Below are 60,948 nucleotides of genomic sequence, written 5' to 3' on the forward strand. Positions count from 1 at the left end.
TATAAATGTATCTGAGCATCAACACAAACCAATAATAAAATACATATGTCTGTGCTATGGCAACAATAGGAAGCTTTCTTAAGTTGTACATTGAATTTTAAGCTTTAGAAATCTCTGTGGAAAATGCTTTTTCCCAGTGTTTTAACTTGGATATACTTACTTGAGAGAGAGCCAAAGAGTTAATAATCCTTTTTGTTTAGATTATTCTTATCTACTTTTTTTTTTTTTTTTAAAGAGGGCACAGCTCACAGTGGCCCATGTGGTGACCGAACCAGCAACCTTGGTGCTACCAGCACCACGCTCTATCCGACTGAGCTAACCGGCTGTCCCTTTTTTCTACCTTCTTAAAGGAACTTCCTGAGGAGCTCCATCCCTGAGTCTTCTTTGGCTGACTCATACACATCCTTCCGGTCATCTCTCTTTTCTGCTCCAAATATTTCAAGAGCTAAGACTGACCTTAGGTGGCTTCAGCTTCATTTTTCTACCACAAAACATGTCTTTCCACTTCTTTTGCCATCTTTAGGACCTCCAGTTAACAAACCTGCTCTAATCTCCCAGCTAGAGCTAGAGCAAGAGGACAGAGGGGGACCTGAGAGGGTCCCTGACAGGTATGTGAGGGAAACAGGATGAGGCAGATGGGAGAGAAATAAGAAATGAACAAAAGTCCCAAACACCTGTTGTCATGCTTCATGTAAGGGATGGAAAGGTCTTCTCAGTGATGTTCCCTTTCCCACCATGTCTAATAAAATGGAGCATCATATTGGTGGCCATATAATTTATTATGCAAATAGGGACATTTTTGAGAGTGAAACAGTGGTGATGACAATAGTTACACGAGGACAACAGGAGTAAACTGGGACTGTCCTGGCAAACCAAATATCTGGTCACCCTCATCATATAGGTTGGAAAGGGCTCCTTTTGTTATCACCCTTGTCCTAAACCTTACATCACAATTTCACCCAAAAGTTACTGTTTGCTTCTCTATTTCGACTTGGTTTTAGCAGACACAGACCCTTAGGTCTTTACTTGAGTTCTAGAACAGTGGTTTTCAAACTTGAGATGCATCAGGATCACCCGGAAAGCTTATTAAAACACAGAGAGCAGGGTCACACCCCCTGAGTTTCTGAATCAGTGTGTCTGGGGTGTGACCAAGAATCTGTATTTCTAAACAAGTTCCAGGTGAGGCTAATGCACCTGGGACCACTCTTTAGTTTTCCAGGTTCTAGGGCATCTTCATGGAACTCGGGTTTGCTCCGTGTTCTCACTGAACCCTAACCAATGTATACTAATCTAATTTGAAGGAGACTGTTATTCCAGAATGCCAATTTATAGCAGATAATTGTGACAACTGTCGAACTTTTACGTCCCCTGCAAATAAGTTCTTCCTACTTTTGCAGAATGTTGGCATGGAGATACTTAACACCATGGGAAATACCTTGTTAAGACACGCTGTCCACATATTCTCATCAACAGGACTCTTTATGGTGATCCTAAGGTTTTGCTTGGTCAATTTCCAAGCTCCTTGCTGCTGTAACACCTTTTTTATATAGAAGTTCGCCAGGAATATTTGAACAGCAGGGAGTGCCACAGGTTGAGGCACATCATGGGACTGAAAACGTTTTAAACATTTAAATCGTTAACCATTTTAATCATTAAAACTATCTCTATTCTCTTGAACTTGACCAACAACATGCCACTGGGTTTAGAGAGCTACAAGGAAAATAAAAGAAGCTGCACCTCCTTCAAGACAGGGAACCCCAATCTGGACATAGGACACTTATTTTGAAAGAAATCAAATCAATTTTCAGAGGACCTATTTGATTAGCATGAAATTTATCTTAAATTAATATTACTTTCATAAAGTTGATTGAAAATAATATTTTCATTGAACATTTGAATCACTCTCCACCTACCAAAGAGCTATAGTATAACTTCCTAATATATTATGTCTACTATTTCTTCTAATATCGCTTTCTTCTATAATCCCAGTTCCATCCTCACCCCCTATGTAAAACTCACTCTTCCCCCTGTGTTTCTCTTCTATTCTCTCACTACTACCACATTCATAATACTTCTGACACCAGATTTGTGGATGTTTTCCCCCTCACCAAGCAATTCTCTGTGAAACCAGCCGTGTGTCCTACAATTCAATTCTATTCTGACAATAATCAGAGTTAGCACAGACCCCACACATTAAGGGCTCAGTTCCACCAGACTGCCCCCACTTCAGATGTCAATTGCAAGTAGTAGGCCCCAGGTTACCCACAACTCCTCTTCAACTTGCACATTGGAGGTTCCCAAACCATCCCCTTCTGTTTCGATTATTTGCTAGAACAGCTCACAGAACTCAGGGAAGCAGTTACTTACGTTTACCAGTTTATTATATAATAGGGGTATGATAAAGGATGTAGATGAACAGCCAGGTGAGGAGATTCATAGGGTGAGGTCCAGAAGGGTCCTGAGCTCAGGATAGTCTGTCCCTGTGGAGTTGGGGTGTCTGTGTTCCTCAACCCCAACGCTCTCTGAACCCCACACTCTTGGGATTTTATGGAGGCTTCCTCATGTAGGCATGATTGATCATTAACTCCAATTCTAGCCCCTCTCCCTTCTCTGGAGAATGGGGGGTGGAGATGAAATTTCTAAGCTTTCAGTCATGGGTTGGTTTTTCTGGTGACCAGCACCTATTCAGCAGTCCACCCAGAGTTGTATGAGAACAACAGATACTCTTATCACTGAGGACATTACAAGGTTTCCAGGGGCTCTGTGCCAGGAACTGGGGGCAGAGACCAATATATATATATATTTTCTATTATTTCACACTCCCCTAAGTAGTACAACATGATATTAAAAGTAACTCAAATTATTTAATATTCTAGATTATTATTCCAACTTCTCATTTACATTGCTTTATTTTCCTGGTTCTACACTTTAATTCCATACACTAATTCAGACTAATCAGTGTGTGAGGAAAGTAATTCTGAACCAGAGAAAACTTAGTATTTTGCCCCCATGGTAGGTATTGAACTGAAAATTGTGGATTTCTTTTTCTTTTTTAGAAAGGGTTGAGGAAAGAGTGAAGATAGGGAATACATAAAATGGAGTCATTTAAACCAAGCTGCAAGAATTATTAACACTATGAAGGTTGAGGCATGAGAAAAGACCTCATTATTGTTCTAACTAGCCTGGGAACTTAAAAATTTTTGAACTTTCCAGTTCTATGTCAATGCCTGGATATACATCTGGACATATACCAAACCTCCAGGTAACCCTCAGATAACCCTCTCAAGGACTGATGTATTCAGACCACCTGATTCTCCTCGGAAGCACTCACATATCCAAACCACCTGACATCCACCTGACAGCACCACAGGATGTGACCAGACCTCCTGGCTCCCGTCTTCTGGACCTCCTGGCATCCATCATCTTGACTGCCTGTCATCTGACTGATGACTATCCTGGACCAATCCTAGAAGAATGCAGGACTGGTAATTCTTAAGAATGTACTTTTTAATATAAGAACTTTGAACTTTTCTCTCTTTTTCGGAACATTTCTGGGTTTTTGCTAGCTGTGTTTCCAGTTTGCAAACTCTAAGACCCTTGAGCAAATCTCTATCACCTATTTCTAGCAAAGCCTCCAGTTTCTTTTTGAGTTTGACAGGGTGTAGTTTTGTCCTTTTCAAGTACAGTAAATTGGCCTAGTTTAGTATTAGTTAATAAAAGCCCATGAGGGTCATTCTATAATAGGAATGTTCTCTATTCAAGTATTGACCATTTGCAGATAAATCAATATGAAAAGGATGCTCAGAAATATGTCAGTTCACTTAAGTAATTTAATTGTTCCCTTGAAATCTGTAGTATAGTACGAAGGCACAATTTCTGATTAGGAAGGATGTGATAGGAGGGACGTGGAATAGGTCACATGTACTTTAAGACAGTGATTAAAGCAAAAGATAATGCAAAGTATATTTTTAATGAAACCTGTTTAGTTAATATCACATGTATTTACACATTCATTGTTCTATAGACATTATTCAACAATATAAAACAGCTTTAAAAACACAAGTACAATAGTTTAAAGACCAAAATATAAAAAATATATATAAATTGCTTGACAAAAAATATCCATGCTTTTAATGCTTAAAATAGTTTATCAGTTTTTAACTGAACTCTGTATTTTTAAGAATAAAGTCAAGTTGGTCACTGAACTTTAAGAATAAAGTGAAGTTGGTCATCTTCTTTTCCCCCTAATAGTCCAGCAGACATCCATCCAGAGTCCCTGACTTGGGTGGTAGGGTGACAGTATCTACAGATGGGCTTGAAAGAGTTCATGAACTGCAGAAAATTACATGCAGAATGAAATGTGTACATACATATACATATATATTTTGGGGGGAAGAAGGTGTCCATAGCTTTTATCAGATCCTTAAAGTAATCAATAGAGGAAACCAAGGACATTTAGAAGTCATGGGGAGAGGGTGCCCATAGACACTGAGGGAGCATGAGGCCCAAGTCAGAAGCATCTGTTTTGAATGAGATGGGAGGCCTAGTGGCAGAAGTGTGGCTGCTGGCACTATTATCACGGCAGCATGTTCACGGCTGTGCCCCATAAATCTGGTCATTCACATGCCCTGCAGCTCTGTGTTACTAAGGAGTACCTGAGATGGGTCATAGCTGGGTAATGATACGTAAGGTCAGAATTTCACGTAATAATCTCTTTTTAGGGTGAATTAGGAGGATGCCAGTGTCATGAAGACCTCATGTTTGTTTTCTATTAAACTTTTAGAATTTTGTAGCAGGAAGTAACGGAAGACCTTTAATTCAGCCATTCACGTTTCAAGTGAAAAAAGAAAAAAAAAACAGGACTAAAGAGGTGAAGTAATTTTCTCAAAGTTCCTAGGTCTCCTGGTTGTCAGTCCACAGCAATTTTTCCATGCACTATTATTTCTTTTGATATGTGGTAGATCAACTCTTTAAAAAAAGTAATTCTGATGCAAAGTCATCTGTTTCTGGTAAAAAGTCAGGTAGCTCAGTCATTCCTGAAGAATGTCTGCGTGAACTAGATTACTTAAAATGTTCCAGTCTCAAAAACATCCCCTCCCACCACTTGGAAGTGTTCAGATGCTAGAAAAGATGTTCCAGGCGGCAGCTGTGACTAAGAACTGAATGAATAGAAGCTGCTTCTTCTGAAAAATGAGATCATATCAAGCTGGGCTCATCTAAGAGCTAGCCGAGGCATTGAACCTTCCTAAATGTCAAAATTGTGTAGGTATTTTTAAAGTGCTGAGACTTTTATCAATTGAACAATTGAGATAGGGTGAAATCAATGGAAAAACTTGAAGACATTTGTAGCTTTGGTACATTTTATGTACTTACAAGGTTTTTGTTCAATGTTGAATTGCCTGAACTTTACATGTGTTATGGCTGAATTGTGCCTCCCCCACCAATTCATATTTTGAAACCCTAACCTCCAGTTTCTCAGAATCACTGTATTTGGAAATAGCATTTTAAAGAGGTAATTAAGTTAAAATGAAGTCATGAGGGTGGGCCATAATTTACTATGGCTGGTGTCCTTATCAGAAGAGGAAATTAGGACACAGCCATACACAGAGGGAAGACCACGTGAAGATACAGGGAGAAGACAGTCATCTACAAGCCAAGGAGAGAGGCCTCAGAAGGAACCAATCCTGCTGATACTTTGATCTTGGATTTCTAGCCTCCAGACTGGAAGAAAATAAATTTCTGTTGTTCAAGCCTCCCTGTTTGTGGAGCTTTGTTATGACAGCCCAAGCAGACTAATACAATACACGGAAGTCATTTTGTAGGAGAAAATTCATTTCTTTGTATAATTCTACAGGAACATTCTTTACAAAGTCTTGGTGAGTGCAAATCCAATCCTCCCTTGAGTTCAGGAGGATGCGCTATGTAGGATGGAAGGATTTGAGAGGCGTCAACATCAGGATGGGGAGAAAGCAGTTGCTATCCTTGGACCGTAAATGAGAAGGAGGTGAGTGTAGGGAAATACTAGGAAACCAGTTGAAGTGAAGTTTGAAGAGCAGTGCAAGAAGTAGGAGGAAACCAGGAAGATGTATGCCTAAGCCGAGGAAAGAGTGTTTCAAAAGGAGAGGAGGGTCAATATTATCACATGTTGCTGAAAAGTCAAGTAAGAAAAGGATTGCTTGGATTTAGTAAAAAGGGAAGGGTGATACCTTGGCAGCGTAGTCAGAGAGGACGGAGGAAGTTGTTTGGAGAAACAAAATAGGTGGCAGTTAAAGGAGGACAAATGGTTAAAACTTTATATATATAGTTATAGCTAATTGATTGTTATATTATAATTATTAATTAATTGAAAGAGACCTGAGCTCGTTTAAGTACCAGTGGGAAAGTGCCGGCAGAGGAGAGAGGGACATACAGGAGGGAGTAGGTCATGACTTCAACAGCACTTCTGCTAATCTGTACTTGCTCTTTGTCTTGGATGCCCACCCCTCACACTGCGGGCCATCTACTTCCTGCCATCAGGTAAATCTTCTTAACTGCAAATCGGTTCCTGATACTCCTCAGCTCAAGATTTTCTTGGTCCTGTCTCATCGCTCACAACCGTTCTTCTTACACCAGATTCTCACACTCCTAGTCCTCTGCACATATAACGCTCTTTGCTGAGAATGTGCTGATTCCCTCTTTAGTTGGCTAACTCGGAGGTGTCTTTCAAGATTCAGCGCAAGCATCGTCTTCATGACGCTCTTTGTCTCAGCTAGGAGTCTCTTCTGTGCATTTCCTCTGCCTCTTCTGCTCCCAGCTCTCTTAGCTCACATCGTAATTATAAATATCTCTACGTAAATATATCTCCTTTAAAAACTGTGGCTTCTTTGAGGTCAGGGATGAAAGTCATGTTTATATATCCTGGATCTAGCCCAGTGCCTGATACATGTAGGCACTCAAGAAATGTTTGTTTTATGGATAAGGAAGACACTGTCTGTACTTCCTGATACTCATACCCCCCCAACAATACAGAATGACAAAGACTATAATGCTCAGTGTATACAGTGCTTTGAGAATTCTTCTTAGAAGATATGGGAAAGTATTTGCAGAAGTAATATTTGGGCTGGCTCTTAAGGATAAGCTAGTCAGGTGGAGAAGGGCATTTTAAGCAGAGTGAACAGGGTGTTTGTATATTGTGGACATTTCCATGTCCTAGGTTATTCAGGCCAAACTACCCACGGGGGGGCAACTATACATGATAAATGAAGTCTAATAGAACATCTTAAATGCACTGAAGACCTAACAAGATAATAAAGAATTACTAGGCCACAATTTATGAGATGAAAGGACTCAGAGGTGGTAAATAGACTCTTAAAAAATAAACTAATATAACACCACATTATATTAGTTTCAGGTGTACGAAATAATGATCCAATATACAGAGGGTGCCAAAAAATGTATACACATTTTAAGAAAGGAAAACCTGTATTAAAATTGTAATAATATGTACTGATAACAAAACATGAATATAAGTCATGTGCATACATTTTTTTGGCACCCCCGGTATACTGTGAAATGATCACCACAATAAGTCTAGTTAACATCCATCACCACATAGTTACAATTTTTTTCTTGTGATGAGAACTTTTAAGATTTACTCTCTTAGCAGCTTTCAAATATGCAATACAGTATAATTATTAATAACTATAGTTACCGTGCTGTACATTATATTGCAAAACTCATTTATTTTATAATTGAAGTTTATACTTTTTGGCTACATTCACCCATTTCACCCACCCCGACCTCCCACCTTTGGCAACAACTGATCTGTTCTCTGTATCTATGGGTTCATTTTTTTTTTTTTTTGGATTCCACATATAAGTGACACATATAAAACAGTATTTGTCTTTCTCTGACTTATTTCACTTAGTATAATTCCCTCAAAGTCCATTAATGTTGTCGTAATTGGTAGGATTTCCTCCTTTTATGGCTAAATAATTTCATCTATATCTATCTATCTATCTATCTATCTATCTATCTATCTATCTATCTATCTATCTCCTATCTATCTAGATGTATATACATACATATATATCTCTATATATCACATCTTCTTTATCCATTTATCTATTGATATACACACTTAGGTTGTTTCCATGTCTTGGCTATTGTGTGTAATGCTGCAATAAACATGGGAGTACAGATAGCTTTTCGAGTTAGTGTTTTAATTCCTTTGAAAAATACCCGGGAGTGGAATTGCTGGATCATATGGTAATTCTATTTTTAATTTTTTGAGGACCCTCCATACTGTTTTCTATAGTGGCTGCACCCATTTAAATTCCCACCAACAGTGCACTAGGGCTGCCTTTTCTCCAAATTCTTGCCAACACTAGTTATCTCTTGTCTCTTTGATAATAGGCATTCTAACAGGTGTGAAGTGATGCTGCATTGTAGTTTTGATTTGCATTTCTCTGATGATTAGTGATGTTTAGCACCTTTTCATGTACCTGTTGGCCATTTGTATGTCTTCTTTGGAAAAATGTCTATGCAGGTCCTTGACCATTTTTTAATCATATTACTTGGTCTTTTGTTATTGAGTTGTATGAGTTCTTCATATATCTTCAGTGTTAACCCCTTATCAGATATATGATTTGCAAATATTTGCTCCCTTTCTATAGACTGCCTTTTCATTTTGTTAATGGTTTTCTTTGCAGTGTAGAAGATTTTTAGTCCTTCTTGTTTATTTGTACTTTTGTCGCCTCTGCTTTTGGTGTGTAAACAAACTCTTAAAATTGCTTTTGGGGGCCGGCCCGGTGTCTCAGGCAGTTAGAGCTCCATGCTCCTAACTCTGAAGGCTGCCGGTTCGATTCCCATATGGGCCAGTGGGCTCTCAACCACAAGGTTGCTGGTTCAACTTCTCGAGTCCCGCAAGGGATGGTGGGCAGCGTCCCCTGCAACTAAGATTGAACACGGCACCTTGAGCTGAGCTGCCGCTGAGCTCCTGGATGGCTCAGTTGGTTGGAGCGTGTCCTCTCAACCACAAGGTTGCCAGTTCGATTCCTCGACTCCCGCAAGGGATGGTGGGCAGTTCCCCCTGCAACTAAAATTGAACACGACACCTTAAGCTGAGCTGCCGCTGAGCTCCCGGATGGCTCAGTTGGTTGGAATGCGTCCTCTCAACCAAAAGGTTGCTGGTTTGACTCCCGCAAGGGATGGTGGGCTGTGCCCCTTGCAACTAGAAAAACGACACCTGGACCTGGAGCTGAGCTGCGCCCTCCACAACTAAGACTGACAACAACTTGAAGCTGAACGGCACCCTCCACAACTAAGATTGAAAGGACAACAACTTGACTTGGAAAAAAAAAAAAAAGGCCTGGAAGTACACACTGTTCCCCAATAAAGTCCTATTCCCCTTCCCCAATAAAATCTTTAGAAAAAAAATAATTGCTTTTGCCTGGAAGGAATTTACCAATTCAGGAAACTTATGAAACTGAGTTGCAGTTTTACTCACTTGCCTCAAAGCTTATGAGGTACAGAAGTGAAAGTCCAAGGGACAACTAAGGTGAAAAGTCAGAAAAAGCCAACTCCTGCCCTCCCTCCCCCCCACCCCCCCACAGACAACCACCCAAAACACACACACACAGGGTAAGGTTAGACCAGATGTAAACCTATGTTCTTTTTGTGCAAGGGGAAAGATTCCTGTGAGATAGTAAACCAAACCCAGGCTTTCTGAAGAATAGTAGAGTAAATTTGCATCTCAGAGGTGGTACAAAAAAACTCAAACAGGGAATTTAGCTGAGTGTCATTCTGTTTTTGATAGTACCTCAGACATTTGGCAAAACCGAATGTCTCATTGAAAGTGTATGAGAGGACGGCCAGATGGCTCAGTTGGTTAGAGCGAGAGCTCTTAACAACAAGGTTGCCGGTTCAATTCCCACATGGGATGGTGGGCTGCACCCCTGTAACTGAAGATTGAAAATGGCGACTGGACTTGGAGCTGAGCTGTGCCCTCCACAACTAGATTGAAGGACAACTGCCTGGAGAAACACACTGTCCCCCAATATTCTGCAATAAAATTTAAAAAAAAAAGTGTATGAGAGATCCAATTTCTCTGCATTCTTGCCAGTACTTTCTATTATCAGTATTTTTCATTTTAGCTATTCTAAGAGATGTTTAGTGCTATCTCTTTAATTTGCATTTCCCTAAAGACTAATGATGTTGAATACTTTATATCCTCTTTGGTGAAATGCCTCTTCATGTATTTTGCTCACATTCTAATGGATTATTTGGGGTTTTGTTTGTTTGTTTTTTACTACTGCATTCTTCATATATTCTAGACACAAATCCTTTGTCAGGTATGTGGTTTACAAATATTTTGTCTTAGTTTGTAGCTAGTCTTTTCATGCTCTTAACAGGGAATTTTGATGAAGTTAAATTTATCAATTTTTTTCTTTTATGGATCATACTGTTGGTGTTACGTCTCAGAACTTTTTGCCTGGACCAAAGTTCTCAACTTTGGCACCACTGACATTTTGGATGGATAATTCTCTGTTCTGGGGGGCTGTCCTCTGTATTATAGGATGTTTGTCATCATCCCTGGCCTTGTATCCACTAGATGCCAGTAGCGCCCCCACCTCCAGTCATGAAAATAAAAAATATCTCCAGACATTGACAAATGTCCTCTGGGGGGGCAAAATCACCCCTGGTTGAGAGCCACTAGCCTAGCCCTAGGTCTTGAAGATTTCTTCTAAAAGTTTTATACTTTTACATGTTACATAAAGTCTATGATACAGTTTGAATTAATTTTTGTATAAGGTGTGAGGTTTAGGTTGAGGTTTTTTTTTTGTTGTTTTTTCTTATGGATGTCCAATTGCTCTAGTACCATTTGTGAAAAGACTATCTTTCCTCTATCAAATTGCTTTTGCACCTTTGTCAAAAATCAGTTGGGTATATTTGTCTGGGTCTATTTCTTGGTTCTCTAGTCTGTTCTATTGAGCTCTAATCGCTTCTTGGCCTTTTGGCTAAGATCGGGTGTGAGCTATGTGTCTCTCTCTCTGCTGATACCACATTGTCTTGATTACTGTAGCTATATAGTAAGCCTTGAAATCGGGTAGAGTTATACCCCCCCACTTTAATCTTTTTCAACGTTGTTTTGGCTATTCTAGTTCATCTGCCTTCATATATATATATATATATATATATATATATATATATATATATATATTTAGAATATGGTTGTCAACATCTGCAAAAATTCTTGCTAAGATTTTGATAGGAGTTACATAGGTTTTATAGATTAATTTGGGAAAAATTGACATCTTTACTATGTTAACTCTTCCAATACATGAGGCATGATATGTCTCTCCATTTATTTAGATCTTCTTTTTTACTAGAATTTTGTAGTTTTCTGTGTACAAATCCTGTTAAATGTATATCTAAGTATTTATTTTTTGAGCTATTGTAAATGTTATGCTTTAAATTTCAGTTTCCACATTTCCATTGCTAGTATGTGAAATACAATTAATTTTTGTATGTTGGTCTTATATCCTGAGACCTTGCTGAACTCATTTATTAGTTCTAGGAGTTTGTTTTTTTCTTTCTTTCTTTTCTTTTTTTTTTTTAGACAATCATGTCACCTGAAAATAGGGATAGTTTTACTTCTTCCTTTCCAATCTGTATGCCTTTTATTTCCTTTCCTTTCCGTATTGTGCTGATTAGGACTTTCAGAACTATACTGAATAGAGTGATGAGAATAGAAATCTTTGCCTTGTTGTCAGTCTTAGAGGGAAAGCATTTCACCATTAAGTAAAATGTTAGTTGTGCGTTTTTTGTAGATGCTGTTTACTGGGTTGAAGAAGTTCCCTTCTATTCTAAGTTTGCTAAGAGTTTTTTTTTTAATCATGAATGGGTGTTGAATTTTGTCAGATGCTTTTCTATGTCAATTGATATGATCATGTGGTTTTTCTTCTTTAGTTTCTTAATAAGGTGGATTACATTGTTTGATTTTTGAATATGGAACCACCCTTGAATTTTTGGAATTAACCCTACTCGGTTGTAGTATAACATTGTTTTTATGTAGTGCTGGATTCAGTTTGCCAATATTTTGTTGAGGATTTTGCATCTGTGTTTATGAGGAATCTTGGTCTCTAGTTTTGTCTGGTTTTGGCGTCATGGTAATTCTGGCCTCATAATATATAGTAGGAAGTGCTCCCTCTTCTATTTTCTGAAGGTTGTATATAATTGGTGTTAATATTTCTTTAAATATGGGTAGAATTCTCCAGTGAAACTATCTGGGTCTAGAGATTTCTTTTTTGAGAGTGTGAGGTAAGAGTGAACATAGCAGGTCTGTTTCACTCATTTCTCACTTATCTCTGTATCCATGGCGATGACCCTTGGTCAAACTTTGAAAACTAAACTCCCGGAATATTCACATAGCAACGGGTAAGATGTTATTCTATATGCCCAAAGCAGTGGGTCAAGACAAACCAGGTTGTCAGCGTGTTTAAAGTAAACATAAAGATTCACGATGTGCACCCCAGTGCCTGGTTTGGGGCCAGGCTTAGTCACCAGCTGGTATGTGACCAGCTGGTATGTGGCCAGCTCCCTTTAAAAACTTTGGACTCCAAAACTCAAGTAGGATTTCCTGGCCAAGGACACCTCACATCTGTCCCTGCAGATTGCATGTGGAGAAAATGTGTCTGTGCTACCCCGAAAGAGAGATAAGAAAGTGTGCATTTGACTCCTCCCGCCTTTGCCCATGAAGATCTTTTTCCTACATTGTATCCCTGCTGTCACAAATATTTTTTGTTTTTTTTATTGGGGAACAGTGTGTACTTCCAGGCCTTTTTTTCCAAGTCAAGTTGTTGTCCTTTCAATTTTAGTTGTGGAGGGTGCAGCTCAGCTCCAGGTCCAGTTGCCGTTTCTAGTTGCAGGGGGCACAGCCCACCATCCCTTGCGAGAGTCGAGGACTCGAACTGGCAACCTTGTGGTTGAGAGGACGCGCTTCAACCAACTGAGCCATGGGGGGGGGGGCAGCTCAGCTCAAGGTGCTGTGTTCAATCTTAGCTGCAGGGGGCGGAGTCTACCATCCCTTGTGGGACTCAAGGAGTTGAACTGGCAACCTTGTGGTTGGGAGCCCACTGGCCCATGTGGGGAATTGAACCGGCAGCCTTCGGGGTTAGGAGCATGGAGCTCCAACTGCCTGAGCCACCAGGCCAGCCCCACAAATCTTGAATGTAACTTTATGTGGAGTCCTGTGAGGGCTTCCAGTGGATCACCAAACTAGCAGTGACCCACGGAGACACGAAGTTGCTTTTTAAAAAAACTATGAATTCAATTTTTAAAATTGTTACAAGACTTTTATAATTATCTCTTTTATATTGAGTGAGTTTTGGTAGTTTGTGGTTTTCAAGAAATTGGTTCATTTCATCAAGTTGTTGAATTTATGTGGGTAGAGCTGTTTATAGTCTTCCCTTATTATTCTTTTAAAGTCTTCAGACTCTGTAATGGTAGCCAATATTTTATTCTTTTGTTGTTTTGTTTTCAAAGCACCTTTATGGACATTATCTGACTTGATTCTAACTATAACCCCACGTAGCAGGCAGAGCAGGTGGTATTATTCGCGTTCAGTTCACAAAGAAAACTTACTTGCTCAGAAGTGACTTTTCAAGACTACAAGGATAGTGGATTAAGAGCTGATATTAGAGCCCAGGGCTCCTGACTCCAAGCTTCTCTGTTGGTAATAAGGTCCCAACTATCACTCCTGCGTAGTTCTGTTTCCCTTCCATACCTCTCTCTTGGATCTTTTTTAACTGGCCCCTTCACTCTCTATCTAACCCTCCCTGTTACGCTTTTTCTTTAGCAAATCCTGTCTTAGAGATATTTTCCATAGTCTACTACAGACATTCTTACACCTGGCCTCTCTCCTTTCTCTACGTATCAACCCTGTCAAATCACATTTGCTTTTTTGGAGACCCCTAAGGTCTAACCCAGTGGTTTTCAACAGGGGCAATTCTGTCTCCCAAGGAACATTTGGCAATGTCTGGAGACATTTCTGACTGTCACAACTGGGGGTTGCCCCTGGCATTTAGTGAGCAGAGGCCCAGGATGCTGCTAAATATCCTACCATGCACAAGACTGCCCCTTACAAAAGGAACTATCCAGCCCACAGTGCTAGTAGTGCCAAGTCGTGCCTGCTCTAAGCCTAAGCCTGGGGAGACCAGACTCCTGACTGGCTCTTTGTAGGTGGAGGAGCGGTGCCAGTCCATCAAAGCTGTACTGCTTTGAATTTGTGGTGGATAATTTAAAAACCTGTGGCTTTGTGGGCTACATGGAGGAAGGAGAGTGGCTGCCAGCTATACTACCATAAGATGGGGCTCTGGACCCCTTGGATTTCCACTTAGGATTCCATGGAGATCAAATTGTATTTGCCAATGTCTCATTGTGGGATGTCAAGCCCCACAGCCTGGACAAGTTACAGCCTCACCCACACTTTTGGCATGTGCTTGTCTGAGACTTCAGTGGAATGTTGGAGTGACAGGTGTCATGGTGACGATGGTGGTGGTTCCTTTCCCCAAACACTGGGAAGCTATTGGTTGTCCATCATCAACTCCATAGTGCTTATGTATTTACTGGTGGGTCTTGTGGCTACGATTCTCATACATGTGCTTCAGATTTGGTACAACTTGGATGACACAATGACCTCTGGAGGTTCTGGTGATGACTGGCCAGGGTGACAATGGAAAATTATCCAGACAGATGTACTCTGCTTCCCTGCATACTATGGTCTGCCCTGTGCTGCATTTGATGTGGGTGTCCAGGGAGGCTGGGCATTGGTTTCTTGGCCCCTTGGCACTGGTGAGGTGATAAGAATTAAACAGGGGTTTCTCGCAAGGGGCAGAAGTAAGTAGGTAGTTTGTTCAAAAATAGTTTGTGGGGGTCCGGCCCGGTGGCTCAGGCGGTTAGAGCTCCATGCTCCTAACTCCCAAGGCTGCCAGTTCGATTCCCACATGTGCCAGTGGGCTCTCAACCACAAGGTTGCTGTTTCAACTCCTCGAGTCCCGCAAGGGATGGTGGGCTCTGCCCCCTGCAACTATGATTGAACACGGCACGTTGAGCTGAGCTGTTGAGCTGAGCTGCCTCCCAGATGGCTCACTTGGTTGGAGCACGGGCTCTCAACCACAAGGTTGCCGGTTCGACTCCCACCAGGGACGGTGGGCAGCGCCCCCTGCAACTAGAAAAAAACGGCAACTGGACCTGGAGCTGAGCTGCGCTCTCCACAACTAAGACTGGAAGGACAACAACTTGAAGCTGAATGGCACCCTCCACAACTAAGATTGAAAGGACAACAACTTGACTTGGAAAAGGCCTGGAAGTACACACTGTTCCCCAATAAAGTCCTGTTCCAAAAAAAAAAAAATAGTTTGTGCATCTTCTCTTTTATCCAAGGTGAGGGGCAGACTTAAGTGGTGGGGTGGCTCTAGTGGAGATGATGGGTTTTTTGGACGATAGGATTGGGGGAGATTGTTTTACTGGAGGCTTTGGATCTGGGAGAAATGGGGCTGATTTCTCTGAAATTGTTAGAAGAGGGACAAGTGAGACCTAACACAAGCATTCCACTACTACCTCGCAGGCATTATCATCATGGCGCCATGCATTGGGTGTGGAACATCATTCTCACCACCACAGAGCGAGACTTCCTGACAGACCTGCTTCCTTCTAGATCCACCAGTTCACGACTGTCCAATGTTTTCTTCTTGATACTGGTAATTTGTGTCTTCCTCTTTTTCTTTATCAATCTTGCTAGAGGTTGATCAGTTTTACTGATCTTTCAAAGAACCAGCTTTTTGTTTAATTGCTATTCTGTTGTTTTTATGTTTTTCACTTCATTGATTTTCACTTCATTGGCTCTTATTTTTATTATTTCCTTCCTTTTGTGGCTTATTTTGCTTTTCTTTTTAAAAATTTATTTATATACCAGGGGTGCCAAAAAATGTATACACATGACTTGTTATCTTTTGTTATCAGTGTATATTGAGTATTACAATTTTAATACAGTTTTCCCTTTCTTAAAATGTGTATACATGCTTTTGGCACCCTCTGTATTTTTATTTGGAAATGTTTATGTCACTGCAGAGAAACTAAATTTTGAGAGATACTGGGTGTCATTACTTTGGATATCATTAGTTTATTACAAAAGAGAGACATGGAAACTATTTACATGATGCGATTGCACAACTTCAGTGGAATGGCAGCTTCATGTGATGCCATGTCAATAGTGACTTATTTCAGTCTACATAATTCCCAAGAATGTCACCATCTTTAAATAAGAAATAATCTTTGTCATCTAGAATGATTTTGGTGTCTCCATATTCTAGAAGAGGAAATTTATCTCCAACTTTCACACTAACTGGTTGAATTTCTCCACCCTTTCCTTTAGAGGCCGATCCAACAGCTACTATTGTGGCTTGCAATAGTTTTCCTTGAGATTTTTCTAGAAGCACAATGCCTCCTTTGGTAACATTTTCCACAGCACTCCTTTCAACTAATACTCGGTCAAAGAGGGGGAGAAACTTTCTAAATGCCTGTCCTGCCATGGCTCCAGCAGCATACTCTGTTCTTTCGCTGCAGTCACAAAGAGAGACCTGCAGTCCAGTACTCTGGACTCGTGAACTTTGGAATTATTTTGCTTTTCTTTTTCTAGTTTCTTGTGGTAGCTTAAATAATTGATTTGAGATCTTTCTGTACACATTTAGTGCTATGAATTTCCCTCTTAGACTGCTTTAGCTGTGTCCCACAAATTTTGATACCTATGGGTAATGAATTGTTTCTTTCAAGAGACACCATAGCTGTTTTCAAGACTTTTTGTCTTTAGTTTTCAGAAGCTTGATTATATGTCTTAGTGTGGATTTCTTTGCCTTTATTGAATCTGTAGGTTTCTGCCTTTTGCCAACTTTGGGAAAATTTCAACCATTATTTCATCCAATAGTTTTTCAGACCCACTCTGTCTCTTCTCCTTCTGGGACTCCAACGACATGAATGTTAGAGCTTTTGTTATTGTCCCACAGGGCCCTGAGATTCTGTTTGTTTTTTATTTTTTTTCAGTCAATTTTCTCTCTGTTGTACTTTTTATTGATCAATCTTCATTTACTGTTTCTTTGCCACTTCCATCCTGTCATTGAACCCATTCAGTGAGTTTTAAAGTTTGGGTATTGCATTTTTCAGCTCCAAAATTTCCATTTGATTGCTCCTTATGTCTTCTACTTCTTTTCTAAGACTATTTTTTTATTTGTTCCAAAAATGTTCATAATTGCTTACTTAAACATGTTTATGATGGCTGCTTTAAAATCATTTCAGATAATTCCAACATATATGTCATTTCAGTACTGCTGGCTGTTGATTGTCTTTTCTCATTCCAATTTTGATTTTTCTGATTCTTAATATTATGATTTTCTACTGTATCTTGGACATTTGTGGTATTATGAGACTCTGAATCTCATTTAAATCTATTATAGCAGGTCTCTGCTCACACCACATTGGTGGGGCAAAGTGGATGCTGCCCCATTATCACAGGGCAGGGATGTAAGTCATGGTGCCCTCTTGGTCTCTGATGACACTGTGGGGAGGGAGAGGAGTGCCACATTACTACTAGGTACCAGTCAAAGTCTAGTCTCACACTCTATTTCCACTGACTGTGGGGTGGGGAAGGGACGTGAGATGTGGTTGTTTTCCTATGGTAGTTGTCTAGAATAGGGCAGACATTGTCAAAAGCTTGTCCTAATAGGCTGCCTGCCCCTTGCCTGGTCCTTTGGTTATAGAGAGCAGGTTTTGATTGGGCTTTTTTTGGGTCTGCAGATATTGGTCTTTCTGGGTTGCAGGCTTCCTCTGTGAGAGTCCAGGATATATAAAAAACAAAAAGAAAATTCAGGGAACTCACTACTGTGTCATATCCATCAGTCCCAATGTCCCTAGAAGGTTCCCCTTTCCTTTATGTCCAGGGTTTTAGCTGTACTTAGTGGGAGGAATAGAGGTAACTGTGTCTATGTCATCTTCTCTGCAAACATCATCGACCTCTTCTTACCTTATTTTTAAATAAAATTTTTTATTTTGGCCTAGTTTTAGATTTACTGAAAAGTTGCAAAAATAGTACAGAAAATTCCCATATACTGTATACCTAGTTTCCTCTGTTAACATTTTATGATAGATATGTCGTAATTAATGAACCAATATTATTCTTAGATAAAGTTCATACTTTACCTAGATTGCCTTAGATTTTACCTAATGTCCTTTTCAGTTCTCAGATCCCATCCAGAATACATTACATTTTGTTGTCATGTCTTCTCAGGCTCCTCTTGGATGTGACAGTTTCTCAGACTTTTCTTGTTTTTGATGACCTTCACAATTTTGAGGAGTCAGATATTTTGTAGAATGTCCCTCAATTGGGATATGTCTGATTTTTTCTTATGGTTAGACTGGAATTATGGGTTTTGGGGACAAAGACCACAGAGGTAAATTGCCTTTGTCATCATGTCATATCAAGTTTACATACCATCAATATATCTAATCACTGTTGATGTTGACCTTTATCACCTGGCTGAGGTAGTGTTTTTCAGGCTTCTCCACTGTCAAGTTCCTCTCCCTCACCACACCCCACCCCCACCTTCTTACTTAGTCTTTGGAAGTCACTATACACAGTCAATATAATCTTTTTTTATACTTATATCAGAAAACAAGTTTTCCTCTTACAAATTTTGACTTCTTCGAGGCATTCATTTTTATTGGGTCCATATTTTTCCAAACATTTCATTTTAATGCTCATTATACCAATATGAAACATTTATACAGCAAAGAAAAGATGAATTAAAAGGCACAATTTGAGAGAATAATTCTCTTATTACTTTCATGCACTCAAAACTAATGTCCTAATAAGGCCTTGAAATACCATAATGGCCATTTTAAGGAAAAACCTAAAATCATATGCAGCTCTAAGATCAATGCAGTTATTCTGAATGCTTCTGTTTGCTTCAAGGAAATTTATCAGAAGAAATAAGTCCTTTCAGGTTTTTTTATAAAGCTTATTTTAAAAAGAGACTTGGATTTTACACATAATTTCCTTACAACTCTCCTAAATTCCAAAAATGGAAGTACAATTGTTAATGTTATATTTGTCTTCTCATCATAGACAGAGCTGTTTTCAGAGCAGATAGAACGGCAGAATGGTTTGTGCTCTGCGTAGTCTTCACAGTACATTGAGGCCTGTAAAATAATCATCTCAAGTACACATATGTCTATGTGATAGGACATGAAGCACAATGTTATCCTTTTATATTACTAAAGATCAGCAGAAGTTTTATGTTTTTGCCATTATGACATATTTAGTAGAACTATAACTTGATTCATGCTGAGTTTCTAGATATGAGTAATAAGAGACAATGTCTTTTTTTGTTTGTTTTATAAAATGGTTCCAGGAATACATTGTAGAAAGGATGACTACTTAAAACATATTGTTAAAATGCCATCTAGACTAAGGAAGCTTTGTGCAATACCTGACATCGTGGTAAATGTAATGCTTTGTGATGATGTTACACTGGTCTCCTTTCATCCTTTCTCACTGTATTGAATGTCTTGGTCAGACTCGTATATACAACTGGTGACATTAAACTAACACCTCTCGAGGACATTGGTCAATCTCTGAGTGACTGTTACCAACTCCAAATTATCCACTATGAGCCTTTTGAAAAAGAAGAGTCATGCAGGGAGTAACCTTATCAGATATTAAAACAACTTATAAAGAAAAGTAATTAAATTACGTGTTTATTGGAGAAGGTACAGAAAAATGAAAGAGAGATTCAAGAAGAAGACCCAAATTCAAGTGGGAATTTAACACATGATAAAGGTAGCATTTCAAAAGAGCTGGAAAAAGAGATTTACTCGCTAGAGAGCGGTGAGCGGTGATGGGAGCGGGCGGCTGGATCTCTGCTTCATCTCTTACATCATCTTAAATTCCACGTGGATCCAAGATTTTAACATGAAAACAACGAAACTATACAAGTGCTGTTAAAAGGATCAACATTTTAACAATTCTGGAGTGGGAAAATGTATTATACAAAATTCAGAAGCCATAAAATAAAACTCATAGTAACCTCTGTTTATTTAAAAAAACTTATTCACCAAAATAAATAAACCAGAGAGGTTAACACTTATCTACCAAAAAAATAAAAAATAAAAACACACACACAAACTCAAAAGAGAAATGACAATTTGGAAGGCTATCTGCAACACATTTGACCCACAAAGGACTAACATCTTCAATGAACACAGAAGTTTTGCGAAGGGAGAAGGGGAAAGACAAACAAAAAAAATCAAATAAAGCAATGAAGCAATGAAGCAATAAACATAGGGAGAGATGCCTAACCTCACAATAAAATGTAAATCATTTCTCACCCACTGGACTGAAAAAAGTGACAATTCCAGAGGTGAGAAGTTCAAGGCCACCAGAGTCTGGGTACCCACCTTCCTCAGGCTTACTGTGCCATCTTTTGCACGTACCCTCCTCCACATGCTCCCAGGATGGCTGCACCTTCAGGCATTGCATCCAGGATCCGCAGGAAGAAGGGGTACAGGCAGGAAAAAGGCAAAAGGCTCCTGTTCCAGAGTCCATACTCTTTAACAAATTTTCTTGGAAGCCCAATTCTGCTTTTATCTCATTTGCCAGAACTGTCCCGTGGCTGCATGGCAGGATGGAGAAGTGATTTACTTTTAACATTTCACCATATAAAGTGCATAAATCGTAAGTCCACCACGTAGGGATTTTCACAGAGTGAACACACCTATCTGGCCAGCAACCCTATCAAGAAACGGAGTGGGAACGGCCTCCTCGCAACTCCTCACATGCTCCCTCCCTAGTCGCTACGGAGGGTATTTCTAATGGGTACATTCTCATTGTGGCAAAAATCGGGTTCCTTAAGAGAAAAAGGATGTATGTAACCAGCAGTCTGTCACACCCTTCATTTTATATACCTGCCAAAAGGTCCTCTTATTCTTAAATCTTTCCCCCAAATCTTTCATTCTCAGCCCAAGAAATTTTCTTGTCCTTTAATAGAGAATGGTTAATGTTTACATTTTCTGTATTTCATTTACATTTTTGTACTGTGAGACCAGGACCAAGAACAAGCTAACCCCAAGCAGGATCTTTCAGCAGCAGTAGACTCATAAGTGGATGGAATGAGAAGGTCCCTGTGGAATGCGTACCAGGTCCCTGAGTGTGGAGAGTTCTGTGAAGATGGAGACATCCTAGAGAATCATTAGGGACCCCACCCATGAATGTGATAAACGTGGGAAAACTTTGCAATTTTACCTACATTTTTTAGAAGTGAGAAAGCCCCAAAACAAGATACGTGTGACCAAATCTTAGAACAGAACTCAAATTTATTCCGTATTACAATATTCATATTGGAGAGAACATCTTTGTTTCGATACAGGCAACTTCCGTTGGGGCTCCCATCCTACTGAACGTCCTACCATCCACCTCGGAGAGAATCCGTTTGGGAGAGGCATCCACCAGCATCCCAGCACCACACAGCACCCACTGACTCACATGCAGTAGACACTCTACAAGCACAGTAAATGTGAACGCTTTCACAAGAATAAAGCTCATTCAACGTCAGAGAATTCACACTGGAGAAAAACCATATGCATGTAATGGATGGAAAAATGCTTTTAGACAGTGCTCAGAGCTAGACATCCTGGATTTCATGGCACAACGGAGCCCTGGGAGCATAATCGATGCGGAAGAACCTTCCATCAGAGTTTCATCCTTAGACAATGTCAGCTAATTCCCTCGGGACTTAACCTGATCATAGGTGATGTATATGGAAAAGTACCGGGGGAGGCGGGGAGCATACTGACCATCAGATCATTCATCCCAGGGAGAAATCTGTGCGCATAAGCAACGTGGAAAATCATGTGGGGATAGTGCAGCCCTTTCTCATCACTGACGAATTCATAGGAAAGACACTCTCATGTTGTAAAGATTGTGGGAGAGTTTAGTCAGTAATCAGGCTAATTCATACTGGAGAAAAACCTTGATTACGGAGAATGAGGAAAGGCCTTCAGTTCTTTTTCTTATTGGGTTTCAGAGAATCCTTAGTGATATATGGGGAAACTTGGGAGGCAATTTGGGGCTTATAAAGTGTCACATGAAAGCATTAATCACATTACGTAGGGGTTTAAACTTTTTGCTTCCTCTACCCAAACCAAAGCTTTTATTCCTTTCTCTGATTACCTCACAGGATTTTTTTAAATGACTTATCTTCCTAATATTACCATTGCTTTTATAAGCATAACTTCCATTTCTGTTACATTTCTGCTGAATGAATGAAGTAATACACTAGGCAAACATCAGGGTTGTTTGGCTGGTTTTGGCCTTTGGGGGCAGGACTCCATAAGATATGTAGGGTGCATAAATAAGGGAACACCAAGAGGGCAGAATCTGGTGGTTGCAAATTCTATTATCAATGTGTTTGGGCCCCTTTAATTTGATGAACGTCTACGGGCCACATCTGTATACTGCTGAAGATCACTTTGAGATGGGAAATGGGTGGGAGACATTTCTCAAGTTCGGAATGTAATGGAAGCACTTGTATTTGTAGGACACATGAAGACGCTGCCACTGTATGTTTTAGATTTAAAACTAGAAGGTCGAAGAGAAAGGGCTAGAGTTGGAGCTCAACTTCTCATTTCGTAAGGGAAGGACCAGGCAATTTTGGGTTGAAGAAACATAAAAACACATTGCTTGGCAAAAATTGGGTATGAAGAAAGCTTAATCTAGTCCTTATCAACTGACTGCCTTCTCTCCTCCCAACCTAACTCCTTATCCCAGACTAGGATTCTAAGTCTTCCAGAAGACACCCTTGTCTCCCACTATATTCGCTCTCCCATTGAGGTAGAAGAGATTCAGGTCTTGTGTGTTTCTGGCTCCCGGCTTTGCTTAGAGAAGACAGGAGGTAAACGCAGAGAAAAGAAGGAGAAATGGAGAATATGGGGAGTGCCCGTACACAGGGAGTGGCTACAATTCAGGGTGCCTTATTCCTAGGAGGCTCTAAAAATGTCGTTAAGGCTGGCTGGAGAGTAACTGAAAGGCCTAGTTTTCCAACAATTGAGTTCCAGCTGCCATAAACGACTTGGAGATCATAAAATCCTGCTGTGGATACTAGCTTCCTTCTCCAGAAGTCATCCAACCCACCCACCGTTTGCCCGTGTCCGCTTGCTGCTGCTTCTGTGTACCTCCCCTGGCTTTCTGGCCTGTGCTCTGCATCTCAGGCATTATTAACTAACATCCCCCCACCACAAACACACCCTGCTCCCACTGAACTCAGTCTTTCTAAAATTCAATGTTGAGCCCCATTTTAGAAGACTCATGCATCTAGAACTTCCCTGAATCTATTTATTTTTCTTCGTCTGTGTTCTGTAGGCCCCGGGAATTGGGACCAAGTGCTGAAATTGCTCTGTAGGCTGTGAGAAATCTTGACTTTTATTTCCTACCACATCAATAAGATTTCCAATGTCTAAGCTTGGGTTGATTTTCCATTTGGAGCTGTGTCAAGAGCCATGGGGTTCTAAGGAGTTGAATACAGGTTCAGAGGATTGCTATACTGATTAAAAACGCCTAAGCCTTCAAATAACAGAAATCTGCTTAGAAAGTAAAGACATTTGACTAACATATCAGTAAAACTGGAAGTAGGTGGTTCTAGGATAAGTATAGTGGCTCAACTATATCATCAAAGACCCAGGTTCCTTTTGTCTGTCTGCTAGGCTAACCTCAGTACGTTGGCTTTTTCCCTTGGTCTTGTTACCTCATGGTCTCAAGACGGCTGCTACAGCTCTAAGTATCATGTCCACAAACACCTATGCTCAGAGTAGTAAGATAGGACAGGCCTCTTCACTGTTTCTTGAATCAAAAAGCAAAATTCTTCCCAGAAGGTCCCCAGCCATTTCCTGATATGTTTAGGCAGAATTAAGTCACATGCCCATTTCTAAGCCAACTGACAGCAAAGTAAATAAGTAACCAGCCTGCTGCAATGACACACATGCGGCGAATCAGTGCCTGGTGAGCCCAGGGGCACGAGAGTGCCTCTGGGGCTGGCTCCCCCCTGCCTTTCACGGAGTCCCAGCTATGGGGCTCTAAAGGAGGTCATTCCCTCTTTTATTCTCTTGCCAAAACTAGGCTCGCTATTCCCTCCATTATAACTGCATTGTCATAGCTTTTTTTTTTTTTCTTTTTTCAAATCTCCAGGTTTCTTCTTTAATTCTGGCTAACACATTGGTCCATCCAGGCTCTACTTGCTCACATAACATCTCGTCACAAAAGGGGACTCTGACTGGTCTTACTGGCTTTCCTTGTTTTGCGCCAGGTGACTTCAAGTCACCGGCCAGTCTAAAACGGATCCTGGACCAGTGACTTGTATGTGTGCACGGGGAGGGTCACATGATACAACACAGCCACTTGGCAGTGAGGGCTGAGGGAGGCAGCTCCCTACAGAGGGGTTGTGGGGTTGAACAGGTACAGTGGAGTGGAGCAACAATGTAAGATTAGGCTACGTGGAAGACGACCAAGCATTGTGTCTACGTGAGTGAAAGAGCCATTTTGGACATTGCAGCCCCGTTTCAGCAGATGCCACATGGAGAAAAGGGGGGGAGTCCAGCTGGCAGACAGAACCAAGGCCCCGGACCTATGGCCACAGTCCAACCATCCCAACCTAATCCAGCCATCTGGGCCCCTCCAGTTGAGCCCGACATGGTGGAGCAGAAAAAAATTGTTCCTGCTTTGTTCTGCCTGAGTATCTTACAGGACTGAGAGCATAATCAGATTCTTGACTCTGCCATGACTCAAGAATCTCCCTGAATTTCCATAGCAGAAATCCCAGTGACTGCTTGGACAAAGCTGGATGTCTCTCAGGAATGTGGCTTTAATAGGTATCGGAAGCGGTCAGTACCTACTGAACTTGACCCCTTAGAAACTGTTTTGTGGCACTGACAGGCCAAAGAAGGGATTGTGGAAGCAGGACTATTTCAATATGGCCACACAACAGTGACAGAAAGTGGACTGGTTATTCCAGAAAAATTCCAGAAAATGGAATTAGAAATCCCGCAATGGGAAAACTAGAACTTTCAAAAGCATGGGTAATAGGCAGACCTGGATTTGAATCCTTGCTCCTCTACTTATTAGCTGCATGACCTTGGGCAAGTTATTTAACCTCTCTAAGTCTTATTTTCTTCATTTGTAACACGAGGATAGAAACATCCTATTTCGTAGGGTTGTTGGAGGATTAAATGAGCTACTGCATGTGAAGCCCTTGGCACAGCTGGCACTGAGTGCACGCTAGTTCCTGCTATTGTCAGCATCTTACAGACTCTCGGTGAGCGGGGTCAGAGCCCCGCCAATGAACATCACCAGAGGCAGTCCTGGTTGTCTGACAGGGAACTTCCCTGGTGCCGTCCACGGTGGGGAGCGGAGAGTGGGGGTGTCTTTACGTACCACAGAGCACTTTACAGCTTTCCTTCTAGACCCAGTTTCTTGAGCAATTTCCCAGAAGGCTTTAGAATAGCTCCGGCCAGCTCCCCAGCAGTGCTGAGTTTAGGGGCACCTGTGCCACTAATCCCTTCCTCCCTCCAGCCTTCATTTGATTACCATTCAATCTCCTCTACCTGTCTCTGTAATTTCTTACTCAACGTGGCCTTGGGATAGTCATTGATAGTCATTAGAGGAGTAATTTGAGAGGGTACTTTGGATACTTCCTTATAAATGACAGCTCAGCTATAAACTCCCAAGCCTGGAGCACAAAACCCCCGTGACCAGCTGTCCTCCTGTCCAGAGATAACACATGAGCTCGTAAGCCTCTGCTAAGCAGACGAAGAGGCAGCTGGCCAGGGCCCTCCCTTTCTTTCTCTGCCTAATGCTCGATGACAGGCTCACATTTTCACCGGGCTCGAGGTTCAGCTGCTTGGCAGTAGCCTTGGGTTCCTAAGAAATGCAGTTCTTATGGGGAGTGTCAGCACTAGGGATTAGCCCTTCCTATTCCACCAAGAACATTCTAACTTACTAGCTGCCCTAGAAACGTAGAAGACAGCTCCAACGTGTCCCCCACTTTTTGGCAGGGGAGACATTTTGCAACTAACAAAAGGCAAGAGGCAGTTTCTGGGTTTTGTGCTTGGGACCCAGAAGGTCACCATGCACCAAAGGGATGCCGTACTCTCGTTGGGGACATTCAGTACAGTCATTAGCATGTGTCCTCCTCTAAGCTTGGGTTGAATACAAAAGATGCAACGTGATTCTTTCTCATAGATGTGTAGTTCACCTCCATGAACTCCTCGGCTGCTGGTAACTATAGCAGCATCCACCTACTCCGTGCCAGATGAGTACCTACTATGTGCCAGGGACTAAGCTAGGCACTGTGAATGTGGAGATGCTTCAGACATTGCCGTCAAAGAGCTCAAGTTCATTCTGAAGGTGGTCGCTGAACTAGCCATACCTACCCAGGGCACTCTGATGGACAGCTCTGCAACAACACTGATTTCTTGCTTGATCCCTGTCCCCCCCTTCCAAGGTCATTCCCAGAATGAACGCCATGCCTGGTGGCTAGCAACAGCTCTCAGGTAGAGCTGAGGCAAAGGGGACAAAGCTTCTGCCACCTTATGGTTATTGGGGCTCATGGGGCTGGTCTGCCTCGCAAGGGGCTGGATGTTGGGTGGAAAACGTGGCAATTGGGATGAGATCACCTTCCTCCTCTGTGACCTGGAAGAGAATGACCGACAACCATCCCAGAGAAGGCAGCTCCATCTCCAGTCACAGGTAAACGCACCTGCATCCACGACTGCCCGGAACTGTGACACTCCCGTTTACCAGCTTCAATTGCAGTGTCCACAGCCACATACAGTGACAAGTCAACAAAGCATCCCGAGTGTCTTGGTGTTCGGTGGTGCTGTGGAGAATACAAAAGACAAGATGTGGTTCTTTCTCAAAGAGCTTTAAGTCTGTTTGAAAAGAAAAAAATGCATAAAAAGGCCAGGAAGGACTAAAAGCATTACGTGAATGCTAAATGGGTTTTATGGCAGTGACCTCTCATAGACGTGCGAGTGGAAGCCCAACGATAGGCTCACAGAATCCTAGGAAGGCTTCAGGGAAGAAGCGGCTTTTGGGTCAGGTTTGGAGGATGGACCGAATTTGGTGGGGGCTGCAGTCCAGGGGAAGTGCCACATGAGCAATGACCATGGGTGCTCAGAACATAGGTCCCTCTTCATTCCCTTGTGAAGCAAAGGGTTCAGCTAGTGCTTTCTCTGCTTCTGCTATAATCATAAGAGGAAAAAGCCAGAGTCTGCTCTCTTCTTGCAGTGGTTTCTCAGAAATGGGGGCTTGTGACACTCTCATTTCCTATGGTGTCATCCCTGAGTGAAGCCAGGGCTGAGGATGTGCTGGCGACACACAGCCTTCCTGCCCCAGGAGAGCCACGGGGTCACCGTGGGAGGACTGCCTCTCCTCAGAGGCCAGGATCTGGGGACTTCATGCTGATAAAGACATCACTTTAGGAAACCAGGCTCTAAGCACAAACCTCGCTCCCCTGGCATGAGACACGTGGCCAAACATTTGGACAGAATTCTGGCAGAATATGAAAGAATTCATAGAGCAGAGGACATCTTTGAATATCATGAATAGGGGAAAATTTCTATTCATCTCCTAATTCATACTAGAGAGACACCCTATGAATAGCAGCAACGTAGGAAAATCCTCAGAGGAAGGCAAGCAGCTGTCAGAGATGAGAAAATCACAGGGCACAGCTACAGCACAGATGAAGCAGAGCCCACGTCAGAGCTTAACCTTCAGTGTCTCACGCAGGAGAAGATTTCCATCGTCAATGAGTGGAATGATGCTCTGAGAAAGCACAAAGCTCGCCCAGCAGTGGAGAAGCCATTCTGGAGCTAAATCTTTCCCATGTAATGAACTGGGGGTGGTGATCATTTGAGAAGAAATCAGCCCTTATTCTTCACTGGAAAATTCTGACTGGAGAGGGGGCCGCTGCTCATCATGAATGAGGGTGCTCTTGGGGGTCCTCCTGAAACACAGGAGACCACAGGGCCCAAGGAAGACGGTCAGAGGGGCCTCAGAGCACACGTGATGTAAAATGTTCACACAAGAAAATCACAAGGAAAGGGTGAATGTAGAAAATGATTTTGTTGGGACTTGTACTTTCAGACCAGTCACAGACGGACGGACTTTGGCTGTAGGGAATGTTGGCACCATGTGGGAGAGAGTTCGTTCAGACAACAGTCATGCACATGAAAGCCTTGGGGTCCACTTGTAGGGGTGCCGAATGTGCAGAAGAATCCAGGCTTCGTAGCTCTCCTTTCCCACCGGGAGACAGTGGTTCTTCAGTGTCCTCTTCCTTCCTCTTTTTCCCTCAGTAAGTCTTCACCTTCTGTCTTCACATCTGCCCGACCCATTACTGGTGTTGTTCAGCGGGCAGGAGGCTATCTACAGGCTGACCACCATTACATGTTTGACAACTGGCGAACATGCTAGGGGACACTGCTGTGACGCGTTCGTTCATTCACTCATTTATTCATTCTGCAAGTGTCTTTTTAGCACCTGCTCTACTCTCTACCTGGCACTATTATCTGTGCTGGAGATAAAGGGCAGGGAAGGAGGAGGTGTCAGCAACAAGTGGCTTGGGCAACTCTGGGGAAAACAGAGGGGAATCAAGAAAACAGTAGCACCTCTGAGACTGCAGGGGTGTCCGTGTCCCAAAGTTTCAGGTGGTGGGGAGGGAGGGAAAAAGAACTCTGATCCAATGACCGTTGACCATGTGTACAGCCAGAATATGATTCCTCAGAGCGATCCTGCAAGCCTGGCGCTCCTTATCTCCACTTTGTAAATAAGTGCACAGCTGGTTAGTGGCAGAGACTTCTTTGCAGCTATGTCTGTCTCACTCCAAATCTGTCTCCCATGCATCACAAGGGAGAGAACTGGGTCTTTAGCACCACTGTTCCTTGGGTATGTTTCCAGAAACTTAGGGGACAGTGAGAGATCCCTGGTGAACCAGGAGGGACAGAGGATGGAAAAAGAGAAGTGGACCGGCTTTTGAAGACTCTACTTCAGGGAACAGAGAAAGGCACACTCATTCATTCCTTCATTTGTTGTTTTTTTTCATTCCTTCATCTATTTAAGCAATCTTTATTGAGCCCGATTGAGGGCCAGGTGCTGTGCTCTGGTGCTGGGAATGTGAGTAAGACTGACGTGGCCCCCGCCCTCATGAAACTTCCATTCTAGGAGGCAGACAACCCAGCGTTTTGAAAGAGCCCTACCAAAGCACAGAGGAGGGGGGACCTGTTAGCTCAGTTGGTTAGAGCGTGATGCTGATAACACCAAGGTTGCCGGTTCAATCCCCACATGGGCCACTGGGAGCTGCGCCCTCCTTAAAAGAGTCAACTATGCCATTGTAGCATGCAAGCAATATGTAACCAATGACCATGGCTGTTTCCCAATTAAAAAAAAAAATGTTTTAAAAAAAAGAAAAGCACAGAGGAGACAAATGTAATGCAGACTTGCAGGACTGAGAGTGGCTTCTGGGAAGAAGTGATGTCACTAAGACCTAGAAGAGTAAGCACCAGCTTGCTATGTGCTGGGAAGTGCCTTCCAGAGAGAAACGTGCTACAAGGTCTGTTGGTGACAAACAGAGTGAAAGGAGACAACAGACGGCCAGTGCAGTGTACGTGAGGGACACAGAATACAGAGTGGAAGGAGGTAAAGAGGGACCAGGTCATCTAGGGACCTTAGAAAGAGCTCAGATTGCACCAAGAACAAAGGGAAACCATGAAGAGTGTTAAGTTTGGAGGATAACCTGATCAGGTGGGTAGTTTATCCCTTCACTCAGAAACTCAAGGCTGCAACAGTGAGGAGAGAGCTGTCCAAGAATTCGTCAAATTCAGGCAGATGTGGTGAGTGAGCGAGCATGAGTTCTTTCTTTTTTCCCTCATGAACCAAGGTTTCGAAGAGATGCAGTGAGCAGAATGAGCAATAAAGCAAGGACTAACTACGTGTGGCCTCAATGGGAGCTGCCATTTCCTGGACCCAAGGACAGACCTGATGGTTCCCCATAGGTTTTGTGATAGATGTGCATGAGCAAACACCCCCCTCTTGTGGCCGAAAGAGGTATTGCTACTGTGTTTACAAACAGGCCTGTGGGGTTTTCTTGGTTCTCATTCTGAAAACCAGGTGAAAGGAAGTGGGGGCTGCACGTAGCTGTGGACCCGAGGAGGTTCCCCATCTTTTTGGAGAAACCTGAATAATGGCATATATATATGCGCTTAGAGAAAAAATGCTAGAAAGACAGTTCTGGAATAGGTGACTACATTTTTTTCATTTTTTTATAGGTATTTAAAATGTTTCTGTTATAGACATATATTACTTTTGTTAAGAAAGAGAAAAAAATGTATCATGTTATTAACCTGGTTGGTTACAAAGTCTTGCAGAGAAAGTCTGTTTTGGGACGAGGCTTCCTGAATGACGCCTTCCCTGCCCCTCTCCTTTTCTCTCATGTGCTCACCTTTCTCTCATCAAAGTAACACCCTCCTGACCTGGTCACACGGGTGGGCCTGACCACCAGGTTTGGGAAGACCTGGAAGTCTGTTCCACATGCCCACACTGGAGGGTTCTGTTCCATGTGGGACCTGATGCTGAATGAGTGCTGGGTCTCCCGCATGTGTTACATCCATGGGGTCTTTGCCTGGACAACTTTTCTGATTTGGAACAAAGGACTCACTCACCTGGTCTGCAGGTTTGGTCACTCTCATCACCTTCACAGCTTCTGTTTCTCCTACTTGAAACTCTTCTCATGGGCAGGGAAGCTGCTTGGCCTCCCCTCTGGGAGGTTCCCTGATGCCGGTCTAAGGTACTGGAACATTCTGAGGTGTCTCCCAGCTCAGGTGCCTGCAGAGCTTCCCTGGAGTTTGCCTGAGTCACCCGTGGGGTCTTCTTTCAGCAAGTTCTTGATCTGAGCTGAACTCCCTGTCCTCAGTCCTGAGGTCATGAGCTGAAATCATACGTAGAAAATCCAAATTTACTTGTTTGCTGTGCAAAAAAAAGCAATCAAAATAAAAACCACGCCTACCATAGGGGATCAATCACACAAGCCATGGCATGTGATACAGCAATGAAAAGTGAGGCCGTAGAATACTAAATCATACATTTTCAAAAAAAGGTTATAAACTACTATATATGTAATAAGGTTATGAGTTTAATTTTTTTGGCGTATTTGTAATTTCTAAATATTCTATAATGAACATGTATTACTTTTATAATAAGAAAAACCCCTCAAATTATTATTTTACAAACCTGGGGAGTGGATGAGGAAAAGGCAGGGGATCAAAGTAGTGCTGGGGTGAAAGGAATTCTGAGAAGTTTATGAAGAATAACTCGAGCTGTCCTGGCCACACAGGAAGAGGGTGTGCGATGCAGACAGCTGAGGAAGCTGCCCCAAGGAGCAGAGGTTAGTGACCTCCAAGGAGTGGAGTCCTGGGGCAACCCTTGAAGGGCAGCAGGGGATGGAGATTTGAGGTAACTGCAGAAAGGGTAAGAGGAAGGGGCCCAGCCGGAGGGAGGAAAGCGGGCTTTGCGGGTATGTACGGTCCTGTGTTGGACAAGGAACTCATACACGTCATAAACAATAATTTAAAAATAACTTTTGTATGTAAGCACTTTGTAGTTTACATTTCTCATTCACTTTCTCCTCTATTATTTTATTTGATGCCTGCAGATGAGGAGACAGAGGCTCAGAGAATTTAAAGGACTTGCCCAAGATGGCAGAACTAGTATACTGTGGAGCCAGGACGTGAATCCAGTTGGTTCCAGCACTCATTTCGCTGGGTTTCGCTGCTCAGCTGTCCTTCCTGAGAATGGGCAGTGAAGGGGCATGAAGGCTGGAGGCCAAGGGGGATACCACAAACACTTAACTGGGAGGGCCCAAACACTGGTTAGAACAGATGTGGTCTCATCTGGACACCCAGAGGCAGGGGCCCAGAGGCCTCTTGTAGGACCCAGTCATTACATTAGATGTTGGACCCTGAAAAGGTCCTGAGGGTCAGGGGGGAGTTGCTGGGGTGGCCAAGGGAGCTGTCGGGGCGGGGCACTCGGGGACGCAGCAGCAGCAGCTGCTTACCCACAAGTCCAGAAGCATTTAAATGCTTTAGCAACCCATCCATCCATTCTGGTGGGCACCAGATGACTATCATCCCTACCTCTGGCCTCTCCTACTTCCGTGTCCCAGAGATGCCAACAGTGACAGGAGACTCTAGAAGTTGTCCAATGTGTCACTTATTTCAGTGCGGGAGCTTTTCAGTCAAAGCATGCTCCATCAAGAAGAGATCTGATGTTCCCCCTGAAGTAGGTGAACAAGGGACAGGTTCAAATCTGTTAAGTCAACTCTTGGTTCCTTGCGCCCAAAGATCCGTGGGCACTGCGCTCTACCGCAGCACCCCCTAGTGGCATTATTTGGCTTTGCAAGAGCATGTGTAACCCTGTTACAAAGTTCCGAGAATTTACAGCAAACAGAAACAGTGATGTCATGACTGCTTTCTGAAGAATGACACAGGAGTGTGCCCAGCCCCTCCACCTTGCCTGCTCCCCCCTCGAATTGGGGTGGATGCCTCATCCGGTCTGTTCTCTTGATTCCCAACCCCTCTGCCTTTCCCTGGTTCCTTTCAAATGCTGCGTACAGGCTACATGAAGAGAAGATAATGTTATTGTCAGTAAAGGTCTCCCTAAGCTACATCACTGAGTGTGATTTGGCTAAAAAGCTTCCATGCCACAATTCAAAACAGACCAACTCTCCAGGGAATGAACGACTCAGCCGTGGCTGGGGCACCTGTGGGTGCTCTCTGCTGTCCTTCAATGAGGTTTCATGTTAGTTTGATGATCACATCGGCGCTCAGCATAGATCTTAAGCTGTCATGTTCATCTCGCTTTCCAACACAGGGGGGGCCAGGAAAAAGGGGCAAAGACCCTGATTTCCTTCTCAGGGGATGCTGCCTCTTACCACTGGCTTGGAGAGGATGGAGCTCCCACAACCCACGTTTGAACTGGGCCTCAATTGGCAGACGCTGGGGATTCTTAAGTGGGTAGTGGAGGCAGCATCTTCCCCCAGAAAACGTCCTGTCCTGGAGACAATTAAAACACTTGGGAGCTATGAAGGAAATAAAGGTAACTACTTGCTCTTATTAGACTTTCCCCCCAGTGTATTTCTTCAAAAATTATTCTTTTCTGATTACAAAACATGTGTTCCTTGCAAAAAATAATTAAGTTACATATTTAATAAAAATATTCAAAGAGAAAGTCCTTCATAATCCTATTTCCCAGAGATAATGTAAATTTTTAAAAAAATTATTAAAAATAATTTCCCCAGCTTTATTGAGGTATAGGGATCTCCCTGTTCCCATCTCGACCACCTCCAATAATCATGGACAGCTGGCCAATCTCCTTTCATCAGCTCTTCCCTCCTCCACCACACCACATATTTTCCAAGCAGATCTCAGACATCATTTCACCCATAAAGTTTGCAGTATGTGTCTCTAAAACTATTTTTCTTTTTAGAGCACAACCCCAATAGCACTATCACAACTAAAAATTTAAAACAATTCCTTAGTATCATTAATGTTCACATTTTTATGATTAAAAAAATCACAATTGGTCAATCATGATCTAAACAAGGTCTACGCGTTGCATTTAGCTGGTAAGTCTTCGTCTACAGATCCACTTCACTCTTAAAATGTTTTTATCTTATAACGAAGTATTTCAGCTGTTTGTCCTTAGAAGGAAATACGCGAGCACCTGTTCTGTACCAGGCATTGTGCTTTGTGCTTGAAAGAAAGGTGTGAGCAGACAACCATGGACCCGAACCTCAACTTGGGGCAAAATCATTGACTCTCTGGGCCTGGGTCCCCCCCTTCTATAACAGAAGTGGATTGGGTTAGATGTTTTCTAAAGGCTCCACTGTTGATTCACTTGGACCCCACCATGATCCACTGTGTTAAGTCAACGCAAAACGCCAGCCAAGTATATTCCCAGGGAACCCTTGCCATGACCCAACCAAGCCGGGTCAGCGCTGGGAGACCGAGCGGGCGGGTCGGGACCGACATCCTGCATTTCCGGGCGGCTGCCCACCTGCCCGGTGCTCGGAAGCCGAGGTAACGCCGTGGCAACTCGCCCAAGAAGCCTGAAAATCCTCACCACCCGAAAGGCGAGTTGGCTGCGGCTGGCTCTGGCCGCGGTGGTTGAGCAGTAACGGCTGTGGATCGGACCTCTGATGCGGCCCCGGCCCCGCCCAACTACAATTAGCAGAGGCCTCGCGGCAAGCGGGTTACCAAGGAGACGGTCCAGGCTCGTCGGCTCTACCAACGTCCGCGACCTGGGCCTGCAGGTGGCGGTGCACGGAATCGTTCCCACCCCAAGGCTTCCAAACGGGCAAGTCACGCGACCCTGTCACCAATGCCTTGGTTCCGGAACTCGAGGAGGCAGAAACATTAAGCAGGGCGGGCCCCAGGGAGGCCGGACCACAGCTCCCAGGAGGCTCCGGGCCACTCCGCTTCCGGTCGCGCAGCACCAAAACGGATACGTCTGGTTGTTGTCAAGGAGACAAGTCTCCGGGTATTCGAGCTTCTGAAGCCCGAGAACAGAGGAGCCGAGACAGACAAGAGGGATAGAGGAGGGAAAGATAACGGGAAATTTCGTTGAGGAGCACAATCCCTTCTGTTTACCTTGTTTCCACCGACGTTCAAGGCCCGCGCGAGCATCGCACAGTTCTCTGGGAAATGCAGGCGACGTTGCCTTAAGTACTATGGGAAATGTAGTCATTGATTAACTCTCTCTGTGAGCACCTGCGATAAGTTAGGCACGTTGTGCAAAGGGGATGGGGATAAAACCTCCTTCCGGTCCAATCAAGCACAAATTTTACCTCCCAGATACTTAACGGAATCTGTCCTTTTCTCTTCATGCCAACCCTCAGACTGTATTTCAAATTATCCGCATTTCCTGGTCAACCTGCCCCGGGTCTTGTTCCCTTTAAGTCTATTCTCCACGCGGCCACCAAGGTAATTGTCCCTGCTCTGCTTAAGGCTCTTAAGTGGCTTGGCTAATAGAATCAAGTCCATGCCCCTTGCCTGGCATGTATATTTTCACCTCATCTGTTGTCTCCCACTAGTCTCCTCACACATGAGAACCATCCTCTAGATGGATCTTCATCTCATTGGCGATTAATGCTTTAAAGCTATTGTCACTTTTTAAAAATACAGAGCACAGCTTCCTGCACCCAAAGAAAGGGAGATAAATTCTAAGTGTAGTTGGACTTGTGAAATATTCTTGAAAAGTACTTGAAATAAGTTTCTATAAGAAACCAAGTTTGTCATACTCTGATAAAATTAGAATTTTATTCTTCTGAACAAAATATTTTATTACATGATATGGTTAACTCACACTTAGGTGTTTTCCAGGCCTTGTAAAGCCACACAAAAGATTTAAAAAAGGATGGTTCTTGTATTATATAAAGTACTTATCACAAAACTCCAGTAAGACTATAAATGTAAAATGGATATTTTTATTTTACACAACATTTTGAATGTCTAAGACCTATAATTATGCCTAATCCAAAGAGCAGTAAGTGTGGAGTGAAGGCTTTAGAGAAAGGAGGCATACTTTTAAAGGCTATCAAAAAGCCTAGGTAGGAATTAACTGGAGAGTACGTAAAGATAGATGAGGTGTTGCTCACATCAAAGCACTAAGAACTTTCCTTTTGAAGTGGGAATACTTGGCAGACATGCCATTTCCATTGGCTTTTAACTTCAGTAGGAAGAATGGTCTGTATCGTAAAAGTAGAAAATTATTTAACTGATAAAGCAGCTTAGAAGTCACATCAAAAATATGTAATCTATTCTTAACATTCAAAAACAGAGTTTCCTCCCTCCTCATTTATTTTCTTTGGTTTTGGTTTTAAAAGTGTGGAATCATTCATTTCTTGCCAAAGGAGAGAGTCCATTTGTTGAGAAAGTATCAGCCAAGGCCAGGATATTCATGTATGAGGTCGGACAAGTAAGTTCGAGAACTCATCCTAGAAAAAGTGCTACCTATCTCATTGCTGAATATCACTATGGTCACCTTTGAAGGACTCCCCTTGGGAAGCTATGTCCCAATGCCAGTGCCTAGTCTACCCTTCAAAGTAATTGTGGAACTCTTTTTCTGGAATGGCCATCAGAGCTGTCGTCATATTACCCTTGATGTCCTGAATGTCATTAAAATGTCTTCCTTTCAGTATTTCCTTTATCTTTGGGTAAAGAAAGAAGTCATTGGGGACCAGATCAGGTGAGTAGGGAGGGTGTTCCAATACAGTTATTTGTTTACTGGCTAAAAACTCCCTCACAGAGTGCTGTGTGAGCTGGTGAATTGTCGTGATGCAAGAGCCATGAATTGTTGGCAAAAAGTTCAGGTTGTCTAACTTTTTCACACAGCCTTTTCAGCATTTCCAAATAGTAAACTTGGTTAACTGTTTGTCCAGTTGGTACAAATTCATAATAAATAATCCCTCTGATATCAAAAAAGATTAGCAACATCGTTGCAACAAAGTTCACCAAGTTAATTGTCAGATCTCATAATTCTCAACACTCAGGAGGCTGAGGTCAAGATCAACAAGAGCCATAGTTCAGAGTAATTTTCTTAAGGGGGTACAAATGTAGTCAACTTTTCAATGGGTGTCAAGAGTACGCATATGTATGTATGTACGTATGTATTTATTTATAATTAACTCATATATATGTATATGTATATATATATATATATATATATATATATATATATATCTCCTCAGTTACCAGCAATGCTCGACTCTTTGTTACAGCATTTTAGCCTACCCTACAGACATAAGGGTCTTCTGGTGTTCCACAAAAAGTATAATGATCTCCAGGAGCTTTCCTGAACAATTTTGAGAGATGGACATTCAACTTACAATGTAAGTGAATAAGTCATGGTTGTCTTTATACAGCTAGAGCTTCAGAATACTACTTGGTCATTTGATTGGTTTCAAGATATATGCTAGTTCTATCTGCAACATACTTGCAAACCATTTCCAACTTCAAAAATGGTTATTTGCCCTGCTGTTGTCACTGTGGTTATGTTGCTTTACTAGGTTTAGTCTCAGAGGGTGACACTCTTAGCCATGTCCACTTATGGACTTGTTTGCCCAGCCAGTTACCACAAGACAGTGGAAAGACTAGGGGCCTAGGGTCCAGTTCTGTCCCTGTCCCTAACTTGCTGGGTCATCTAGGACTAGTCATTTGTCATCTTCTTCCCCCAAACCTGCTGCTCGTCTTCCATTAATGCCTCTGTGAATGGCATCTGTGGTAGGCTGAGTAATGGCCCCCAAAGATGGCCCTAATCCCTAGAAACCGTAAGTGTTACTTTTACGGAAAAAGCATCTTTGCAGATGTGATTAAGGATCTTTAGATGGGGAGAGTATCCTGGATTATCTGAGTGGGCCCTAAATGCAATTTTAAGGGTCCTTACAAGATGGTGAAGGAGGGAGATTTGCATCAGATACACAGAGAGAAGGCAATGTGATGATGGCACAGAGAGAGGTTTGAAGATTCCAGCCTTCAAGACTGTAGTGATACCACCACAAACCATAGAGTGACAGTAGCCATCGCCATACTTGTCCTTTCAATTCAGCTCTCAGGCTGCCACCAGAGGGGTTTTTCTAAAATGTTGATCTGATCGCATGATTCCGTAGTGAAAATCTTTCAATGGCACCTTACTGCCTGTAAGATGAAACCCTAACTCCTCGGCCTGGCCTGAGAGGCCTTTCACCATCTGACCCCCATCTTCTCCCACCGCTTCCATCCACTGCACACACACACCTACTCAGCTCCACTCCCCCATCCACACACACCCGCCCTCCCTCTCACGCACAATCTCACTTGCTCACACACTCACTCCTCCACATGTTTACTTGAGTCATGCTGAACTAGTTTCCCAGTCTGTTTTAGGCATCTGTGGCTTTCATGTGCATTGTCACATCTGTGATACAAAGAAAGAAATCTTATCTCAACCATATGCTAACACATGCATGGCAAAAATCATTGTTCAGTTAGAAGATAGCCCCGTGAAATTATACATCAAAATAGGATGCCAAGACCAGCAATCTGATTTTATCCTTTCCTTGAAAAGTCTGAAGGTTGAAAACGCCTCCCTAAAATTCCACATTTAAACATATGTATAATCCAAATCATGTCTTTCAATACCATTAAAAATTCCATCAATAAAATATATTTCAACATAAATGGTTATTTAAAATATCTAATATATTCCACACAACTACTGTACTTTCCCATATGGAATAAAGACTATTAATAGGAAAAAACAAAAAAAAGTCTAATATAAAATGCCAATATAAATGGTTATGTGGAATATTATGCAGCTGTAAAAAAGAAAAAGGCAACTCTGTATATTTATACAAATCCTCAAGATAAAAAAGTGAAAAAAGCAAGTTGTAGAAAAGTGTGAATAGATTGCCACTGTTTCCATTAATAAAACACATTGTAAGTGCACAGACTGCTTTTGACAGAATATGGAAGGTAAGGGTGGGGCTTCTGGAAAGGGGAATGGGGGACAGGGAAAACAGGAAGGCTTCTTCATTGAATGTCCTTTTGTAAGTTGTACATGTGTGGCCTATTAAAATAGAAAACATTTTTCTCAATTCAAAGACTTACAAGGGTTGTACTCTGGCCATTAACATAAATGAAAATGGCTGGGTTAATTTTTCTATGAAGCTCTGGGATAAACATTAAAAATCAGATAAAAATAGTTTAGTTTTCTTTTTGAGCTTGTATTCTGCAACTGTCTGGCTAGGTCTTCTTTTTGGGGAAACACGGTAGTACAGAGTTTTAGCTTGAGATGATGAGAAAGTTCTAGAGATGGATGGTGGTGATGGTTACTCAATAAAGTATATGTATTTAATGTCACAGAATGTACACTTAAAAATGGCTAAAATGGTAAATTTTATGTTATGTGTATTTTACAATTTAAAAAGGGTAACACTTGTTAAAATTTTTTAAATATCCTAATTGATAGGTAAACCTTCTGGTAGGTTTATAATGAAAACATTGCATTTCTTACTGTTATAAAGGGGCTATTTTGAAAATATTACCTGGTGTATTCTCAATTCCTCTCCAAATCATGTTTTTCTCCTAGGAAGCAGAGCATGGAGAATGAATTGGACAGGCCAGCTGCAGCAAAGGACAAAGTGTTCCTGCCATACAGATACAAAGAAACCTGGGATGGATGGAGGACACAACTGGCTCTAAGTTGTGCCGGGCCAGCCCCAGCCAGGATGGGGCCGAGTCAGCCTGGAGACTACTGGTTTCATGGGAAGAGCCCATGCCCAAGCCTTACCCATCTTGTACTTGGTGGGAGATGACCAGTAGTAGGGTGGCCACTGACATCTTAACAGAGGTCAGGGAGGGGACCAGGGGACTTGCCCTTGGAACAGCTGCCCCTCCCCAATGAGGGCACAAACACTGTCCAGACACTCTGACACCATTTTGGGGAGAACGTAGAGGAAGTGAATTGTAATCTTGAATTAATTAAATGTTTATTAGAGATTGAACTAACCCGAAACCTTAAAATTGCAAGAGATGGAGATACAGTGGATTCTCACTATTCATGGTCATTCTGTTCTGTAAAGTCACCACGAATACTGGATTAGTGTGAACACCAAAGCATTGCTCCCAGGAAAATCCAGCGTTCCGTTCCTATGTGCCTCGGATCACAATATTTTCATCAACTGTTAATACATAACTTTATTTTATGTATGCTTCTGTTGAAAGACATCTTATTTAATACATGTTGTTGATTCACATTGCACTATAGCTCACGCTGGAACGAGGCGTAGCTAACACAGGTCTTTTCTCTGTAGGCACCTCACAGCCTTTCTGTGCTTCAGTACTAGGTTTGGGGGCCATTTAACAATAACCAACGAAGAGCACAAAAAGACGAAAATGTGGCATGACGTAGACCACGAGAAGGACACTTGTTTACAGTATGACAGCTGAAAGAAGGCAGAGCGCTGCCTTGTTCAGCCTCGGTTGGGGACGTGTGTATCTAGTGATTCAAATTTTCTGCCACGATAAATAACTGTCAAAGCACTGAGTATTGATTTGGGGGTTGAAAATAAATTTTTACAAGTAGGCAAATTCGCAAATATAGAATCCATAAATGAGTTCGACTGTAACTTCCTTTGGCACTGTAAGTATTTCAAGTCTGCTCATTATCTAGGAGGATGGGTGCTTGAGATTTAGACCAATTATAGAAAATGAAGAATCTAGAATTTTTTTGTTTTTTCATATCTAAGGTGTAGTATTTCAGGTTTTGACTCTACCTCACTATTATTTAGAAGAACAGAATGGAAGCTCTCTGAGGGCAAGGATTTTTGTTTTGTTCATGCTGTATACCATCTGCAGTTAGAACAGTGTAGCACATAATAGATGCTCAACAAGTCGTTATTTGTTGAATGAATTAAGGAATGAAAATCACATCCAATACAAATGGATTAAACTACCGTTGTATCATTGGGCTATGACAGTTACAGTTACACAAGTTTTATAACTTGACATATGTGAAGAGGAAAACAAAACACTTCAGTTTTCCAGCTCTGTGGAGAGGCCTGGGGCAAAGGAATCACAATTCAATAATACAATTTTCTCAGCTGAACTAAGGATAGAGCATAGGTGGTATGATTCAATTCCCTGGGTGACTGGTACCTTCGAGCAGATAAGGAACATTTCTTCTAGAGCCACAGGGAGGAGAAAACATCAGTAGCTGGGTAAGGTTTCAGACCTGCACTGGGAAAGAAGTTGACCTCACTTGGAATGTAGAAGAGTCCAGATGAAGGCTGGTTAGGTAATAATTGACATCTCCTCCCGGTCTCTGCTCTCAGACACTGAGTTGATGATGTTTTTTAAATACTTTATGAATTCCATACGGATCTCTTCAGGGTCATCCTCAAGATTTGAGTGCACCAGCTTCAGCTTGTTCAAGGGTGGTGCTTAAAAAGGAAAGGAATGCAATTAGACACAACTTTTAATGAGGGCCATTTCTAGTTCCAAATGACCTGAGGCTTACAGATGCCAACTCATTTAACTTGCTAAAGCCCAAGAATAAAATTGTGTCTTGCTTGACATAATTTAACACAGGAAGCTTTCACCACACTGCCATGTGGCACTAGCATAATAACTCTACAAGCCCCAGCCAGGTCTTCTTTGTTCTTACACCAGAAAGGAACAGATTCCTGAATATTGTGAGCCATTTCCTATCATCACATTGTCACCTCTGTAATTGTGTGTGCCACATGCAAATCGGAGTTTTTCTTGAGAAAAGGCTGGCCAGGAAAGAGTGTCCCTACTAGTTCCAATGAGTGGCTAAAACCCAGTGTTTTCCCCTCTTAGTATCTACCTGCTTTTAAAGTGTCTATATCTGGCTTGATCTTCCAATCTGGCAATTTTGATTCACAAGGTGAGAAAAACAAATGCCTAGGACATAGTCGGTGCTCACTAACTGCACATAGCTGCTGCTTTCACAGACACAGAGCAATAGACAAATACCCAGAACCTCAAGACAAAAGCAGAAAGGAGAGTTTTAGTCTCCTTACACAAAGACAGTTTGCCTTTATCACTTCCAGAGCCTGGCTTGTGGTGTGCAATTAACAGACACTGAGTGTCCTGTAAGAACTGCTGCTGGACAAAGCAGGAATACCACATCTCGATTTCCTTCAGGTGGCTTGGGATATCAGCATTAAAGATGATCACCACTCCGTGAGAGTCCTTCATCAGGGCTGGCCAGCATGACTCAAACCTGCAAGGTAGCCAAGAACTCAGAGTGAATGTCAGATGGTTCTGGTTTCTAGCTGCAGACTTCAAAAATACTATTTTAGCATTGATAATTGATGGATGACTTCTCATTGTATCAAAACCCAGTCACTAAAGTTTCAAGAGCAACGCCTGTCACCAAACAATTGACCAAGCCCCTAATACAGGCTAGGAAGTGTGTTAGGCCAAGATGCCTGGTGAGCAGCTGATATTTTAAGCATCTGATGAAGCAAACCCTCTTAAAGGAGACGTACTTGGGATCGCCGCCACAATCCCATAGCTCAAATTCGCACCCCGTGCCTTTGTTGTTGCTGGTAACGTGTGGGTTCTCAAACTCCAGGATCCTAAAAACAAAAATAGCAGCAGCATCTCTACTTTGGAAACATTATACTTTTGGACCGCCGCCAGCACTCAAAGCGGGGACCGGGTGATAGAAGGGGACTGTCTGGGACACACATTCATCCAGGCTCACCTCACTCCTTGGGTTGGGTTGTACTCAGTGATGTCAGAAGATTCTGTCAGGAAGTTGGCCAAAACAGTCTTTCCACTCTGACAATGAAGATAATAAGAGATCTTTGCTGAAGAGCAGAAAAGTAAACCATACATGAGCCCTCTAATAGCTGGCTTGGGCCAGGTGGGAAGGGTACAGGCCACAGCTACCCCGAGGCCACCAGGGCCTCTCTGTGGTTAGGTGGACCTCACTGCCCTGCTCTGCGTGGTGCACAGTCTGCCCTGGGGCCCAGGGAGCAGGGGATTCCAGCACTAGCTCTGCCACTGGGTGACTTTACCCACATGGATTTCCCAGCTGACTCTCTGTTACCTCATCTAAAAAAATCATTAGTGTGAATTTTTCCTCGCTTGCTTCTCTCCACATCTTCAAGAAAAATTACATTCTGTCACAGAGAGGAAGCCACTGAGGCCCAGAAAGAGGAAAGAAATTCCTCAAGGTCACACAGAAGTTCAAAGTCAGAGCTGGGTCCCAGGTCTGGGGACTCCTGGCTGGCTGTGCCACACTCTCACGTAGTGTTGTTTCTTCTTCTAGATAATACAAGTAATACACATTCTTATTAATAAAATGAACAAAACTTCAGGTTTTGGTCCCTCTTGGTCCCTTCATTCCCTCCCCAAAGGTAACAACTGTGGTGTGTTTTTTCAGATCTTTTCTACACATTTGCATTATTCAACAAACATTGTATATGCCTGATTACAACACAAGGTTTTTTTTCTCCCCCCAAATTATTCCCCCGAAGAAGGGGAATCTCTTACACTTGAGTCCTTATAAAAATCTCTCAAATTGTGCTCTGCTCTCTCAATTACTGTATTTTGAATGACAACTGCTTGACTAGAATGACCTCAATCAATGCCAGTTTGGGAGGCTTATGGAGATCACTGGATTGAATCAAGAAAATAAATAAATAAATAAATAAATAAATAAATAAATAAATAAAAGAGCGGGGAGGGGCTTAACAATGCTTTAGTAATTTTCCCTGAGGATGTGGCCTCACAAATTAAATATTACTTAATAATAACACAGTAAGTAGTTACCTTGTGGAGATCATGAATTTTGATCTACAGGATGAATGAATAAAGCAAATGGCCTGATGTTATAAGAATGGTTCTTTGAGCTGGAATATATTTCCAGGAACAGGGTCATACACAGATTCCAAAAGTGCTGTATCCTAGAACCACTTAGGTGGTGTGCTCTGTTAGGTGATTAAAAAAGTGGCTCTAGTCATACATGACATGGGTCTCAAAGGTGCAGGGGAGGGGCTTGAATAAAACTGTGTCATGAAATGCAAGAATGGAATAAAACAGCATTTCCAAATTAACATATAGCTTAATGTACCTTTAAGTGTATATATAGCTACATTGACATACAAAATATTAAAAAAGTGTATTTGTATATTTCATCTATGCCCTTAAAATTTATACATACTAGTTGGCTAAAATCTACTTATTGTGGGGGGGTTCTTATGGGAAAACAAAGAAATTACCTGTTAGGCCCATAAGGTACTTTTAAGTGTCTACCTTGAGCCAGGTGCTGTTACATAAATTAGAAAAACATGAGGCAGTGATTAGTACTAGGATATAATAAAAATAAAGCAGGGTGATACGATAGAGACTTTGAATTTGAATTGGGTGGTCAGGGAAGTCTAGATGAATTTAAATTGTGATTTGAATGACAATGAGTCAATCGATGCTTCCAAGCAGAGGGAATTGCTAGTTCAAAGGCTAGAGGGCAGGAATGGGCACAGCATGTTAAAGGAAAAGAAAGTAAATTTGAAGAGAAGTGAGGGAGAGAGAAATGGATATGTAGAAATATATTTCGTTGTTGAAGTTGGATGATGGGTACTAGGAGTTCATAGTTCTTTCTCCCTTGTATATGTTTGAAAATTTCCATTAAAAAGGAAGATATCTGTACTTGTTTTGCTTCTCATAATTCTGTGTATATTGTTATTACTATCTATTTTACTTAATAATTTATGTCTTGGAGAGTTCTTCATGTCAGTACACACAGACTTGTCTCATTTTGTTTAACTGCTGCACAGTCTTCCAGAGTAAGAATGTACCTTAGTTTATTTAGACATCCTCTTATTGCTGGGCACCTAGGAAGTTTCCAATTGTTCAATATTGTTTATGACTTATGGGGAACATGGACAAGTATTCAGCTAGAGTAGATTCTGAGAAATGTAATTGCAGCACTAAAAGCTACGCACATTTTAAATTTTAATAATTTGATTGCCAAAAAGAGCTGTTATCAATTTATAGCCCCATCAATAGAATCCTAGAGTTCTCACCTCCTTACAAGCGACTGATAACTGGCTGTTATCAATCTTCTAAACTTTTCTTATCCAAGCTGATGGCCAAATAAATGTCATATTTTTGTTTTAACTTGTGTTCCTGTGTGAAACTCGGCATCTTCTTACACTTATCGGTCAGTTGTATTTCTTGTGTGCAGAGCCTTTGCTCGATTTTCTACTGAGTTGTTTCTCTTTTCTTTACTGATTTTAAAACTTTCCTTTGTGTTCTACCTATTAATCCTCTTTGTAATGTAGTTTGCAAATACTTTCCCCAGGCTTTAACTTTGCTGTCATTTCTTTGAAAGCTTCTTCATTTCTGTGTTGTGCTTAAGAAGACCTTCTCTATCTGAAGATTAAAAACGTATCTTCCCATATGTTCATCTACTACAGTGGTTCTCAACGTGTGGTCCCTGGATGAAAAGCATCAGCAAAATTCAAATTCCCATTCATTTGGTACTTCTACAAGTTTTTTTACACGTTTAGTCTTAGTCCATCTGAATTTCATTTTTGTGTATGGTGTGAAGCACACATCCCCACTATCACCACCACACATAACATTAATAGCTAATTGTTCCACGATCAGGTAATAAATAGTTCAGTATTTTCCTCCTGGTTTTCTTGTCCGACAGACATATTCATTAGGGACAACCTCGGATGCACAGTGAGACCTAGGTTCTGGTTCCATAACGCCACTCACTACCTTGGGTCTTTGGGCCTCAGTGAAACGGGGTCAAGGTCTGGAGGCTTTGAGTTCCCGGTGAGGCCAGCAGCGCACACGCAGTTGGGAGCAGTGGGACTGGGATCCCGCCTCCTGGGTGGTCCCGGCACAGGACACAGCCCCGGGAGAGCCCCCGCTCCCCGCCCCGAAGCTGTGCCCGGCCCCGGCCTCACCTCGCAGGGTCCCACGAAGAGGATCTTGGCCTTCAGCATCTCTGTCCGCCGCCGGCAGGCCCACCCGAGTCTACCCAACGTAGTCAGACACCGCGCTGTTGTCAGGGCGGAGAGGAAGCAGGCCCGCTGATTGGCTGCCCTTGTTTCCAAGGAGACGGAGCGGCTCGCGGGGGCCGACGGGACTGGGCGGGTTCCACGCTTGGAGGCCTGGGCGCTTGAAACCTCTTGGGTGGGCAACACGTTCCCGGTAGGGTGGCGTGGGCTTCAGGCTGAAAGTCGGCGTGCAAGGCAAAGGGAGAAGGTAGGAAGGAAACAAAAACCCTGAACCACACTCACTTCTGAGCGGGGAGGATCGTAGATCTTCGCGAGCCCGGCCTCTCTGTAGGGAGGGTGCAGATTGCGGGTCCCAGATGTCCTTTATTCTTCCCTGAAACAAGCCATGTAGCTGGTGAGCTGGGGTTGGAACCAGGCTTCTGACGCTTTTATCACTCTGGCAGGGCACTGGTTACATTGAGAACGGATCTATCATTTCCCTGGCCCAGTCTAGAAGAAGTCAAGGAAAGCACGATTCTGTGGTCTCTAAAGGGATCATTCATCACTGACCCGCATTCGAGTGATCAGAAAAGAAACCAAAAGTGTAATGCCCTGGCGTTGTTCCGTGTCAGTGCAGGTGTCTGGACGTATTGCTGCTAATTTCAGCCATTAGGTCCGTTTTAAGTTACAGACGCAGTCAAGAATTTCGGGTAAGGCCATGAAATTAAGCATCTATGTGCCAAGAGTGCTGATAAGGAATATGCTAGCCCCAAAAGGTGCTGACATGACAAAAATAATCAAAGTTAACCCAATACCAAATCTTTACCTTTTGGTAGGCTAGTTATATAATCTTTGTATTACAAAGAACTGCTGCGTGAACTGTAAGGAAGAGTCCATTTCAATTTCAAGATGTCATGAATTGATTGATTGGTTAAATGAATATCTTTTGAATTCCTACTTTATACCAGGCACTCTACTAGGTACTAGGGATATTGCTGTACTTCTTGGATCTGTTATTCCAGTGGAGTAGATGGATATTAAATAAACAAGTAAATAGCACATTCAGGTAGACACAGTTTTACCTAATGGTAAGTGCTATGAATAAACAAATCACTGAAGACTTGAGCGAGTTTTGGATGGAGTGGTCAAGGCAAGACCTTGGTGCAGAGGTGACACTGAAGCAGAAAGCTGAGTGAAGACAGTGCTCAGACAAACCATATGAAAGATCTGGAGGAAGAGCTTTCCAGCAGAACAGAAATGACAAGGATGCTGAGGCAGAAATAAACTTGGCGTTGTTCCAAGAACATCCCAGAGGGCTCATTAGGTTGGTGCAGGAAGAATGGGAGAGCGTGGTAGGAGATACTGTGGGAGAGGTCATAAAAGACTTGGGAATTTATTCTAAGGGTGATGGGAAGCCTGTGCCAGGATGGTATTTGGCTGTGTGTAATAGAAACTCCACCACAGCATCAATGCAGGGGTCTGGGCGATTTAACTAAGTGAAGGATTTCTTTTTTTTCTCACATAACAAGGAATCAAAGAATGGGCATACAAGAGCTGATGCAGCTGCTCAAGGAACAAGATGTCTTCTCCCTTCCTGTCCTGACATCTTTGGAATGGCTGCTCTACCTTTGGGTTTTTGCTTTTTAAGCAGGAACAAAGGAGAAGAACAAATGTCAAAGGATATATGGCACTACAGTCTCCCCTTTTCTCAGGAAAACACTGGCTTTCTTAGAATTCCTAGCCAGTGATTTCTTCTTATGTCTCATTGGTTAGAACTGGATCACATGGCCTCTCTAACTGCAAGGGAATCTGGGAAATGTAGATTGTAGTTTTGCACATTACTTTTCCCAAGAAGCAGGGGGAGGAGTGGAGGGAGAAGATTTGACATTGGCTAAGAAACTGGCTAGCCAAAAAGTCATGGAGGGTTTTGAGCAGAAAATTGACGTGATCTGATTTATGTTTTAAAAGTGATCCCTGTGGCCGCCGGATGGCTCAGTTGGTTAGAGCGCGAGCTCTCAACAAGGTTGCAGGTTCAATTCCCACATGGGATGGTGGGCTGCGCCCCCTGCAACTAAGATTGAAAATGGGCGACTGGACTTGGAGCTGATGGGCCCTGGAGAAACACACTGTTCCCCAATATTCTCCAATAAAATTAAAAAAAAAAACGTAAGAAAAAAAGTGATCCCTGGCTGCTGTGTGGAGCAAACGGGGGCAACAGTGGACACATAGATGCCAATTTGTAGGATATTCATGTAGCTTAAGAGAGAGATGATGGTAGTAGCAGAAGTTGGATTGGGGACACATTTTGAAGGTAGAGTCAGCAGGAGTTGCTGATGGATTAGATGTCAAATGTGAGGGAAGGAGGAGTTAAGGATGACGCCCAGGACATTGGCTCACGTGGTTGTGTGAATTCATTTTCTATTTCCAGACCTAGGAATGTTAGGGGAGGAGCAGGGTTAGGAGGTGGGAGGTTAAGAGTTCTCTTTTTATTATGTCAGTTTTGAGATGCCTATTAGTTGTTGAGAAAGAAATGGGTTATAAGATTGTGTACCTGACGGGAGAGGTCAGGACTAGAGCTACAAATCTGAAAGAGATATCAGTCAGCATATGGAGTGCCATTAAAGCCATGGACTAGATAGAACAAGCAGGGAGTAAGTGTAGGCAAAGAAGGTAAAGGTAGACAGAGAGTACCCAGGATACTCTGCCATTTAGAGGAGAATCCAGTGCAAAAGGCTGAGAAGAATGTCCAGAGAGTACGAGGAAAACTAGGGGCAATGGCGTCATGCAAGTCAAGTGAGGACAGTGTCCCAAGAGGGAGTGCTTCTAAGAGACCCAGTGAGCTCAAGGAAGGTGAAGTCTGAAAATGACCATTGGCTGTGGAAAGGTGGAAGTCACTGGTCACTTTTTAAAGACACTTTTCACTTAATATCTTTAAATATATGTCCACACAGATATGCAGTTTTATAAAAATGACTAAACATAACCACATGCCTGCTTTCTTTTGGTGCAGTCTCTTTTTTCTTTGTCTTTTTTGTTTGGCTCCCTTACCACACCCTTGACCTCTCCCCTTCCCTCCTTATCATTTGAAGTTTTTGTCCCAGTGAAGAGACAGACAATGAGTAAACCCCCACCACGGGGTTGTGATAACAAGCTGGGATGCATCGTTCAATATTTTTCTTCATATATCTTATATATCCCCATTCTACAGAGCTCTATATACATATAGATCTGTAATGGTTGCCAAAACACGACTCTCCCAATTTTGGCTGAGGCTGTAAAAGCTGACAATAGGTGTTAAGTGTCTTCCAGATTCTAGTCCATTTCTGTAGGACTTAGCATATCACCTGGAAGTTATCAAACAGTCGTGAGGTTGAAGAGGGAGAATTTCTTTGGAGAATGTGCTGTTTGCTCACCTTGGGTCAAGTGAGAGATGGGGCTTCAGAGAATCTTTGTCTCCTGGGACTTGGGCAGCCTGAGGATGGGCATAAGGAGCTGGAGGGAGATCTGGTCCAAGGCAAGAGGGTTGGGAAAGAGAGAGGGTGCACTGGGAATTGCCAAGGTTACAAGAGATTTTCTTAGGGACCTGAGGTGGGTGGGAGCGCGCTGAGTCATTTTGGAGTTTGCCTGTGAGATTACCCCTGGAGGAGGTGAGCTTCCCAGAGAAGGTGGAGTACTGGATGCCCAGGCTTGGGAAGGACCTTGCAGACCTTTATCTGGAGGGGAGGCACTATAAGGAAGCAGTAGTCAGAGCCTGCCTCATATAAGCCCCAGGAACCCCTAAAAGCTCCCTAATGAGATCCACAGCAGTGTTGGGGCATCTGCTACTTCCAGAGGCTACGTGTTAATTAAGCCCTTTTCTCTCTCTTCTCTCTCCTTCCAGTACCTTCCCCCAAACTCAACTGTGGAAGACCCTGAGTAGTCTGGAGTGAGACTTGGGGGAGTAGGAGTAGAAGAACAAGACCAGCAAAGAGGAAAGAAGATGGCCATATCCCTTTTTCCTTCAGTCCTACCAGCCTGAAGCCAGCCTGGGGTGGGTGAGGGTGAGAAGGTAGTGGTGGCTTTAATTTTGAATAAAGCACAGAGTTTTGAATAACACAGTGGGCAGGACATTTTCATTAAAAGAGATGATTCTTGGAGTTGAAGGTGCTAGAGGGACTTATTGTTCCCTGGGATTGACTGAGAAGTGATGGGAAGTGCCTGAGATTTCATCTAAGGGGTGAGGAAGAGAAGGTTTGAAGGAAGCAGTTGGGAGAAAGAATAAAATTGTTTGAATAATCTATCAAGTTCAGTTCAACGCACTGGTTCGACACACAGACACACAATTTTTTTGGTCATTGTTTAACAAGAATGGGATCATGTTCTAAGTATTATTTTATATTTTGTTTTCTTTATTTAACAATGTCTTGCTCCAAGTCATTTGTTGTAGTTTTATTACATTTTTTAAAAGTTGTATGCTATTTATAGTCTGAATATACCACAGTTATTCAGACATTATCTTAATGATCGGTATGTTTCCAGTTTAGGGCCACTAAAAGCAGTGATGCAGGAATGATTTTGAATGGATGGCTTTCCATACTGCTGCCTTTACTTTTATGGAATCTGTGGAATAGGAAGAGGGTTGCAGGGTCAGGGGATATGTGTATTTTAAATATTAAGAGCTATTGCCAGATTACTTTGCCACTTGGCTGTTTTAACAATGTTCCACCCACATTAATTTTTGTCAATAATATATCTTTTCATGACAGTTGGTGATCTTGACAAATGATCTCAGTGGAGTGATGAGGGAGAAAATCTGACTATAGGTTAAAAAAGAATGGTAAGTGTAATAGTTATTTGTTATGTAACAAATCACTCCAAAACTGTGGCTTAAAACAATAAAGCATTTGTATCTCACAATTTCTGTAGGTCAGAAATCTGGGCATGACTTAATAGAGTCCCTGGCTTAGAATTTCTCACTAGGCTTCAATCAAGATGTCAGCTAGCGCTGCAGCCCCCGCAAGGCTTGAGCGGGGGAAGACCCACCTACAAGACTCCTCATCAGGCTGTTGACAGGATCCAGTTCCAGAGGGTCTCAGTTCCTTGCTGGTTATTGGCCAGAGACCTCTCTCACTTCCTTGTTATGTGGGCCTCTCCAAAGAGTGGCTTGTAATATGGCAGCTGGCTTCTATCAGAGGGAGCAAGTGAGAGAACAAGAGAGGGTGAGCAAGACGGATGCCACAGTCTCTTTGTAACCTTAGTTTAGAAGTGACATTCCATCACACTTGCTGTATTATGTTTCCTAGAAGCAAATCACTAGATCTAGCCCACACTGAAGTGGAGGGGGTTACATAAGGGCATGAATACCAGGATGTGTATATCATTTGGGGCCATCTTAGAGGCGGCCTAAGATAGGAGGGGATTGTAAGTTGCTGATTCTAAAATGCCATCAGTTTAATAATAGCTTTTCATATAGCAAAAAAAAAGAGAGAAAAGAAAAAGAAACCACTACCATTTCAAATGTGTTTATTGATTTCAAAGAGGAGTTTGTGCTCCCAGTAAGAGCAGTCTAGATAATTTGGACCATCCCTTCTATTGTGTAACAAATAAAAAAAACTGAAAATATGTAAAAATTATTTGTCTGGAGGCACCAGAGAAAGATAAAAATAGTGAAGAATTACCTGATCAGGATTAGAGGAGGATGAAGGCCCAAGCAGGGAAGCCCCATGTTTGGGGCTGGATTTTGCCTGGATGTGTTTGCCTGTTTTGGAGGGGACAGCCAAGAGGGTGAAAAACTGAGCAATAGAACTCTTGGGACTTGGGGCCATAGAATTGGAGGCTGAGGTCTGCCAAGTGGGGAGGAGTGCTGAAGGACCTCCCCTTATTTGGGGCTGAGATCCTGAAGGGCTGCACCCAGGATCAAAGTAACGTGGAAGTAGACAAGTCCCAACAGGGAAGGGCTTGGCTCAGCTTCAAGTCTTCATAATTCTTGTATCTGGGTAACAGTGATCCAAGATGGCTAACGCCCCAGGTATCTGGGAGAAGGAAACATAGATCCTTTCTGAAGGAAGATACATCATCTTGGGTCATAAATTATTTATACAATTTTGTACTTACAATCTCCAGCATATAATAAAAATAATCAGACACGTGAAGGGCAAAGTGACGTGGAAAGAAAATATGTAAACAACAAAGAAGGACCCCAGGTTATTGAATTATCAGATACAGGCTTAAAAATAAATGTACCTTCTATGTTTTGTACATGAGATAAAATACAAGGATTCTTAAAATAAAAATAAAGGATTTGCATAGGAAGATAAAAAAATAAGATTGAGAAATTTAGCAGAAAACCCAAAACTATATAAATATATATTTAAATTTATATGTATGTTCATAAATAAAAAAGACCAAACAGAAATTCTGTTACTGAAAAAAAAGAAAAACCAAGTTTAAGAACTAAATGAATGAGTTTAACAGAAAATTGGAAAGGCTGAAGAGTCAACTAATGACAGGGAAGATAGAACAGAAGAAAATATCCAGACTGAAACACAGAGAGAAAAAAAGCATGGAAAAATCAGAAGAGAGGATAAAAGATACAGAGGGTATATTGAAAAGCTGTAGCATTGATGTAAAATTAATGTCCCAGAAAGAGAGGAGACAGAGAATGCAGCACAGTTATGTTTGTAGAGCTCATGGCTGAGAATTTGCCAAAACTGATGAAAGATCTAAAGCCACAGATTAAAGAAGCCCAATAAGACCCAAGCCAGATGAATAACAAGAAAATTATATTTTGGCATAAACAGAGTAAAGTTACTGAAAACCAAATTCAGAGAGGATTTTAAAAGCCAGAGAAAAAAGACTCACTGTCTTCAAAAGTGCAAACATCAGACTTTGAGCTTACTTCTCAACAGAAACAATGGAAGCCAGAAGACAATTGAATATCTCTAAAGCACTGAAAGAAAATAAGGCAGATTAGAGTAGTATATGCAGCAAAAATATCCTTCAAGAATGAGGTGAAATAGTTTCAAGCAAACAAAATGAGAGAGTTGGTCACCATCACCCCTGCTCTAAAGGAAGTAATAAAGAATGTCTTTTAAGCAAAAGGAAAATGACCCAGGTGGAAGCTTGGACATAAATGAAGAGCACTGAAAATGGTAAATAGCTGGACTGTACGAGTATATGTATTATGATTATTAATATGTCTTTAAAAACACATTTTATTTTATGTAGATTTGTATTAATGATGTAATTGAATATATAATGTATATATTACATATAAGCTATAAAACAAATAGATTGTATATACTATACTATAGTATATACAGATGGTGCCAAAAAAATGTATACACATCTTGAGAAAGGAAAAAGCTATTAAAATTGTAATACTCAATATATGGTGATAACAAAAGATGAATACAAGTCACGTTTGACTTCTGTAATTACAAGAGGTGCTCAAAGTGGTTACCATCAGCATGATTTTAATACAGTTTTTTCCTTTCTTAAAATGGGTATACATTTTTTTGGCACCCTCTATAGAATTAAATGTAAGTCAGAAGCTGGGAAAATGGAGTTGAAGTGTGCTAAATTATTTGCAATATTCAGAAAAAAAGTAAAGATTCCAATTAATGCTAGACTTTGATAAGTCAAGAATAAGTCATGCTTCAATGTTTAGGGTAACTATTTAAGGATTGTAAAAGAGTGTATAATTTATATAACATGATAGAGGTGAAAACATAACATATTTTAAAATAATTTAGAACCCCAATATGACAGCTTGTTTAAAATATTAACGTTTCACTAATCAATGATGCTGCCTAAAATATCAGGTATAGAACTATTTGGCCTGTGACACTGGATAAATATAATGCTTGAAAGTCCTGCATCAATTGGCTGCTACCTGCCTGTCCAGTCTCATTCCCATCCATATCTGCTGTGGATTCTTCCCTCCATCTTCTCCTCATCTCTTAAGGTGTCTATACTGTTTTTTAGACTGTTCTTCCAACTTCTCTCGATCCTTTTGAATACTCCGTGATGCCGTCTTGAATAAGATAGTTCTAGTCATCTTGAGGGTCAGCACTTAGCCCCCATTTTCAAAATGCATCTTTGAAGATTATGTGCTTCATCCTTGGTTTGGGGCTGCGGAGAAGGAAGAGGGATGCATTCTCAGTTGCTGGAAAAATGAAGATAGAGTAAAAATAATCTGGATGGAGGAGTTTTGTATATTGGTTGGGAATTAATTTGACTGAAATAACAAGACTCCTTAACCAAGGAGGTCTGGAGGTTGGTAAGGCAGTTCAAAAATGGCCTAGGGCCCCAGGGAGTGGAAAATGGCTCTTTCCACTTTTTCCTCTGCTGTCCTTAGGTTTAGTCTTTGTGCGCATGCTTGTTACCTCATAGTCACGAGATAGCTGCTGTGCCCCCAGGCATCATGCCTGCAGTTACTGAAAGAAAATGAGGGAAAAACCCTTTGCCAGTTGAGTCTGTCCTTTAAAAAAAAATCAACATTATTCAGCTATAAATAACCAAATTTAAACATATTGAAGTATACCTATGTTAAGTGTTCTTTGAGTTTTGAAAAATTATAAGTGTAGACTCAAATAACTACTGTTTTACTCAAGATACAAAGTATTTCCATCACCCAATAAGTTCCCTCATGTTCCTTTGTAGTCAACTCTCTCCCATCCCTGGTCCTAGGAAACCTCTGCTTTACTTTTTGTCATTATAGACTAGTTGTGCCTGTTCTAGAATTTCATATAAATGGAATCACACAGTATTTACTCTTTTGTTTCTGGCTTCTTTAGCTCAGGATAATATTTTTGATATTTATCCATGTTGTGTGTATCAATAGTTCATTCCTTTTTATTGCCAAGTAGTATTCCACATTTAAATATATCATCATTTGTTCATCCATTTACCTGTTGATTGACATTTGGGTTGGGCTGTTTCTAGTTTTTGGCTATTATAAACACAGCTGCTAGAAATAAAGCTTTGTGTGGACATATGTTTTCATTTCTCTTGGGTAAATGCATACTTAGGAGTGAAATTGCTGGGTCATATTCTCTCTCTCTCTCTCTCTCTCTCTCTCTCTCTCTCTCTCTCTCTCTGTCTCTCTCTCTCTCTCCTGGTTCCTGATTTCCTATTTTATTCACTTGGTTATACTGTTGTCCCTTGAACAACACAGGTTTGAAATGCATGGCTCTACTTATATGCAGATTTTTTCCTAATAAATACCTAGACTCTTTTCAATCAGTGGTTGGGAGTCCACGGATGTGGAGGGCCGACCCTACACATTGATCTGTGCCATATTATATAGGGGATTTCAGCATCCGTGGATTTTGGTATTATTGGGGGTCCTGGAACCGATCCCCTGTGGACACTGAGGGTGTTAGGTTTTGGGGGAGTCAAATGTAATATGCGGATTTTCAACTGCATGGAAGTGGGTACTCCTAACCCCTGCGTTATTCAAGAGTCAACTGTAATCTGTTACCATCATTGTTTATTTTGATGCTCAAATTGTCCTCGATTTGGCCATTGGAAGAAACCTTCAAGCTGGTTTCTGTGTCCTTTTGAAATCTCTGTCCTTCTGTGAACTCTTTCTTACTTTTTGGCACCAATACATGTTCCCAGGTGGTTATTTTATTAATATTACTTCATAACCATCAAATATTATACACATTCTTTTGTAAAAATTTAAAGTTTCGAAAGTCCAAGCAACCTCAAAAAAGTTGTTCCTTTTCACACCTGGAAAAATCGGGGGGGAATTTCAGCTCTCCCCCTCTTTTGATATGAAACACCTACTTAGATCTCTGGCTGAGACTTTGGGAGAACCAGTGCTGGGTGCTTGGGTAGGCACTGGGTTCCAGAGATGGATGTGTACAGTCTCTGCCCCCAGGGAGCTCCTTGTGTGGATCAGGAGAGCAACCTGTATAGTGCTTTTCACCTCATCAGGTGCCTTCCCCTATATAGCCTTATTTTAATTCATGATTGGAGCTATTACTAAAAGGCAAGTGATCTGTGTAAGTCCTAAACTGACATCAGGGAGGAGGCAGGAACCACGAGGGTTTGCCACAGCTCCTGTTGTCCTTTCTATGAGAAAAGATGCCATGTCTCCTTTGTGCACAGAGATGGCTTTGCCTCTTAGTCTGCCCTAGCTGCTGGGACCAGAGGCGGGGCTTCCTAGCCCCTGTGTTTACTTTACTGCACTGGGCGATGCTACCTCCTTAACAGCCTGTGACTTCTTGGAAGGTCTCATTCATGTTTGTGTCCACTGGACCTAGTTCAAAGCCTTGTATACAGTAGGTGCTCAATAAATACCAGCTCCTCCTCCCTCTCTCCCAGCACACACACGGACACACAGATACACTCATTTACTCTATAAATATTTAATTTAATGACTGTTCTTTTAGTTTTTGTTTCCAGGTGAGAGAAATAAAAAATGTGAACTACTTTACGTTTCTTGGATATATGTACTGTATGAATTTGGGTTATTATTATTGTAGATTGTTGAAATAGTTTGCTTTATGACTTTACTTTTAATTAGAAGAGGTTGACTTCAGACAGCTTAATACCCAGCCTTTGGTTCTGAAGGGAGCAATATGACATTGGCAGGGACCAGGACTCGATGACCTAAGAGTAATTTTTCTCCTGATTATGTGACTCGCTGCAATAAAATCTCTCACTTGAAAAAACTTAAAGAAATATGTTTGACATATTTCAAATCCTTTCTATAAATTGTTGGAAAGATTTAATATCACCGCCAGTCATAAAATCTTTAATTTGAGTTGACCTTCCATGGTCTCAATTCTTACACATGCAGTTTTTATTACTAAAGAATAAATGGTGGATTTCCTGTTATTTAAGAGAATAAAAATGCCCTTCAATCACCTCCTCATACAACACAGATTTGAACATACTCAGTTCAATTCTCAAAGATAGGAATGATCACAAAATGATTTGCAACCTGGAACTATTTTGTTCTCTATTGATATATGCATTTTATTTTTTTTTAAGCTTTAGCCAGGGATGAAGTCAGCAAGTTTGGTTTAGGGCAAAATCAATAAAGTAAAATGATTTTCCATCAATTTCATTAGAAAGCCTGAGTTATACCCTCAATATAAAAAAAATATTTCCCAGTGGATTGAAGATAAAACTTTTGGCAAAAACAATGAAACAGGGATGTGGCTTAACCAAGACCTTTTGTCTTCATTTGGCCGTGTCCTACTTACAGGATTAGGGGAGGCCGTTGTGCAGCAGAAAGAGTACTGATTTTGGAGTAAGGCAGAATTTGAAATTAGCTGAGTGATCTTTAAAAAGCTACTTAATCTCTTGGGCTCAGTGGAAGCCAGCATCCAAGATGGCCCCAATGATTTTTACCGCTTGGTATTCACGCTCTTGTGCAGTCCCCTCTCACACTGAGTAGGGCTGACCTGCGTAACCAATAGAAAATTGAGGGATGTGTGACTGCTGAGGCTGGGTCATAAAAAGACCTTGTAGCTTCTGCCTTCCACTCTCTTTAATCAGTCACTCTGGGGCACACCAGCTGCCATGTCTTGAGGACACAAGCAGCCCTGTGGAGAGCTCCAGGAGGTGAGAAACTGAGGCCTCCTGCCTACCAACTGGCATCAACCTGCCAGCCATGTGAGTGAGCCAGCCTGGAGGCGGTCCTCTAGCCCCAGTCAGGCCTTCAGATGATCACAGCCCCAGCCAACATTTTGACAACAACCTCATGAGAGACCTTGAGCCAGAACCTTCCAGCTGAACTGTTCCCAAATTCCTGACCCATAGAAACTGTATGAGATAGTAAATATTTATTGTTGCTTTAAGTTGCTAAGTTTTGGAGGAATTTGTTATGTAGCAACAGATAACTAACACAAAGCCTTAATTTCTCCTGGAATGGGGCTTCTAAACCATCCTATAAGGTTGTTAGGATGATAGAATGAGATGAGGCATACAAGCAATTTAACCCAATTCCTAGCACGTTAGGTGGTTGATATCTGGTAGCTGTCATCACTTGTAACATTCTCAGCATTTATAATATTTTTGTGATGCGTTTGACTCACTCTGTCCATGTCTTTGATCACAAGCATTTTCCTATTGCACTGATTGTACCTTTTGAGCACTAAAATGTTAGGTCTTCCTTTGCCTTCCTCCCTCCCCTCCCCTCTCCTCTCTTGGATGGAACATTTATGTTTTACCTATTGTAAATAAGTTAATGCCTTTGACTAGCACATGATGTATTCCTATTAAAATTTCTTGATATATAGCTATTTCACTACTGCTAAAGTTAGCTAATACCCTGCTTTTTCAACTTAGTGTGCTCCAAATTCTGTATATTTGCTTAAAACAAAGGCTACTGTACATTAAATGGGTAGCTGCAAATTCCAATTGCATTCATTACTTTTATTTATTTTCATTACTTTTAGAAGTCTTCTTTTATATACCTTCTATGCTGTGTTTATGTTCAAGAGCAAATTAGATCATGTAGGCATGTGAAACTGTCACTAAATTAGATCAGGAATGACTGCTACACCTGTGATTGCTTGGAAATTCTGCTTTATGGAGTGTGCTATCTTAATGTATCCGTGGAAAGACTTCCTTTTCTAATGCAGTTTCAGATTTGGTGCATTGTCTCTTCTTGGGCCAGGCTTTAATCTGAAATTTAACCAGGATGATTCTAGAGGCTTCTTTTCTGAATAAATACCACCCTCATATAAAGCTGTTTTAAAATGTAGGCTTTATTATTATTCAGGTATGGTGAGGCTAACAGATCAGAAGATGACTGCCATTGATAAGACAGTTTGTTACAGTTCCCAGGAAGAGGTCCGCATCAGCCCCCTGCGGTGGGGGTGGGGGGCAAATGGGGAGGCACCAGGTGGGCCACAAGGCAGAGGGATCAAGGGGAAAATGTGGGCAAGAGCCTTTGTTATGGTTTCCTCAGGAAGAAATGGGAAAGGCAGGGTAAGCAGCTTTAGGATTGGCTAGTTTGAGTAATTTCAGTGGGTTCTGGAGCATAGGGGCTGTCTCTAATTGTTTGGTACCTGGCTGGCCCTGCAGTGATTAGGGTAGAGGGATAGTGGTCCAGAGTTTGAGAGCTTGATAAAGGAGATGGTTGGGATTGGGGCTCAAGCCTGGTTTATTTGCATATGGAAGGTGTGTTTAGCAGCTATCGGTTTACTGTCTCCAGGAATTAGCTAGCTCTGGGAGGGACAGTCTCTCCAGAGTCAGCCAAACCCCAGATACCAGAGCATCAGAAACATGCGGTTAGTACAAAAGCCCACCACTTGATATTAGTTAACATGTTAGAACATGTACCTTTTTACTTTCAGGAAAGGTGATTATTTTTATAAATTTAGTTTTTACCACTTAGTATGGATTGAAGGTTGTGTTGTTTTAATGCCATATAGTTAAAACTTTTGCTAATAATCTGTATTTGGAGGTGTAATTATCGTGCGATGGAGTGCAGGAAAACTCTTTCACAGGTGGGAGAGCTGGGGTCAGGAAGACCCTGGTTGGAGGGGCACTGCCTGGAACCCTCAGGGTGCTGTTTCCTCGTGGCAGCACTATACCCCAGGCCAGGCTGAGAAGCATAAAAATGCCCTAGCAGAATAATGTTGGGGGGTCATCGTTTCCAAGACAAGACGAGCATTTTTAACTCCTATGAAGCTAGATTGTGTTGTCTCCGGACACAATTATTATTTGACTTAGAGAGATGTGCTTGCTTCTAAATAATTAGGAAGGAAATTTAGCTGCAACCCTGGCCGGTAGAGAAACTGGAGTGGGACCTCCCAGGGCCTTCCTCAGCCTGGGGACCAAAGCCTAACACTCCCTTCAGACTGCTCAGTGCTTCAGTGACCTGTGGACAAAGCCTGAGGTTCTGGAAACTGTAAGACCCAAGAAAAGAGAGAATAGGTCTCCTCTCCCTGTGGGGAGGGATGGAAAATTCCATAGCAAGGATGGATCTCTGACCCAGAGGCTGAATGATGGAGGGGGATCAAGGAGAGAGCTCAGAAGACCTGGGACAAGTGGAACACTTTGATATCTGCTCACTAGCTTTCATCCATAAAACTCAACACTAAATTTTGTTTTGTTTGTGTTTGTTTGTACATATGTTTTAAAATAGGTAACAAATTCAAATAGTTCAAAATAAAAATGTTGGAAAAAGATCATTCCCGAATAAATCTTTCTCCCACTCTGTTCCCATACATTGCATTGCCCACCTCTTCCCCCATATCGGCAAATATTAATGTTTGATCTTATTTTCCCCTTTATTGCACATAAGGCACTATGTATATCCTGTTCAACATCTTCTTCTTCTTCACTTAGAAGTATAGACTGGAGATCTTTCCATATCAGTATAGGGAGGGCTTTTGTCTCCTTTTTACTGCTGTATAGTATTCCACCATGTGGATGTACCTACCACACTGTAATTAATCAGATCCATTTTCACGTACACTTGGTGGTTTCCTGCTTGATACTGTTGGAAACCATGCTGCAATGAATACCACTATATACATCTCATTTCTGATGTGTGCTGGTTTATATGTAGAATACATTCCCAGAAATGGGATTGCTGGGTCAAAGGGATATGCACTTTTGAATAAATAGAGCCAAGTTGCCCTCTATCTAGGCTGTGCCATTTTGTACGTCCGTCAGCAATGAGTGACAGTCCCTGTTCCTCTCCAGTGTTATCAACAGAGTATGTTATAAAATTACCTTCAAAATTCCCAAACTAATGATGCCTATGGCTTGGGATAGGGATATTTATGTTGAAAACATCGGCGAACTTCTATGATCTGTTTCTTTTCTTACTTATCAGTTGGTAATGCATATATGACCTGCCCCAGAGGGTTATAGGTGTGCAGAGACAGGCAGGTGACCATTTGGCCTCAGCAGGAAAGTCGTCTGGGAGGGAAGGAATAGACTTGACCACAGATAGGGTTGGACAACATGTTCTGGAATGTTTCTTCCATTCTGTTGTCTGGTTTGATGATGTGTCATCTATTAATCTCATTTTCTTTTTCCCTCCTGATAAAACTTACATATAGGAGTCATGTTCTAAAATGTTTGGCAATTGTTTTTCACTAAAGACACACTTTGATGTCCACATTTCATGGACCAGTCTGTGGTTGAATTGACTGCATTAGTTTCCTTTTCCTCGTGTGACAGCCAAGCTGATGGAAGACACGCTTGGGTGTGGAGGAGAGCTGGGCGGTTTTGGCAGCCCCTGTAGGAGACGTGTGCTGGACAACAAGTCCTTTCTCACACAAAGCAGCCCAGTAATCTGAGCAGACCCACTCACTGGCATTAAACTCATCTGAAGTCC

At 41.9% G+C, this 60,948-nt stretch overlaps 1 protein-coding gene, 3 long non-coding RNA genes and 1 pseudogene across 13 annotated transcripts; 2 read left to right on the forward strand and 3 right to left on the reverse strand.

Annotated features, from left to right (window-relative positions):
- Positions 1 to 16,262: 16,262 nt before the first annotated feature.
- LOC109458787 (10 kDa heat shock protein, mitochondrial) lies at positions 16,263 to 16,571 on the reverse strand (annotated as a pseudogene).
- Positions 16,572 to 21,384: 4,813 nt separating this feature from the next.
- On the reverse strand, positions 21,385 to 34,617 carry LOC109458807 (uncharacterized). Of its 6 annotated transcripts, none has more exons than XR_012494901.1 (5): positions 34,250 to 34,617; positions 33,060 to 33,180; positions 32,263 to 32,402; positions 30,793 to 31,058; positions 21,385 to 26,954 (listed from the first exon to the last, which is right to left on the reverse strand). It is a non-coding gene; the product is annotated as an uncharacterized LOC109458807 (long non-coding RNA). The 6 variants fall into 6 exon arrangements; XR_002139289.2 differs by having other exon boundaries at positions 33,060 to 33,206; XR_002139287.2 differs by having other exon boundaries at positions 34,184 to 34,617.
- Positions 34,618 to 34,767: 150 nt separating this feature from the next.
- Positions 34,768 to 39,389, forward strand: LOC109458808 (uncharacterized). The gene is made up of 3 exons (XR_002139291.2): positions 34,768 to 35,109; positions 36,906 to 37,016; positions 39,254 to 39,389. It is a non-coding gene; the product is annotated as an uncharacterized LOC109458808 (long non-coding RNA).
- Positions 39,390 to 39,636: 247 nt separating this feature from the next.
- Positions 39,637 to 45,770, reverse strand: IFT22 (intraflagellar transport 22). 2 transcript variants are annotated; one of them, XM_019752760.2, is made up of 5 exons: positions 45,618 to 45,770; positions 42,398 to 42,474; positions 42,180 to 42,269; positions 41,709 to 41,911; positions 39,637 to 41,105 (listed from the first exon to the last, which is right to left on the reverse strand). In XM_019752760.2, the coding sequence occupies exons 1-5, from the start codon at positions 45,654 to 45,656 to the stop codon at positions 40,957 to 40,959; spliced, it is 558 nt and encodes a 185-aa protein (XP_019608319.1). In that variant the 5' UTR covers positions 45,657 to 45,770; the 3' UTR covers positions 39,637 to 40,956. The 2 variants fall into 2 exon arrangements, with proteins under 2 accessions (XP_019608319.1, XP_074184471.1); XM_074328370.1 differs by having other exon boundaries at positions 42,398 to 42,503; positions 45,618 to 45,721.
- Positions 45,771 to 45,773: 3 nt separating this feature from the next.
- On the forward strand, positions 45,774 to 58,423 carry LOC141570648 (uncharacterized). 4 transcript variants are annotated; one of them, XR_012494906.1, is made up of 5 exons: positions 45,774 to 45,918; positions 47,619 to 47,816; positions 49,531 to 49,680; positions 50,396 to 50,466; positions 50,556 to 58,423. It is a non-coding gene; the product is annotated as an uncharacterized LOC141570648 (long non-coding RNA). The 4 variants fall into 4 exon arrangements; XR_012494905.1 differs by lacking the exon at positions 47,619 to 47,816 and having other exon boundaries at positions 45,781 to 45,918; positions 49,531 to 49,698; XR_012494903.1 differs by lacking the exon at positions 47,619 to 47,816 and having other exon boundaries at positions 45,782 to 45,918.
- Positions 58,424 to 60,948: the final 2,525 nt, after the last annotated feature.

Source organism: Rhinolophus sinicus, linkage group LG03 (genome assembly GCF_036562045.2).
Source record: "Rhinolophus sinicus isolate RSC01 linkage group LG03, ASM3656204v1, whole genome shotgun sequence".
Classification (NCBI taxonomy): Eukaryota; Metazoa; Chordata; class Mammalia; order Chiroptera; family Rhinolophidae; genus Rhinolophus; species Rhinolophus sinicus.

Coding starts and splice junctions, on each gene's coding strand:
- IFT22 (XM_019752760.2), bottom strand. CDS start 45,656: ATGCTGAAGGCCAAGATCCTCTTCGTGGGACCCTGCGAG. Junction 42,270..42,397: donor AACCCAACCCAAGGAGTGAG/GTGAGCCTGGAT, acceptor TTTTGTTTTTAG/GATCCTGGAGTTTGAGAACC. Junction 41,106..41,708: donor TAAAGGCAAACTGTCTTTGT/GTAAGGAGACTA, acceptor TTCCTTTTTAAG/CACCACCCTTGAACAAGCTG.